We start from the raw sequence: 70694 nt of genomic DNA, 5'->3' as shown, positions 1-70694 counted from the left end.
CCAGTCCCAGACCAGAGACTGGGGGCCTAAAACATCCTCGGGGCTTCATGCTTTCCCAGCCCTAAGGCCAGAGGACCGAGCTTTCCCTCTCTCACAGGCACTCACTTGATCTTAGCCAAAAGGCCGAGAAGCGACTTTCTTAGCCAGATGCCTGAGATTTGTTTGCACACGCAAAGCTTCCACGTGTAACGTTTCTTTTTAAGGCTGTTCCTTTAAATAATGTCTATCAGCTACCCCAATCTCCCTTTGGAAAGTGTGTTCATTATCAATTGTAAATAAAATTAGCTTAAATACATATATATATATATATATATATATATATATATTATATATACATACTGCATATGTATATCTATATATATATATATATATAATGAAAACAATAAACTTTGTGGCTGTGTGTGTGTATTCAGTCTATATTGCTTTTGTGATCTAAGTATGATAAAGATTTCCATAGCAATATAGGCTGTGAATACACACACAAGTTTATTGTTTGCAATATATATATATATTTACACTGTATGTATGTATATATATATATATATATATATATATATATATATATATATATATATATATATTGCAAACAATAAACCGTGTGTGTATTCACGGCCTATGATGCTATGGAAATCTTTATGATACTTAGATCACAGGAGCCGTGTGTTATTGTCGAAGAACTCTTCCTCATCCTCTAGAAACATGGCTTCCGTGGCAACCAGGGAAGTTTTGTCGATGTGTGAAATCCCTTGATGGCTGTTGTTTCACAGATTTTGCTCGTGGATGTTTTTCACAGTCTTGCAGCTGCTGTATTTTCTCCAAAGCCTAGTTAGAATCTCAGAAATGTGATCAGAAGATCATGCTATGAATAAGAAATCGTAACACCTAAACTGTTGGGGTTTCTTTCTGTGTATTTATTCCATTGTATAAATACCATGTCCTGTTGCCACATTTTCTGAACACTATGAATTTCCACCGAAGAGACAATCGCACTCGCATGGGACATTGTATCAGTCCAGCAGATCATTTCTTATAGACCGTAACTCTCTACTGGCACAGTGAGCACGGACGGTCACTTTAAATACAATGAAATTAGGTAGAAGAATAATTGGGGTGACGATTTCTTTGTGTTTCTACATTTAGTCCTTATTAACCTTTTCAATGGACTAGAATAATGGCTTTTGTTTTGTTGCACACAGATACAGTCCTTTTTGACTATAAGAGTGCATGTCACATACACAAACAGGAATTCCCTATGCAATTATTTGGCTATGTTCTTAGATATGCCTTAGAGAGCCATAATCCTACCAGCGAGTTAAGACTTTGGTAGTTAACATGTCATTTACATATGCACACGTGAACACAGCGCAATATATAGCATATGATCTAGCCAGCTTTAGAGGCTTTTCCCCCCCAGTGTAACGAGATCCCTTTTCTTCTCCTTCTATGTACTTTACAGTCTGGATGTTAGACTTTAAAAATCATTTTTCCTTCTTGGGGTTATTATTTGAAAATGCAGGCAATACAGTAAAAAATATCAGAGAAAACGCTGATTTCAGTGCTGTCTGGCTCCCAGTTTATCAGCTAGGGGAGCACAGGCGGTGTAGGTTTATGCTCCAGCCTAGCAGTAGAGAGCAGCATAGACAAAAGCAATCTTTTCTAATGGTTAATGCAGTAAAAACAGGAAGACGATGCAGTTAAGAGTGCTTTTAGGTGAACGCAAATCTCACCTTTGCAAAAGCAGTGAGTCAGGGCCACTGATCCTATTGCGACACACGTCACCTTAGTTTCTCTCCACGAATGCTTTATTTTGTTTCAAATTAACCTCCTTCTCACAACAGATGGCACTAATTTCTATGGCCGGATTTTTCTCCATATCTTCGAATATCACAGTGTCTACAGGGCAGTTTTTCCATAGCCAGTCAGGTATGTAGCCAGTGCTGGCCTATCCATTAGGCACACTAGGCACATGCCTCCGGGGGCCCCAGCGCTCAAATGGATAATCCAGATAATATATAGCCAAATATGTGCTTAGACGGGTCACATAATGCCATCTTCCATCAGGTGGCAGGAGAAGAGGAGCCACTTACCTGAGAAGTATGGAGATGTGTTGTGTGTGTATATCTATGTATGTGTGCACATGTATACATACTGCTCAACCTTCACAATTTTAATGGGACAGTCTTAATTTTGCTTTACCATCCTTCCTTCCTTTACATCGAGGTAGCATCGGTTAGAGAGTTCACCTCCATCTCCCCTGACTGGTCCACTGTGTTGTATAAATGATATAGGTCACAATTTCAACACAGCCTCCATGCAACTTATTGAAGAAGAGAGCCAGGCTATGACATCATAGCCCTTGCACACACACTCACTGTAACACGCACTCGCGCTCCAACAAACAGGCACTTACCTAAAGTGGAGCCTGTCGTCAGAGCTGCCTGCAAGCTGCCATGCTACTTCTGTGGGGTCAAAAAACTTCGCAAATCTATCTCCAAAGCAACTTCAAAAACTGATGAAATAAATAATACATTCTCCAAAACGTATTTCAACTAATTCTACATATAATGAATAATTAATATTCACAATATATCTCAGAATGAACAAAAACACCCCATATCAGCATTCCAGAATCTATTTACCATGTTGTGTATTTTATTTATTTCGCATGTTTGTTCATTTATTAGCAAGGTCCATGTGCGGCTAGATAAGGGTTTAATGACTTTAACAGGCGGCTTTTATGACTTGTGCACATATGTTTGTGTTGCTTCCTGTTTCTGGTGATATATGAACCCTTCCGTTACATCTTTTTATTTTAGTTGCAGAAGAACAAGTCAATAAATCATTGGCTGCTCATAGTTATCATTTCAAGCTACATCTACTGCAGTTGTGTTATGGCTAGAGCTTTACTGCCACCTACAGGCCAAATTTTGTAGTATTATTTCTATCAATAACTGATTTTTATTGTTGGAACCATAGACTTAAACCATTCTTTAAGCAAGGTCAAAATGATAACATAGTAGCAGGAAATAGCCGTCAGGATAAATGGGGCCAGTGGCTCCAGGCCTTGACTGGCCATCGGCACAAAGGCAAATGCCAGGTGGGCTGCTGGCCGACATCGCCACACGCTCATCCGTTCTGTCGCTCCAGTGGCAGACCGGGCGATATAGTGTGCCCAGCCACAAGTTACACGAGCATAAAAATATAGAATATCCAGCTGTCGGCTGCACTTACGTCATCAGGCGGCCGATGACCTTAAAGTGCCAGGGCCACCCTGTTATCGCCAGTTTGGCCCTGCTTTTATCTACTTTCTATGTTTTATTTAAAATATTCCAGTATATGTACTTTGTCTCTAGATTGTAAGCTCGTTTGACCAAGGCCCTCCTCGATGTTTCTGTAAGTCAGAAATAATGATAAATATTTTTTTTAAAAAAGGATGTTATGGCAAATTGTAAGAGGGAAAATCCCCTTTCACTACACTACAGTGCACCTGGCAAAATATTACCTAAAAAGGAAATTAGTTAATTATCACTTGAATTCCCGATACAGAGTAGAAATAGCCTAAAAATAAAATTAAAAAGAAATTTAATTTTGGATAATGACAACTAGACCCTCAGTGCATACAATCCTTTCCATAAGGGGGTAATAATGTGTATATGATTCTTATTAACTTTTTAATGTAACATCTAATGAAGCAGATATATAAAATGATATTTAATTGTAATTTGTAGCACAGAGGAAGCAGATATATGCTATAAAAGTCTCATGATTAACAGACGTATAAAAAATCTATTTTTTATATGTTGTGTACGGTGAACAAGCATTCCCACGTGGAATGATAATTACTAAAATAATAAACGCATTTAGAAGAATTAAAAAAATAGCTGTTTTATTCACAATATGAAGTAATTTATTATCCCACATTCTGCTGCTTTTATACATATTACTATGACTTTCGGCACTGTCGCATACTCTTGGGGAAAACGAATGCAGAGTAGGCAGAAGATTGATGGGGGAAATTCGAAGAAAGTAGAAACTGACTCGGAGAAGCACGGATTCACCAGGAGACTCGAGGTCAGACCCAAGAGTCCCTACGTATGGAGATGTGTATACCCAGTATGTATTCTGAGCTCCGAGAAAAGAGGGGCATCAGGTCGAGGAAAGGAGGGCAGAGGAATTTGAGCCACAAAGAGGAATTGTCTCTCCTATAGAGTGACGCTTGCCTGTTTTGTTACCACTTATAGACAGCATAATTCTTATACAACTGAAAATTACATAAAGTTGGTATTTAAATAAAATAAAATCAGAGCAAGTTGCTATTTTGGTCCAGTGTCATAAATAATAACTCTTTGTCTAGCCTAATGGTTAAACTGGGCTAAAATATCCTGTTCTGTGACTGACTCATTTCCTTTTTATGTCTGTTTATGCTGAACTATTTCCTTCCACATTCCTCACGCTGTTAAAGTGAATCCATAACACAATATTAAACAATCATTTTAGCGCAATTGCATGAGCATAATATGTGCCGGCTAGGTATACGTAAAATGCATTTTGGTCCTAGCTGGAATTCTAGTGCCATGGCGACAAATATGATTGGAACATGAATATTGAAAATTGGCACTTTTAGGCCAGTGGTTGATGAATCCGAGGCTTGTGGCCTCCTGTTGGATATACTACTACATCACCTGTCCACACTTTTGAAGCCGCATGCTAAACAATTACATCGGCCACCCAAGTGTTTAACCCCTTAATGACAAAGCCCATACATGTACGGGCTCAAAATGCATTGTTTTCAATGGGTTTAGGGACCGCCCATTGTCCTTAAGGGGTTAATAGGTAGGAGACGTTTTGGGCAGCCCACTGGGGATATGTCTGTTGTGCCATAATATAGATAGGATCATGTGCACTTACAGAGAAACTCCAGCATCATATACACATCCCCCTGGAAATGCATGGAAGAAATCAGGAGAATCCCCCTATGGATTTGCCTCTTTCCCTGTCTCCCAACTCTTTGGCTTGAGGGTGTTGTGTTGGGTTGGTGGCAGCTCCAGGGGTTCTTGGTGAGGCTACCACAGTAAATTGTCCTTTTAACTCAGATGACATCTGAGGAGAGTCTAACAGGTTCTTCCACAGTCTGATCATATTGTTTCAAAAGTATAATACAGAGACTCCTAAAAACATCGATAGCAAGATAAGAAATGAAGAAACAAACAAAAATGATTATGGAGTAAGCCTTGCAAAGTAATGTTATTGATTGCAGAAGGAATGAGCTTTTATAAAATGCAAGCAGAATTTACGCCTCCAGGGCAGCCTACGACTGAAATGTTCCTTAGGAATGTGAGCGTGTCTTTTGTACCTGCGAGCAATAAATACTGTAGCAATGATCACCGTCTATCTCTAAAGCTTTAGCCTGCAATAAACAGCCATTGTATCTCCTACTTGAAAGCACTTGGTGAAAACGCTGCTACCTTGGAAAGAAAGTATGAACTAGTATATTACTGTATGTGACACCTTTGAGTCAAGAGGACAACCAAGTGACTGGTTCAGACCTGTACTAGACCTGGGACACAAACACGGCACATACTTTTATTAACCATTTAGCAATCAGAGTCATGGCACAAATCCGGATCATTCATTCATGTGATTATACAGCTGTGCAGTCTGACTGCAGCCCTACTATAATATGAATTAAAGTAACTTTTTCTGCACTAAGTGGTTTCTGTCATACTTTATAGGGATGTTTTAAGGAGACCACGGACCATGAATAAAAGTTTTTTGTATTTTTTCTAATTTTAATTTATTGCAATATGTGTGTTCCGACTGCAAACCTCATTTTTTTTCTCCTGACAACTCTCCCATGAATAAATCCCAGTGTCTTTGTCTCCATTTAATTTCACTATGTTCATTACCCCCATACTATTAACAAGTACTCCACGTTCTGGATGCAAAGTATGATAATTTACGCCTTCCTTAGGAAGCTGACCTGCATGCAACCCTCAAGTTCTGTTTCATCTGCTCATCAAACTCTACCTACGCTTCTATGCTATGGGACATCTGTTCCGATCCCTCAAGCCCCACGCTGAGCTATTTCCATACGCTCACCAGATTTACCGTGTCATTGAGAAGTGTTTTAAATGAAGTTATTAAAATGTTAAGTGTTTCCAGTTTGCATTTTCTGAAACACAATCCAACACTTTGATAGGAACCGCTTCTTATACAGATGAGCTTAATAACCTAAATAACGTGTTTCCGCTTTTTCAAGGTTTCAGAAGCTTTAAGGGAAAACAGCCTGTGTCTAGTATAGGAAGTGTATGTAATTATAACTAGTTCTACAAGTAATGTTATGATAATTATTTTTTAAGATGGGATTAATGTAACAACCTGTAAGTAAAGCATAAACATTGGAAACATCACTTTATACTGGAATACCTCTTTAATCAAGTGAAATTCTCCTCGTTTGTACTTTTCTAGTCCGTACTCATGTGGCACCACTGTATCTGGTGGGTACAAAAGAAAATGGCACACAGTGCTTATACACATATATATGTCATACTAATATTGTATTTGTTCGAGAAGTTGCATTCTTATTTATTAATGAGGAGACTATGGTAGAACAAATCATTATCTAAAACTAGAGGGTCAGAGGCTTAGATGTTTTGCTTTACTAAGGGGGTGGTAGATAACATGTGTTTTTGGTGCTTCTGGTCGTTAAGTGATCTATGTGTCACCAAATGGATAGGTCAGGGTGCCAAAAAAACCCATTCCCTTCCTGTGACCGCTACAATGACCGCAACCCACCCACTTCTGCTGATCACAAACTTCTGCACGCCCAAGGTGTTCCTCTTGTCTTCTCCTCATCTTGTTCTTTTGTCCCTTATCAATCTCTACCATATTAGTTATTCCCAATCACAACTTCCCTCCAAACAGTTTGACAGCAGATGAAAATCATTCAGCAAATGTCTGCCCTTTACTTGCTGCAGTAAAAACCTCAAAATGTATTTGGACCTTGGCCTTGTCTTGTATTCAGTATAGTCAATCCCATGCGTGCTCAGATTCCATCACTATATTAACCTCTGGTGGAAGGCTGTTCCACTTAACTATCGTTTAATTTCAAACTGCCTTATTAATGTAATGAATATTCTTGTGTTTTAAACCTTATTCTATTTCTATTACTTTTTTTTACCCTAGAACAGGGGTCTCAAAATGGCAGCCCTTTGCAGGACTACATCTCCCATACTCCTCTGCCTGCTTCTTACCTGAAAGAGCATTATGGGAGGTATAGTCCTGCAACAGCTGGAGGGCCACAGTTTGCAGACTCCTGCCCTAGAAAATTAAACACTAAATAACACTAAATAATATATATATTAAATATATGCTTCTATGGATAATGTCTTAAGGCTTAATAAAATGTAGAAAAATGAAACGCACTTTTCTGTCCTTTCTTTAACACAGCACTGAGACAGCCATGGATTTTATGACATAAGACATTGCTGTCAACCAATAAATCTACACTCCGCAAACAGATGGATGACAAAGATCATAGGTCGCTTCGTACGATTAGAAACGTGCATTCTCATACAGCTTAGAGAAAAAAAACATTTCGCAAGAAGACCAGCTCCATTCGGGGCGGCTCTACATACAACTACCATCGAAAATGCCTCGATAGCCCAAAAACACATGGGTAAGTACGCCTTGGATTTCTCTTGGACATAAATTGTTCAAAAGCAACACTACATGCTGGAAATGGCTGTGCGGTTATATTAATTCTTCACATTCTACTTAGCTTCACCTGTGTTATACAAGCACGTATTCAGCATAGGCACTAAAGTTGTGAGCTGGGCCGTATATTTTTCCAGTTAATAAGTTCACCTATGGATATTTCGGACAGGTTATTGAAGAACATGATACCAATTTCAATAAGAAAATGCCAGTACGTTACAAGCCACGATCCCTGTACCTACCAATCCGTGACGTATCGTATTGTTGAGAAATAGAAACATAGACGTTGGCCGGAATTTAGAGCCAACTGGCCCATCTAATCAGTCAATTGTATTTTCTCCTACATGTATATACAGTATGCTAATATATTACATGGTTTACAATACCGATACAATGTGTTTGTATGTGAAAGAGAACGGATCCAGATTTTATTGGGCAAATTACACTAAAGAAGTCAAATCAATGTTCCTATTAAAAGGGATCAAATGTAATCTTGAAAGAGTAGCTCCTACGAAGTTCTGCCTTTAGGCTGAGATATTGTCAGATTTGATATTATACGTTTCCCGGTCTGTGATCTCATAAGGATATGGGTTGTAAAAAAGATTGAATGCAAACTGAATACAGTGGTTGTCTAGTGTTGCCAACTGTTACTTGGCGTTTGATAAGCGCTGTGGAGATGTCCCCTACACCTCTCAACTTTATCAAGTACTCGATTTTTATTGGAAAAGATGACATTTATAGTGACATTTTTGCGTCACATTTGCTATTCCTTTATAAGGAATCCAGCTTTTTTTTTAGCTGCTTACTGCTCACTTTTTGGATGGGCTCGTGCCTATGTATTTTACATGTATATTGCCTTTATTTTGAGCACTGTACAAAGACTAGTAATTGGGGGATAATGTCAGTGACGGGAATAAGAAATAAGATAGAATAAATAAAATCAGGTCTAATCAGACACGTTACTATTAGCCATTGGTAAAGGACCAGGTAGGACTATCAGAGTATTAAATACATATCTGTCATGTTTCACAAATCCTACATGTCGCAATTCTATACCCTAAATCCTCCTATAGATGTGTTGGTGTTTATGGCTTAAAATTATATATATATATATATATATATATATACAGTATAAACCGAATATACTGTATGTGTATAGAAGAGTAGCATATGGAGTGGACTAGTGTGGCTTAGGGAATACATAAAAACCATGAAAAACCATAGAACTCAAGATAATTCTGTGGGTTTTCCCAAATAATCATAATTTTTCTATGCGGGAACACTAACACCTGCAGAAGCAGCACAGAAATAATAATAAAAATCATGTTATGATTAATGATAAGAAGTACATAGCATATAACAATAAACTAATTATTAGTCTATAAAATTACATACAAAAATGAAAGAAAATGAATGATTCTCTCTCCATTAGAGGAACAATGACACATCTGTCGTTGGTAAATAAAGAGATAAAGCCCATTGAACTAATCGGAGCAGAGTTGACATAATAGCACTCGGTACTTGTCCCCAGACCAGTTCTCCTTTTTAGACAAGCGATGACGTACAGTGTGTATCAGGAAACAATTATAAGAGAACGATAGGGAACACTATGGTCTGCGGCAGAAAGCCTAGCAGCAGATATGGATTGCTAGTGAGGACCAAGAAATGGCTATGTGCCCAGAACCATCATACGATGATCATCTATTATTCTAAACCAACAAGGAGGACTGTGGTATTGAGGGTGTCATTGAAAAACACCAGGTAAGATTGGTATTGCTTAGGAATGTATACAGCTCAAAATTTTAGAATTACTATTTTTCATTTATTTTTCAATTACTATTATTCAATTATTATTATTATTATTTATTATTTATTTTTCAATTACTATTTTTCAATTATTATTATTAGTTATTATTTATTTTTCAATTACTATTTTTCAACAATTATTATTATTATTTTTGGTCCTTAAAAAAGTTCTTATTATGCGTATTTTACATGTAAGGATATCATGCTTTTTGAAACATGAATTGCCAAATAATCTTGGTAAAGTTAATGAGCACTCTTGGAAAATGGATGAAAATGTTCTGAATTATTGGTTGAGACTCTATTTTAAAATATTTGAATCTCTGAATGTGCTGGACTACGTGTTATGTCCTGTTTACCCATCGTACAACTTTGCAGTATATTAAAGTGCAATATAAATTGATAAATAATTATATATATATAATATATATATATATATAAACTATGAAAGGAAAAATATAGGTATATTCATAAAAGTATTTTACGTAATTATTAAATACATCCCTAACCTATTATTGCTGTTTAATTAGCACTGTACGTTTAACTCACAAGTATTCAAAAGCAGAAACTTCACACAGAAAGCAGAAATAGAACACAGATAGGGGTTTATTGACTGAATGACAAATATCTCCTGTCTGAAGGGCTAACTCTTATACAGAGTTAAGAAAATGAGATGAGAAGCTTAATCTCATTGCAGCCAGGGGAGGGCTGGCAGCCTAAGGCCTGGGGGGCAAGTCTAGTCAACTGGCCCATTGCACCATCAAAGCGGCTGCGAGCGACATTGAAAGCGGCCGTCGTGCGGCAGTCACTCCAGCAGCGCCTAATGAAATTAAAGTGGCCGGCGTGCACACACCGCATGCCTCAGCTCTTCATCACACCACTTTTAAGACGTGGGAAGAGGAGCTGAGGCATGGCCATTGGGTCTGACAGCCGCATGATGCAGGGGCGTACCTAGAGTATTTGGCACCTGTGGCAGACCCTGTATGAGGCACCCCCCACACACACTTTAAAACTGCATAGTTTCTATGGTTAGGCAAACATTGACAGGGGTACAGCAAAATTGTTATCATTATATACTTAGGGATTACGCAGCACCACCGTCAATGTGTGCCTATACACTGAGCCAGACACTGACAACCCCTATCACTATATACTAAGCCAAACATTGATGTGGTGTAGGCTTACCACTTTAGTGACTGGCATAGTATATAGTAGGGATGCACCGAAATGAAAATTCTGAACTGAAACTAAAAATTCAGCATTCACTTGACCAAAACTGAAAAAAACCCAAAAAAAAAAAACTTTAAAATACTTTATTAAAAGTAACACCAAAATTAGACAAAAAAATCAACAACAATATTAACATTTATATATATATATATATATATATATATATACACATATATATAACAACAATCACAATCCTATCATGCCCAGGTTCTAGCATGTGCTGGCTGACTTAGCATGATAGGAGTGTGATTGATGTTTGCAATTATATATATATATATATATATATATTAATACTGTCATTGAATTATTCTGTCCAATAAAAGTGTTAACACACCGAAGTTGGACCAAAAAATAATTTATAACAGCAATCACACTCCTATCATGCCTAGGCAGCCACTACATGCTGGAATCTGGTCATGAAAGGAATGTGATTACGGACTCCCTATGCCAAGCTATCCCCCAACACTTACACATCCATGCTATCTGAAACCCTCATTCACAAACATTCAGCATAACACCCATCACTCTCACACACTTACATTCAGCATAACACCCATCACTCTCACACACTTACATTAGGCATAACACCCCTCACTCTCACACACTTACATTCAGCATAACACCCATCACTCTCACACACTTACATTCAGCATAACACCCATCACTCTCACACACTTACATTCAGCATAACACCCATCACTCTCACACACTTACATTCAGCATAACACCCATCACTCTCACACACTTACATTCAGCATAACACCCATCACTCTCACACACTTACATTAGGCATAACACCCATCACTCTCACACATTTACATTCAGCATAACACCCATCACTCTCAAACACTTACATTCAGCATAACACCCATCACTCTCACACACTTACATTCAGCATAACACCCATCACTCTCACACACTTACATTTAGCATAACACCCATCACTCTCACACACTTACATTCAGCATAACACCCATCACTCTCACACACTTACATTCAGCATAACATCCATCACTCTCACACATTTACATTCAGCATAACACCAATCACTCTCACACACTTACATTAGGCATAACACCCATCACTCTCACACATTTACATTCAGCATAACACCCATCACTCTCACACACTTACATTAGGCATACCACCCATCACTCTCACACATTTACATTCAGCATAACACCCATCACTCTCACACACTTACATTCAGCATAACAACCATCACTCTCACACACTTACATTCAGCATAACACCCATCACTCTCACACACTTACATTCAGCATAACACCCATCACTCTCACACACTTACTAATCCACTCTCTCCTACCTTTTCTTCTTTCACTCTCACTTTTCCTCCTCTTCTTCTTCTTCTTCTTCTTCTTCTTCTTCCTGTCCTGTGCACTGAGCGCGGAAGACGGTGGGCGTGGCTTCAGTGCTGTGCGCCGGGATTTGACATCAAGTCCCGGCGCACAGTTGCTGCGCGCATCGTTTCTGAAGGTGTGCCGGCATGGTAGCACCCCTCAGATGAGCGGCAGCCGGGGTGGACAACCCCCCCCCCCCGCCAGGTACGCATGACGGCCGCATTCAATCCTGCTCGCGGCCGCTTAGCTTTTAACTTTGCGGCCGCAGCCGCATTGAATGCTTGTCTGCCGGTCGTCCGTCTGGCCCACCGGCCCGGATTTAGGGCGGCCTGGGGGGCAATTGCCCCCCTGCCCCCCGGCCCAGCCCGCCCCTGATTGCAGCTCATCTTTAAGTTAGAGCCAGAAGATGTAGTGCAGCCTCAAGCCCAAGGCTCACTTGACTTGGCTTCAGGAATGCCATCAGAAACTTTGGTCCCCCTTATAGAACAAATTGTCTGCCCCCCTCCCCAGATGATCACCATCAGGTATTTCTCTCATTTGGTGGCAAAGATGACACAGGCAGGATGTTTGGGGCCAAATAATGGAAAGGGCATGCGATTTGGAGATACTGACAAACTGTTTATGGACAAAGATGGCATAGACAAGCTGTTTGGGAACTAAGCTGGCAATGACAAGCTGTTTGGGGATAAATGTGGCACTGACAAGCTGTTTAGGGACTAAGATGGCGCCTTAACTTGACATTATTTAAAGATACCCTTAATTAAACACTTAATCATGCATTCAAAAGGGGATATCAACCATGACATACTCATAGAAAAATATATAATTAAGAGTCTTAAATATTATCAGATCAAATAAGGACTCAGAATCAAAGCCTGAGAGTTCCCAGGTATACATATGTATAAATAAACCCAAAAATAAAAGAGTACAGGGGCACATATTGGTGTTTTTATATTAGAATTCTCATATATATATATATATATATATATAACATATATATATCTTTATAACATATTTGGAATGTGTTGCTGTAAATGATAAGGATTAAAAAATAGCTTACAATGTACATAACAGGTCTTTTCACCAAAGTCAAGAAACGCATGTCTCCCCCCACTATATGTGTGAAAACAGCAGTAAGCACTCATAATTCACAATTTATCCATTGTGTATCTCCATGTTTGCATTGTTTGTACTGTACAGTATATGGCACGAATACTCTTTCTTTCAATATCCTGCAATGATATGAAAGTTAAACAAGATAATTAGACAGCAAATGAAATTCAATAAACCGGTTCATTCCACTTCTATTGCAGATGCAAAAGTAATTAAGATGAAGGACTCCGTTCGCTGTCGATATCCACGGAATCTTTTGCTCACATTGATCTTAACCTTTAACATTGTGGTCATATCAGGTAAAAATAATATGTTCTGTTTTTTTCCACTAAGTTAGGCAATTAACAATGTCACTTGCTGCGCATTAAGTACAGTAAATGGTAGACTTGTGCATGTGGATTTGTATGAAGTTTAGTTTTAACAAAATGTGCCAATTTCGTTAATTTGTACGAATGTCTGAAAAAGAGGAGGGATCCCAACAAAACAAGCAAAAGGAAGCAGATAGCGCAGAATCTTCTCACTATATCCAACTCACGCTCTCTCACACATTCTCTCTCACACTCTCTCTGAATGTATTTTTTGGTCCATATGCATAAGTCTGGTACAAAGCTCATCAGTGCTTTGCTTTCAGCTGATACTTTACCAAGGGATATTATTATTAATACTAATTAATGAGTTTAGGTGTTAAAGCCAGACCCGTTGCTAACAGGTGTATAAAATCAAGCACGCAGGCTGCCATCTCCATAGACAAACATTGGCAGTAGAATGGGTCGTAAGGAAGAGATCAGTGACGTTAAACATGGCACTGTCATAGATGCCACCTTTGCCACAAGTCAGATTGTGTAATTTCTGCCTTGCTAGATCTGCCCCGGACCACAATAATTGCTCATATAGTGTGTGTATTTATTTATGCGTATTCAAAATTACCCCTGGGTAGCCAGAGCCAGAAAGTTCCCAGGTATGTTAATAATACCATATTAGCCCAAATAAAGGCCATAAGAAAAGGATCAATTGATCCATTTAGTCTGCCGTTCTTTACTTACTTTTAAACTTACTGATTCTTTAGGATTGTACATTCCTGGGATAATAAAAAAAATGACATATGGAAAACTATTAGATCTGAATAACATATGTATTTGTAATTCTCAAAAATATTTAATTTTGTGCTTAATCACAGTTTTACTGAACAACTGATAGTAAACTAATTAGTCTAAAACAGGATAACCCATTGAGTTAATCCTCTTATTGTTCAATATTTATCCCTAGAATTTACGAGCAGTAACCAATTACAAGGATTTTCTGCCTTAACGGCATATGCACGCCACGGGCAAGTTACATGCAAAGTATCAACCTACACGATGCTATTACTATGCCGATTTGCAATAAAATACTTAACCTTGAGAGCAATCACTCTAATTTGCTAGAGACATCCAGTAATGTTAGCATTCTAAAAACGATTAGCATTATTATTCTATGTTTTTAAAGAAATTCCTACTTTTTTGCGTCATTTTCCACATACAAAACAAACTAAAAATAAAAAGTGCAGGTTTTGTTCTCCTCTTCTGGTTACCATAGTAACCAACAATTCATTACGTCAGTCCTATCTTGGGTTCTCCGATAGCTTTCCAGATGGGGTGATCTGATAGCACTCCAGATGAACAACAAAGTTCCCCTTTAAAATTGAAATATATGTAATATACTTAGAAGACAGAAGGGGTTAAATTGCTCTGTATTATTCATTTTTTTTAACCTGTCTAAAAGGGGAAAGGATGTCTGTATTACATTTTATAATAAGATATCAGCTCTTTTGTGACTATAGGTTTAGCCAACGTAGCTGAATTGATTAATGCGAAACTGATCCGTCCCTGTGCCCTGTGTAACAAATCAAAAGATGTGCAGTTTCTGCCTTAAAGGGGGACCTGTCACCTTTTCTGCTTTTTGCATAAATAATGTTATTTATCAAGACTAGCTATAATTTGTGCGTTTTGTTTGTCAATTGACAAACTGAGATCTGTGTCAGAAGGTGACAGGGCTAGCATTTCATTTTCTGCTCCTATACCATACAGAGACTACCACCAAATGGAGACACCAAATGGAGACATTACTTGGAAAACTGCCCTTAGAATGGAGATGGATCGTATCAGGGGTCTTCAATTAAATGTTTTGAAGGTGCCCCTTAATCTTCTCTTGCACCAGGTGCAGCCAGCTGCAGAAGAAGACCTTTTGTGAAGCATTCTTGCTGGCCTTATTCTAATCATGCATGCCCATGCTGCCTTCCTTTTTTATGGTTAGCACCCATAGTATGTGTGAGATAGAATAGTCCAACCAAAGTAGGCTCTGAGGAGCTTATGGAATCTGAATGTCAAATAGAACACTCAATTGATAAAGGCAGAAAAACAGACAACCCACAGTAGCCCAGTCTAACCTGCTTTAGGGACTGTAACACATCAAACCAGGGCAAGCTACATGATACATATCCCACTTACCTATGCCATGGTTAGGTTCAGATTATTCATCGTTAATAGAGCCAGTATGTGCATACAAAATTAACCACAGTGTACTTTTTTTCATATGTCCGTCCCATCTATAACATTCCCATTTTATTATCCGAAAATTGAATGAACATCCTGCATGAACCTGCCAGCCAGCTCACAAAAGAAAGTGTTAAACAGGGAGCTTTGAAGCCTCCAACAGCACTAAAAGTTGTTGAAATTGATTAAACACAGGCTGAGAGGAGAGATCACTTGTTGAGATGCCCTCAAATCGGCTCAAGAGATATAAGAGCAGCTTGCACATTCTGGGAAGGCAGGGTGGAATCTTTACTGGTGAGCTTTAACGTGTCAGTGTCCCTGACCGTCTCTCCTTTTGTTAGTTGCAGACACAGGTTGCAAAGGGCATCTGGTCCTCCCTCATTATACTTTTTAAATTCTACTGTGGAAAGAGTTAATGGTCCTGTAAAACCTAAAAATGATAACAGAGCAATATATAATTGTAAAAACAATTATACTCTTAGAAAAAAAGCTGAACAATTAACTGCAGCCAACACGTTTATTGGTTTGTAAATCATCCCTTTATGGGAACACAGTAAACATGTTATTTAAATCCACTCTGTATCCAATTTCCTGTGGATAATAATTTATGCTGTTTGTGTTCACACTCCATTCCAAGAGGCAATAGTCACAAATTAAAAATGTAATTTTTGATCATGAATGACACTTCCTGTTCACATGTGTTTCTTTCCTATGATACGCCATTTACGACATCACAAGTCATGGGAACTACTATGGGCAGGCTACCTGGAGTTGTACCTCTTCTGGGCAGGGTTCGGGGTTGGGGTTAGTTACAAACATAGGTGGGATTTGGCCCAGATAGCATAGATTTGCATGGGAGAGTTCCCAGGTATGGGTACTTACCAAGTATCCTTCGTTAAGAGTCAGCAGCAGCAATTAACATGTGGGAAAGGCTGAACTTGACGGACGCATGTCTTTTTTTCAGCCTATGTAACTATGTAAGAGTGCTAGTCCTTCATTTTGACCGTCTTTCCTAGTCTGGCATCACTCCTTTCTATTGGCTAACTAAAGTCTTTACTTGCCCTCCATAGTGTAGCTGTATTTCCCCAAATAAATTAGTTTATTGCATTAACATATTAACACATTTAATATAACTTTAAAAAATAGTTACATATTCTAAAATAATTACAATATTCACATGATATAATGATTGGTCTATTCACTGAAGTGGTCGCTCAACTGACCAGGTTTGATTTCTATGAGTTGTTTGAGAGGGCATGTGAGTTATATTCAAGGGCATGCAAGTTCATTGTGAACTCACATATCCTCGCCTGAAACGTACACCCCCCCAACACTGAAATATGATTAAAAAAATAATAAAATAAAACAGGGGTCTGCAGGATTGCCAAGTTGTTTGCCAAGTATCAAGCACATGCACTTTAGTAAATAGTACCTATAGTATGTTTGCTCTGTTATTTTAGATTAATCTGCTAGGAAAACACATTATCATACTGCTAAGAATGTCATGAACACCTGGACTAATGAAAGTATATGGAGGAAAGGATTTCATTAGATAAGCAGGACTTCACATACTGACAACCGCAACAAGTCTGCAAATAAAGAAGTTTTGTTTGCTGCAGCTTTCCACCCTTCGGTGGTCCAAGCAGCTTATCAGTGGCAGGAAAGCACTCCCGTTGAAATCATAGCAGTCTCAATCGTATCATAAATTGAATATCTTTTATATTTTTCACATTTAAATTTCTATTAACTACGTGTATTTTTTTTTCCAGGTACAGATTCATTCTCTAGACAGACAGTTAAAATTCTAACAGCAAAGGATTATGTACAACTTATAAATGCTGCCGTTCCTGCTTTAAAGGATTTTACCATATGTGTGGACATACGCCCTGACACCAGCCCTCGTTTTTGGACAGTATTTAGCTACAGAGAAGCAGATCCTAGCAACTCAATTGTACTTGGGTTAGTTGGATCCGCTAAAGCCTTGAAAATGTATCATTTGGGAAATACATATGAATTTGACTGTGAGTTACCATTATCTTCTTGGCACTCTGTCTGCTCAACATGGAACAGTTTAACAAGGAAACTGGAAGTATATGTGAACGGAAGCTGCGTTTTCACCATTGCATCTGGTAATTTTAAACAGATGAAGGGTAATGGGACCTTGGTATTGGGTATTAACCATTCTGTCCAGGGAGGGGAAATTATCAATGCAGATGTGTACAATTTCATTGGCAATATATACAACTTCCAACTGTGGGATTCTAGAAGACCCTCCGATAGTTTAAGTGATTGTTCAAATGGAAATATTGTCAACTGGACAAGAGAGATCTGGAAATTTAATGAAGATCGTCTGATTGAGGATACAAGCCTACGGTGTGGTAAGTCACCTTTTCCCTACTTGGCCAATATTGTGTTCCTAGTTACTAGAAATGACATAAATGGCTCATAACGTTTAAACACGAGACATTTACAATAACCTGATGTCTGGAGAATAAGATAATTTACTTTTGGGAGCAGTTCGTATGTATAGTGCGAAGAGTTATCTTATTAAGGAAGCAAATGGCAACAGATGTAATGGGACAATCAAACATTCTATTTGTTACTATGGTGATATGACTACTTTTAAATTGTATTTTATAAATAACCCACATTGGACTGTTTCTAGGACATGGGGGTACATGGTGTACAGCTCAGTAAGTGGTGGGCTTCAGCAGCCATCGATCTAAGCGACCTCTGATTTATGGGGGAAAAAATGTTAAAGTGCCAGGGCCGCCTAGTCATCCCTAGTCTGGCCCTGGTACTAGTGATGAAGTTTTAAATAGCCATTAAATAGCTAATGGTGGCAGCGTAGATGGATCAGTACTGTCATGGATCAATTTCAATTACTGTGTCATTGATGAAAATGAGTGTGGTTTTAGTACTGGAATTCTTAACAACATTGGTGATATTCAGGGGAGGGAAATTACAGCTCAGTGGCCCCCTCGGCACCTTGCCTAACATATACACTAGCACACACATCTACACATGCACTCACTATACCATATACACACACTCACACTTAAAAACACAAACTACTGTAACACACACAGAAACACAGTAATACACACTAACTTTAAAACACACTCCATCACACATCAATCTACCAATCACACCTTACATCTTACTACCTCACATATCACATCTCATGCACCACACTTCACATCTTACTCTGGCGAGTGGGCTTGTGTAAGACTGATTAAAGCCCTGTGTCTCAGACTTTGGTCTCTTCTTAGGTTCAGGATAGTCATATGTCTATCCTATGCATGAAAAATTCCTTCACTGTTTAGGTTTGGATTATGACCTCTTGTTCCTCCTACTAAACACCCCTCCTCTCCATTGGTATCCTCTCCTTTATGTATTAAAATGTTTCTATCACATCACAAAATGAGTCTTTTCTGCTCATTTTTCTGCTGCAAACCATTTACCATTTTAGTAGCCCCAGACTCTCCAACTCAAACTCTCCAGCATCACAATGTCGTTCTGTAGATGAGGTCTCCAAAACTGTGTACGGTACTCTAGGTTAGGTCTGGTCGGAAATCTATAAAGTAGCAGAGCCACCAACCCAGGCATGGGCTGACCTGGAAGCAATTGCCCCCCAGGCCGCTCCAAAATTCTTCAAACAGGGTCGCTCCGGCTTGGACTGGCCTAGTCTCAAAGGCGGGAGAATGGCGGGATCACATAATACACCACTTGACCCTGTAGTAAAAGCGGGGCTGCTTGTAGCTATATGGAAAAGTTTTGGGCAAAATCTCCTATTTGGGGGATAAAACCACATTAAAATATATATATATATATTATCTTCCTAGGTTAACTAACATCACCATCTACGTCATTAGAATTAAATGCCATTCTACCCACCAGCATTTCTATCTTAAAGTTCTGCAGCCCACCTTTATTCATTACTTTAAAAGAAACATTGATGAATTATCAATTTTGAAGTCTTTTCTGGTGTTGGTATTGGTGCAAATGTTAAGAGGCTGATTAATTTTATTCCGTCAGATTATTTATAACTCTCTCTGACATATACAAAATGATCCAAGTGAGCGATGTTGACAGCCTTTTTCACGTTGAGGCTTTGTTACGCTCTGTACTATATAATTACATAAGTGCTATTCTAATGATAATATGGAACTGTTCAAGATGACTGCTGCTGGTTATAATGGCATTGTCAGGTGTATTAATGATTTGTGGAAGATTTATTGGTCTTATTATTTCAACTACCCTGTTCTTACCTTAAACAAAACAAAGTTTTTGTTCTCAAGTTAGTAAAGTAGACTAAACGTAGATGTATATGGAGGGGTATTTCTTAAGGCTAGAAGTCATTGCAGTCATTGCAGTGTTCCACACAAGTGGAATATGATCCACACCCATTTTAAGGGTAAATTACTCTATTAAAGGAACAATAACATAGATTTTTTCCATATTTGTTCCTTTAACTGAAATATTAAAGTCCCCATATCTTGCAAAAATAACAATGACAGCCCCGTTACTGTGAAACTGTCAGTCATGTGTCCATATTAGCAGAGTGATTGCCATTGAAGTAACAGCTTATTGTTCCATGCAGTTACACTAAGAAAGAATAAAAAAACATATAAATATAAAAAAACATTTAACTTTAGGGGAAGCTGCAGCCAAAAGTGGCTTGAAAACAGAACTCTTGAGGGTATGGTTTGTAAACGGGAGCCCAGAGGGCATCATGTTGGTGACACCACTTTTGGCTGTTAGAAACAGATCTCCTATACATTTAAGGAGCTGGGAGGAGGTAAATGAATGAGCGAGGAGACTGAAAGGGGGAATGAAATGATCATATGAAGGGAACAATCAGCTATCATAAGTATAGTAGTAAATTCCATATGATGGCTGGAAAATCCCATTTCCCCCAAATATAAAGACAACTCATAATGATTTTATCTGGTTTCTTCTGAAAAGAGAGTTATAGTACCACTTATTATCCATTTAGGAAAAGAACTGTCAGATTCATTCAAAGCTGCACAAACAATAGACTTTAAATAATTTCCATTGGTCTGGAAGCTTCCAAGCTGCGCTAATTCTAATGATTCACCAGGAAACACTTAAAGATCGCCTCCATCTGACCTACAGGTGATGGAAGTGCTGGGTTTATCGCATTTAGTCAACAAGATGTTCTAAAGCCAAGGCTATATGCTGTATTTGAACAGCGTCCATTTAATGCATAGTGGGAAATATTGTCGGTAAAATGTATAATGATTTACTTGATTTTTCCATTTCAGCAAAAGCAGAGGATATGCTGACAACAGCCGGTTCAACCACTGCCAGGACATCTCTGGGTGTGTATATTATTACATTATTATTCAATGTCTTATCTGGATTTTTTTTTTAATCTGCCTTGGGAATTTTATTTCCCAACATGCACCTGCCCTCTTTTTACTTAGTGTCTAATACTTTTTCTGTTTTATATAACTGAGTTTTCATGTTTTGCATTAATTTTAACACATTTAATTAACACATTTAAAAAAAAATATCTTCTGATGTCCTACTTAATTTGCCTGTCAGAGCAGGACTAACTATAAAATCGCATTACCAACGCAAAGTTTGGGGAAATGTACGGCGCATTTCGACCTAAATATTGACATGACTAGTTTATCTTTTGGAAATGCTATGGCAGCTAAGATGCTTAATAATATAGTTGGCTATAAATCTGAGTTCTGGGGCAGGTAAACCTGGTTAAATTGATACGCTGCTTCTTGGAGTGTCCACATGTAAAAATCTTTCCATTGCCTTTTATTAAATAAGTGATTCTTAGACGCACTACTGGGCTGCACATAACCCAAATCAAACATTATTACTGCTTCTTTACAAGGTTAGTAAATTACCTATGTGTGTTATAGGCGCGCACTAAAATATGCTTATTAGAAATCAGACGTAAGGTTTGTTATGAAGACTGATACAATAACCTAGAAGGATTTTGGTTTTCGTTTGTCCTTCATATCCAGGGTCCAGCACGACAGGGATCCCTACCACAAGGGCACCAGAGAAATCCACCACAAGCCAAATAGTGAAGAGCGAAAGTACACCGAACACCAGCATCTTTTCTACAAAACCTGGCATGTCATCAACACATAACTCAGCATCTTCCTTAACAAGTAGTACATCTGAACCAAACTCATCTGAAGCACATACCACCTTGGCATTGCCAGAACAGTCTACTAACAACACAACCTCTTTAGAACTTGATACTACTAGTGTACAGCCATCAGACCAAACCCCTGAACCAACCTCATCTGAACATAACACTACCACTGTACCACTACCAGTGCCAACTGCTGAAGCCACCTCATCAGACGTTTCTACTGCACCATTACCAGGTTCTACCAGCAATACGGCCTCGTCTATAGCTTCTACTCAACGATTGTCAGACATCACTACTAATGAATCCAGTAAGAACACACCTTCATCCAAATCACCCTTCTCAACAGGTACAAGTACTGTTATTATAATATACTGTTGTTATACAGTTTTTAAAGTGTTTTTCTAATGAATCCAGTAGAGACTGGATTCTGCTTGCTGAATATTAAGTCTACCAAATTATCTGACCCATTTTAAAAACATGGAAAATTGTGACCAATTGGCATTAGTTCAAACATTTGAGTAACCTATGTGATTGACTCAGAAAGCATAAGAACTCAAGAACCGAGACTTGGGAATACCATTGAAAGTCTCAGTAAACAAAAGCACAAGTTACAGTGTCATGCAAAATAACATATGCTTATTAGAAATCAGACATAAGGTTTGTTATGAAGACTGATACAGTAACCTAGACAGATTTTGGTTTTGTTTGTCCTTCATTTCTAGGGTCCAGCACGACAGGGATCCCTACCACAAGGGCACCAGAGGAATCCACCACAAGCCAAATAGTGAAAAGTGAAAGTATACCGAACACCAGCGTCTTTTCTACAAAACCTGGCATGTCATCAACACATAACTCAGCATCTTCCTTAACAAGTAGTACATCTGAACCAAACTCATCTGAAACACATACCACCTTGGCATTGCCAGGACAGTCTACTAACAACACAACCTCTTTAGAACTTTATACTACTAGTGTATGGCCATCAGACCAAACCCCTGAACCAACCTCATCTGAACATAACACTACCACTGTACCACTACCAGTGCCAACTGCTGAAGCCACCTCATCAGACGTTTCTACTGCACCATTACCAGGTTCTACCAGCAATACGGCCTCGTCTATAGCTTCTACTCAAGACCTCGCTACAACTCAAAGATTGTCAGACAACACTACTAATGAATCCAGTCAGAACACACCTTTATCCAAATCACCCTTCCCAACAGGTACAAGTACTGTTATTATAATATACTGTTATTATACAGTTTTTAAAGTGTTTATCTAATGAATCCAATAGAGACTGGATTCTGCTTGCTGAATATTAAGTCTACCAAATTATCTGACCCATCTGAAAACATGGAAAATTGTGACCAATAAGCATTAGTTCAGACATTTGAGTAACCTATGTGATTGACTCAGAAAGCATATCAAGTCAAGTCTTCAAGTGGCTTGAAGGTCCAAATACATAATGTGGAGAACGGTTGCTTAGAACAGTAATGCCCCTGGAATATTTAGATCATCAAATACACACCACAATAAATATTAAAGGGGCTCTCTGCTGATCCTATACATTTTAATATATATGATTGCTGAGAGGTCCCATTAAATCTTGTGATGCAGAATCCCCCCTATGCATTTGCCCCTTCATCATGTACTGCTCAACACCTTGTCTGCCAGGAATAAAAATGGTGGGGTCAAAGCAGGGTAAATTGAGTAGGTAGCATTTAGGTTTCAGGGGTTAGTTTTGTAGCCGCCTGGAAGAGTTAAGGGGACACCCCATGCTCACAGAACTCTTTAATGCATACTCTTCCTTAGTAAACTGTCCATTGAACAAATAAGAATATATATTCTTTAAGTTCTTTTACATTTCCAAATACAAGTACATATTCCAAATAGCTTTCCAAATTATCTGTTGCATAGGAATAACATGTTCACAAAGTATAATAGCACAGTACAAAAAAAAATAGATACAGTAAACAGCAAAGCTGTTACACAATCGCAGTATGATTTAAGATTCCGAAGAAAGAAAATTATACATAATATTCCGTGGTAAATAACCTCAGATACCTTTTTCCCCCCGAATAGTGTGTGCTATATATTTTGTGCATTAAAGCACATAGTCCTCCACAGAGACATTTATTATCATTCCCTCAGCCTTTCATATTAACAATGTAAAACGCAGTGTACTCAGATAAAATACATTCTATATTTTGCAGAGTGCTGGTCTTTCAGCCAACACATGTAGATGAGTCGCAGTGAGATGAAAATATTCCATCTCACTCAGGGCCGTTCTAGACCGAGTGGCACCCCAGACACTAACACACACACACTAATACACACACTTGTACATGCCATCATGTTTTTACATCATTTTTTGTGTTGTTACACAGTTTTACTCCTAAACACATTTTCCGTTCCCATGCTAAACATCTGAATATTACTGACTGTTAGGTATAACACGGTTATATGCCCGTACCCAGCAGACATTGTGAGGTCCTAGAAAAGAGGGATGTCAGGGTAGGATAGAGTGACACAGGGATTTAGGTCCCATTGGAAAGATCTGCCCCTAGTATTGGGTCACAGGGTCTGCAACCACTTAGGAAGACTACCCCACTGCAGCGCACCCCGTTGATTCATACACCACAGGTGTAAGAAAATGCATATTTTATACGGGTTGAAATATTTATTTTCAGACAAATCATCTGCAACAAGCACCGGGCCACCAGGCAATTTACCTTCAACATCTGGTGTTTCTACAAATATTTCTAATGGAACAACCTCAATTTGGACTTACTATACCACGGAACCACAGGTTGGGAGTACTACCAAAACATCTACAATGGACACATCCACAGCTGCTAGTACAGGTGCAGATTATATTAAAGTTGAAGTTTGCTAGCTGTTTAGCATACAATGTACACATTCTTTCAATTATTTATACATTTTCTTTCCAGTGACTTTCTACATGCTCTTAATGGATATCTCAGTCCTCAGTCCAAATGGCATCCTTGATTTGGAGCAAGTAGCAAACATCACTAAAAACCTGGTAAGCCATTTTTATAAACCACTAATAATAATAATAATAAAAACTCCTAATTTGGTTTGAATGACGATCAGGCAATCATTGTGTAGGATCTTTAACTATATGATAGTTTTTATTCAGTCACATAGATTTTTTGCGCTGAAATCTGTATTTGTTTGCTTTTTTTCTCAGATGGATGTCATCTTAGAGGACACTGAATTCCTTGTAGTTCAGTTTAATGTAGAGGACGAGTTGAGGTATGTAATGGAGTATAGCCCACCTAAGCACTTTATTTATTAAGGCTCATGAAACCTAATGAAATTCGCCTTATTTTCTTTTTTTAATATGTTGCCTATGTAAAAAAAATATTTGTTAATAGTGCTTTTCTGACAATTTGTGACATAGCCTTTATCCAAAGAAATTTGGACATTACTCTTAACCTAGGTATCATGGTAAGCGAACCTTTGGCTTTCATCCTCCAGCTACTTCTTAAGATTGCCACCTCAAGCTCTTTTATTTTCTTCAACATAATTGGCGAGAAATATACAAACCACCTATTCCTGAATATATTAGAATCTACTAGAAAACCACCTCCTAAGTGTTTTCATTTTAAATTTAAAAAATATTTATTCGTCTTGTCAATGTCAAGTAGGCAGCCCGTAGACGCGAGATTGCTCGCTATGGCTTTTACATGTCCTCAGCCTATCTGCAAAAACTATTGGTTCTAATCTATCATGCAGGTGAATTAACATTGTCTCCCACCGTCCCTCCGCATTGTATATGAACTTCCACATTAAAAAGGTTGGACAACATACGTTTTAGGAGACCTTTGGTTTTATAGGTGTTATAATGCTGCAATGTATATTCAGGAAAGAATAGGATACATAGTAAATGTTTCCATGCTGATGGAGGAAGGGAAGTGAATGAAAGTATTTGGGGAAATACAAGTTGTGGGAATAAAGAAAAGGAAGGAATGGGAAAACAGGTTTGAAACCTTGTGATGGAGCCTGGTGGAGATCTATGTACCTACTGGCACCTCTCCTAACACCCCCAAGGGGTACAGGGGCCACACAGACAGCGGAGGGGTCTGCGCCAGTGGCTGCCCAGAACAGTTACTCCATGCAGGTACAAATAGGTTGAGGGGAGTGTGTCCCAAGCCCCATGAGGTTTAAAGATGATGGAAATAGTGAAAATTAGTTAGGGAGCACTGGGGCATACAAGTATGCAAAGACAGAGAAAATAATAAAAACAACATACAGGATATGGGGAAGGAAGGAGGAATGAAGAGAAGGGAAAGGAATAGAAAGGAAAGAGGAGGAAAATGATAGTTACATACACCCCGGTATGTAATCTGCAAAGAAGAGTGTATGTAATAGTTCCTTCTTTCTGCATATAACCGCATTTGTGATGATTTGCCTGCGGCGCTCCATATGTGATAAATCTGCATTGTGTGGTTGGGTCTCTGCACTGTGCAATGTATGTTTTTGTACTGTAGCTGTATACGGCAATGAACGTAAAACTCGGCCTATCGACAGACAGCAGTGTTTGTATTTCTGAATGGACAAACGTTTTAGAACTTGTGCCATAGACGCAACAGAAAAGATGTTGGTTGTGATCACATGATGTAGACTTAGACTGAAATTGCAGTATATGTAAAAAAACATGCAAAGGAATAATGGAGTCTGTGTAGGTTGCCTTTCCAGGCCTCAATGACTTCTTAATCTGGCTCTCCATGTAACAGGTAAATCCTCAGTTTTAGAGTATATGAATAATTTATCATTGTGAAAATCCATGAATTTTTACGCATTGTATCAGTTATATATATATATATATATATATATATATTATTTTTTTAACTAGTATCACTTTGTGCTTTCGCTGTATTTCCCTCTGACGCTTTGCATCCTCGTGACTTCTGTCAATACCAACCCTGCTTTTTACAGAAACTTTCCCCTGCAATCATTACTACAATAATTGCAATCTGTTGACCTTATTTTGTTATCTCAATGTTTGCTGCAGTAATGAACCTTGGAAATCCCAGTCACAAAAAAGCAATAGAAAGGTAAAGCTCTTTTAGAATTCTAAGGAAAACACAAAGTTGCTGTTTAATTCCTGAAAGGAACTGACATAAGATATGTACGGTAATTTTATATGCTGGATATACTGTAGAAACACTACATGACCAACAGTATGTGGACACCTGACCATCACACCTATATGAGCTTGTTGGACGTCCCAATTCCAAACCATGGCTATTAATATGGACTTGGCCCTCCTTTGCAGCTGCTACATCCTTCACCCCTCTTGAAAGACTTTCCACAATATTTTGGAGTGTGTCGGTGGGTATTTGTGCCCACTCAGCCAAAAGAGAATTTGTGAGGTCAGACATAGGGTTGAGGTCAGGGCTCTGTGCGGGCCACTCGAGTTCCTGCACACCAAACTCATCCAACCATGTCTTTATGGACCTTGGTTTGCAGGGCCGGCCCAAGGCAAAATGCCGCCTGGGGCGAATTTTAAAATGCCGCCCCCCCCTTATCTACCCTTCCTCTCCCTCCGTCCCTGCCCTCCCCCATTATCTACCCTTCCTCCCCCCTTACCTTTCAGCAGTCCTGCGGCGAGTCTCCCTGTTCGGTCTCGGTGCCGGCTTGTAATGCTGAGTGCTGGAAATCTTCTGGCACTCAGCATTACAAGCCGGCACTGAGACCGAACAGGGAGACTCGCCGCAGAGGAGAGAGAGAGAGGGGCGCCGAGCAGGTACGCTCCCCTTTCTCTCTGTCAGACCCGGCGGGGACCACCTACCTCGCTGCGGGGTCCGTCGCCCCGGACCGCGATCCCCGTCGGGGACAGGTGATATTTACATGCTCTGTGCTTGAGAACATTCAGCTGCCCTGCTCCGTGAGTGTGTGTGTGGAAATGGTTGAGCTGTTGTTACTACTAAACACTTCCACGTCACAATAATAGCACTTATAGCGGACCGATGCAGAAGGATATATAGGAGGGCAGAAATTTAAAAAACTGATATGTGGCAAAGGTGGCATCCTATGACGTTTGAAATCACTGAACTCTTCCGTATGACCCATTTTACTGCCAATGTTTGTCTATGGAGATGACTGCCTCTGTGCTTGATTTTATATACGTTAGCAATGGGTATGTTTTAATAACTAGGAGGGGTGTCTACGTACTTTTGGTCACATAGTGTATATATACGTATAGTGTATCACTTGGGTATATATACGTATACAAAGTATAACTATGATGTTATAGTAGGTAGCCAAGTGTTATGTTTAATATCTTAGTTAAAATAGACAATAATACAAATAACGCTGCAAAACGTACTTACTGTGATAAGTGTAATATATATAATCTATTTTAAAGGTATCTTCTCATTGTAGAACCCCAGCTAAACTAACCAAATATTGTTTGGATATTTTAGCAAATGCATTAAACAGTTGACAGTTAATTAAACATATCACTTGTGCAGTTACTTGCAGCTGTATTTAATCTGCTGAAGGGCTGTCCCATGCATCCACTACCTTTCGAAGAAGTTATCAGTCACATTTACTCACAATTTGACCCTTCCCACAGATGCCCAAAACATTCCCTTGATATTCTTCATATATATAAAACTGATTCTCTACTGTTGAATCTCTTAATATCCCTTAAAGATGCTGTTCCACCTGCCGAATTGAAACGTCTGTAGAAAAAAATCATAGCACAATTTAATGTTTGCTCATCATACTAAATAAAGTACTTTAGTCTAAATGGAACAGCACCTTTAATACAAATGTAACTGGAGAACACAAGCCCCATACACCCAATCATCTTCAGCCACATCTGGGGTAAGAAGATGCGGGTTGTAGGGCTTGGGGTCTGTAATTACCCAGCTTTGTCTTAATGCATCTAATCCTAATCTATTATTTTTGGAATCTCTCTTCTGATTTCACTGATTTATTTCCTTTTTATTTTTTCAATTGTCTTGTCAGAGAAGGGAAACCAATGGCGACGCGGTGGATTTCAAGTTAGTATATAAAGTGCTTGTGATCGTGTTTTCTTAGATATCCGAGTCACCCGTCAAACACTGTAGCCATGAGAATGTGCTTCTTCTCTCCACAGCGTGGAATCGAAAGCTATTATCCGAGCCATTTCACCAGACCCTCCAGAATCGTTGGCCATCAAACTGGAGAAACTGCTGGAAAGTCAGGACTATTCGGATGCAGAAGCGACCCTAAATCTCTCGGTTGTTTATGTACAGATCATAGGTAACGATATATATTTCACTGCAGAGTACATGTCCGGAACCCGTATCATATTTCCTTTGATATTTGCGTTTCTTCTAGATGTTCTCGGTATCCAAGACGCCAAACAATTCTTTCATCGAGAAAATATTTTGTACAATCTTTACAGTTGTTCAAAGAAAATGATTTAGAGGTCAAAATGTTTGCTGATAATTGATTTTTTTCTCCAAACTCTTGAAACAAGTTTCAGCACACAAACAATGCTTTTAGGTTAGATTCATTTTGCAGTCAAAATCTATGGCTGCCTCTTGCATGGCATTGGGATGTCCATGACGTAATTCTTTAAAGTCTCCAATGCTTTGTAGTGGAAAGTTTATCATTCAGATCATTCTTAAACCATAGCCAATGTAATGAAATTGGGAGAGGGTTTGTAGAAGAGGACTGACCTCTAAATAGTCGAAAGTACTTTGGGTGCGTGATATTCGAGCTACAGTAGGTTTGTTTTTGGTAATAGGTATTTTTCTAATAACTATATTTACTACCTTTATGCGGTGTATAATGTTTGATTTCAGGTAGCCAGTAAGCTTGTAAATTGCTACCTTTTTCCTTCAACATTCTGTAATTTTCCCGACGCTTTCTAAGAGACAGGTCTATTTAGTTCCAGGAACATGTCCTCCAGAAACCACGTATTCCAGCGAGAAAGGAGTGTATAAGTGGGTGGAAAAAAATCCAACAGAAACGGCCAGAGTTCAGTGCTCCAAGAATTCTAAAACCCAAGCCACTAGATACTGGTAAGACCACCGAATCCTAAAATATAAGCCAGTAGTGTAAGTGTACAGTGCAAGGAAACAACAGACTAGATAAAGATATCTGTTTAAACAGAATTATTTTTGTTAATATGTATCCAAGAGAAAGGAGCAAACCTCTAGTGATCGTAATCAGTGTTTAGATTTTGCTATTAAGGATGAATTCAGACAAATTACACAGCTTCGCTTCTCACCTCCTAACGTGTGAATCTATATTCCAACTCCAACAGCTGAGAGAAATAGCAAACTAGCTTAAATTATATGGAAGAATGCAAAAAAGGGAAGATCATATAGGACAAATAATATATATATATGGTATATAGAGATCAAAAGTACTATACTGCCCTACTATGTTGCTTTTCATTTCTGGACCATGTATCAGTGAAGTTGGCGATCGTGGACAGAATTTGGCAGAGATAGACTCTTTAGATTAGACTACATTTCCGAAAACATCCACTTCTGCTTTTCTTCAATATCACACTGCATTACTGTATTTAATACTCAAAGAAAAGAAAAAAAAACATGAATTTATCTATAAAAATTCCGCTTTAACAAACCCAGGAGCATCCTGCAATGTTTGGCAACTTTCACCAAGTAGAAATCAGAGGAGCAGCCATCTGCAAACACACTGACAGACGTAAAATGTTATTTTAACAGCCACAAGAGCAATGTTACTCAGTCAGTAAACCCAATTTTTCTCTGAACAGATGCTGCTAATATATATTTTATGCTTTTTATGTTAGCAATGTTAATATCACTACTGAAAAAGCAGAGTGGGAAAAGCCTAATTTGGATAGATGCCCGTCCTTCGACCCACTTCCAAATTCTATACAAGATCTTCAAAGCATCCCTGTAACACCAGGTAATGCCAAATCAATACATTTTCTGTAATATGTTACGAACTAAATAACTATTTTATAAATAGCTAACTAAAATAATGTCTTTTTTTTGTCATGCAGCAAATGCCGTGTATATGGCAATACATATCTGGAATATCACAAGCAACTCAGGCGCCATTTCAAAGGAAGACACAAAAATCATTCTTTCCAAAGTGTACAATATAGTGGAAATGGGAGAAACGGATCTCAGTGTAGCCAGGACTACATTAGATATTATAGATTCCATTTTGTTGAAAGCAGTCGGCCTGCGTGAATTTACCAACAGGTCAGATATTCTGCTTTTCCGTACTCTAACTTTTCTAACAAAAACAAAAACTGTGTAAAACTGTTTACGAGAGCTTTATCGATGATTGGTAACTGGTTGGTAAAGCAATGCCAACACTAAGGTTATGCCCCTTGTTATATATTTTTGCATAAGTACTACTTCAGTTGCGGTTGGGGAAGAACTTATAACATTTGCTGAATGCCCATGAAAGATATATTTCAACTTTCAAATAGAACTTGAAGGAGACTTTAATTTAGGTTAAAAAAGTCCATTAAGCTCAACACCTATTCTTCCTGCTTTTGATCCAAAAGAGGGCAAAGCAAACCCCCCAATTACGCTAATTTTCAGATTCAGATGGGCTCTAATATGTTATATTCTATCATTTATTGCCCTGAATGTTCTGCTTTTCTAAAAAAAATCCCTTTTTCATGGCATCCATTGTATTTGATAGCATTTTTTTTAAAAAAAAATATTTATATTTATTGCCCTTTACTGTAAAGAATCTGTTCCTTTGTTGACCTAAAATAACACAGACATCATCGGTGAGCATTCTAATTTGCTGGTTGTCAGCTTCGCATTATAACCTTATCGTTTTGAAATTAGCTGATAAGTTTGTTCACATTTGAAGTATAAAGAAGCATTTTTGTAAATATCTTTAAAAGAGCGGGTGCAGTAATAAAAATGAAGCGGGGCTATGGAGGGATATTTACTACATAAAGAACTCGACTGACTGCATGCAAAGGCTAACAAAAAATAACAGCTATGCACATGTCCCAATATATATACCGTATTGGCTCGAATATAGGCCGCACTTTTTTCCCCCACTTTAAGTTTTTAAAGTGGGGGTGCGGCCTATATTCGGGGTCTAGCGCCCGACGCCCGGGACATGCAGTCCCGGGCGCCGGGCAGGCAGCGGGGTTAAGATACAGATCCCCCGCAGCGGTGCAGGGGACCTGCATCCTTCTCCCCGATACGCTCAGACAGCCTCCCCTGCCAGCACTTCCCACGGGGGGGGGTGCCGGCACGGGAGGTTATCTAAGCGTTTTACCTCTGCCCACCCCCGACTTACCGGAGCAGACTCCCGGGTGTCTTGCGGGGCCGGCGGGAGACATTTACGCAATACCCAAATGCAACTTCCGGTAACGGTACCGGAAGTTGCATACGCGTATTGCGTAGATGTCCCTCGCCGGCCCTGAAGACACCCGGGAGTCTGCTCCGGTAAGTCGAGGAGGGGGGGCAGAGGAGGACAGCGGCAGCGTATCGCGGGGAGGGAGGACAGCGGCAGCGTATCGCGGGGAGGGCAGCGGATCTCGGGGAGGGAGGGCAGCGGATCTCGGGGAGGGAGGGCAGCGGATCTCGGGGAGGGAGGGCAGCGGATCTCGGGGAGGGAGGGCAGCGGATCTCGGGGAGGGAGGGCAGCGGATCTCGGGGAGGGAGCGCAGCGGATCGCGGGGACGGAGGACAGCGGCAGCGTATCGCGGGGAGGGAGGACAGTGGTAGCATATCTCGGGGAGGGAGGACAGTGGCAGCATGTTTTTTTTGGTGCTTTTTTTAAAGAAAAAAAACTTTTTCTTTAAAAAAGCACCAAACTTTTAGGGTGCGGCCTATATACGGGGGCGGCCTATATCCGAGCCAATACGGTATATAATATTCACCATACTAATTGTTTCAACTCTGTTCGATTTTCTCATTCTTCAGAATTCTGAATGTCACAGAGGAAATCGGATACCAAATGGATTTTTCAGGACTGGAGGCCAATATGACCGCACAAACATTGGCTTTATCAGTAACTAAAGTTAATTTTAGTGAATTTCAAGAAATCTTCTTCACCGTTACATCTTACGTGGATGGAATGAATCCTGAGGTGCGATTATTCTACGCTTAATAGAATTATAATGTAGGCCTATGATAAAGCGCCTCAGTGAGGGTGCGAAACGCGTGAGGGAGTTTTGGTACATCAAAGCCACTTTATTAATATATACTAGTTTGTTATTTTCTTACGCTTGGCAAATAAAGACCAAGTGAGCTCCGTTCTGTTTTTTGCATGCATGCGTCATACTACGATCATAAGACCTGCTCGATGGTGGAACCCATGTAAACGGGACTAGGTATATCATAATTACATCTCTGTAATGTATATCAAAAATAAAGGGAGATGATGTACTTGTGTACTACGTTACATAATGCTGAATTATTACTGAAACTACTGATATTAGAGGATTTTACTCATATTAAATTCTCTCTAAATAGATTACTATGGAGAAAGTACCAGCTGATGAAGCTGTGGCCTTCATACACCTACCTGGATCGGTACAAGACCACACATCGACATCCACAGCTACTGTACAGTTCAACTTCTTTGGTAAAAGATCCATTTTTGAGGTAAATGCTTATATTTGAAAAGGCCAGACTTTTTGTAATGTATAAAAAACAATGAGTCCAGCATGGTCTCCAAAGCACATTATCGCATGGAGATCAATGCATGGGTTCTTTTTGCTTCTGGACTTAAAAAATAAGATATATATGTATCCTTTTCTCCTCTCCTGTTTCTACTGAATGCTGGAATGATGCTAAAGTAGGTTTTTCTGAGATCCATTTGAAATGAAAATCACATTGTTTGGCTGGTGTACATTTTATTGGCAGCAGCTACTCCCATTTATTTTAATAGAAGCTTCCGTTGACTTCACAAAAGCTCGTGATCAGGAGGCGTTCTTAAGTATGCTTTCCCTAATTTAATATGATGAATACACAATTCTACTAATTCTGTGCCTCGGTATGGAACAGTTGGCATCTGTATCTCAAACCAATCATCGTATCGTAGGGACACAGACTTAATATATATACTACAGCCTCTTCAACAAAATGAACTGAAATAATTGATCTCCTACGTAGAAGGATAGTCAGTTATCAGATAAATGCGCTGTATGCTTTTATTGTTTAGTTACATTGTTGTACAGTATATATACTGTACAACAGACAACAGACAACCTCGTGCGCTACATCAGTGATTATTTACGGGAGAATGAATAAGCCAAAAACACAATTTTGTTTCCTTTTTCCCTTCATTTTGTTACTTCTTGTGTTGTAGGAATATGACGAAAGCAATCTCGTATTAAACACATATGTTGTAAGCGCTAGCGTGTCTAACACTCGGATTCAGGGGCTAAAAGACCCGGTGGACATAACCCTAAGGCATGTTTTTCAAAATAAGGTGAGCTATTCTTCTTCTTCTATCCTCTCAACGTCTACAGCGTGAGAAAGGCAGATCTAAAAAGCTCCTAAAAAGTACTAAAATGTATGCGCCGGGATCACAGGGGATAACATCACTCCTCGTAATCATCTCCCATGACTACCTGTTACATTTATATGGAGATTTCATCTCTGATGGGAAAGAGGGTCAATAGTTATCACTAATGCTGAATCACCGAATGATTCATTTTCCAGAAGTGTTTTCAATCAAACCTACGGCAAGATTTCCGACTCTCAATTGCGGGGCTTTTTGTAAAATTAGCATATTTTGAAAATCTTAAGAGATATAGCAGCATATATTTTTTTTAAATAATTGTTACGGCAATTCTAGAATGATTTCTCTGACATGGGTCGCACAATATTCGTGGGTATTTAAGTTTGATGCGCGTTACTTAGTAGATTATTCCGTGCACTTTATTTCAGGAAAAACTCCCTGTGCATTGTGTATTTTGGGACTTTCATACAAATAGTAAGTAGTACTATTTTATAGTTTGGGGTTTACTATGCGATTATTTTTTTAAACCTATATTAGGGGATTATGACTATATTTCAGCATCGATAGAATGAAATGTGTGATTATGTTCCTTCTTTTTCCATCCCTCTTACGTTCTCTGTCTGTACTCACATAGATTAATTAGTACAAACACAATCTCTTAATCTTTGCATGTGATATGCGTCTTGTTTAAAAGACTTTAATAAAGAAAATGTAAATGAAAACAAGTACAAGCACAATGGTCACATGTATTATAATGCTAAGATCGCTGACATGGCGCTTTTGTGAATTCTCTGTATAATGCAGACGGCCATGGCGGATGGAACGCAACTGGATGCCGAGTAACGTTTACGAATGCAAACTACACCACCTGTCACTGCTCACATCTCACTCACTTCGGAGTACTTCTAGTAAGTAATAAGGTGTTGCAAACCCATTCATGGGGGGATTTAGTTTATCCCCAGGTGTACCCGTTACAAGACATGTGGAAGTCATTCATGTCTATGGGGCATTTGGTATAGCGTCCATCACAACGCCTGTTGCTGGATAAAGTGATATGGAAGCGAACGAGTAACTTGACAAAAAGCCTGTGTGCCCAACATAGCTTTAGTCATTTGGGTTACAGTTAAATATTGGGATTCGTTGGATCTGATAACTACCGTAATTTTCACTTTTTTATAGGATATTTCCAGGTCTGGGATCAATGCTGTAGATGGGCACATACTGAGCATTCTGAGTTACGTAGCATGTGGCATCGCCTCTCTTTTCCTGGGAATCGCCCTGGTGACATATTGCGTGTTTAAGTAAGTTAGATATCGAACTTGGTTTACGTAGAATCATTCCTGCAAAGCCACAGACTAATCGGTGAACCGGCCAAGCTTTCCTTTAAGGTTTCCCAACACACCAATAATCACGCCTTTCTTTAACCTTATTGCCAAATTGTATATTGTCATTTTTTAATGTTGTTCATTTTCACTATCCCATTATTGTAACAGTGTTATGCAGTCTGCTTGTGCTCTATAAATAAAGGCTTTTTTTATTTTACATTTTTTTTCCTGAAAATACTTGTCATTGCCTTCTTAAGACTGTGTAACAAAGCTATTCTATTTATTTTTCTCTTTAAGGCAACTTAGAAGAGATTACCCTTCCAAAATATTAATGAACCTGTCTTCTGCGCTGTTCCTGCTAAATTTGCTCTTTTTGCTCAACACCTGGTTATCGTCGTTTAGAAGTTATGGCCTGTGCATCGCATCTGCTGCTCTGCTTCATTACTTTTTGTTGGCCGCTTTCACCTGGATGGGACTGGAAGCTGTGCACATGTATTTTGCATTTGTCAAAGTGTTTAATTTGTACATACATAACTACATATTGAAATTCTGCATTGCCGGATGGGGTAGGTACAACGTCCACGTCTGCATACAGTCATACATGTTTTTCTGTCGTGTTACACTGACCTATATGTTTGTGCCATAGGAATCCCAGCGATCATTGTTGCCATCGTACTGGTGATAGATCTGGATTTTTATGGAGGTGGTTCCGATTACACACATTACGCTGTCTCACAGGACAACTCCGATTTATTGTAAGTAGTAGAGCTATTGTTAGTTCTATATTATTATCCATCATATTATATTATTATCATATCAACATTAAACACATAAAAGGATTTTTACAAAGTAAAGGAGTAAAGTTTATTTCAAAGGAGGAGAAATATAAAGCTAGAGAGTCAAAATTACTGCAGTTTTTCTCAAGTAATACTGCAGTTTTTTGGACATGAAAAAACTGCAATACTGCACTTTTAGTGCAGTATTACTGCACATTTACTGCAGTTTTACTGCATTTGTACTTCACTGTACTGCAGTTTTACTGCACATTTACTGGACCCTTTTTTTATATTGCAAACCTACAGTTGTACTTCAATGCACTGTAGCTTTATTGCATTTGTACTTCCGTACAAAAACAACTGCAGTAAATCTGCAGTACAGTGAAGTACAAATGCAGTAAAACTGCAGTAAATGTGCAGTAATGCTGCAGTAAAAGTGCAGTATTGCAGTTTTTTCATGTCCAAAAAACTGCAGTATTACTTCAGAAAAACAGCAGTAATTTTTTCGTAAGGGGGGGCTTCGATGTACTTTGTAAGGAAGTTTTCTTTAACATGAAATGTTTTCTCTTTTTTCTCTCAGTTGCTGGATTCAGGATGACATTGTATTCTACGTAACTGTCGTGGCCTATTTTTGCGCCATGTTTCTTGTAAATATATGTATGTTTATTGTGGTGCTTGTTCAAATCAATTCCTTGAAATTCAAGAAGAAGAAAGATTGGAGGTCTCTCTTTCTACATGACGTCAAAAGCGCGATCAGCATCGCCTTCTTACTTGGCATAACCTGGGGCTTTGCATTTTTCGCATGGGGACCTGTAAGAATTGCCTTTTTGTACCTTTTTTCAATTTTTAACACATTACAAGGTAAATATATATATTTTACAATAAAGTACACTTTAAAGATGATCTGTCACATTCTCAGATCTTACATTTTACGGCCCAGTATGCTTTCTTGATTGCTCATCAGCACCCCTTCACGGATGCTGATTGGGTCTGGAAAAGTCTGGAAAAGTGATGATAAAGGGGCAAAGTTCAGGACAGGGAAGTAGTTACACGGGTTTAATGCCATATGCCGGTGATATGTTGATCACTAATGTTTAAAACAGCTATTTGGAGACAAATCACATAAAAGTGGGCAATATTGTATATTTACGGTTTTATATGTACTGTATAGGAATGGGGATAACCCAACATAAGCAATGAAGTACACCAGATCCCCAAAAGGTTAAAGGGGAGGTAGAAAGTACAGTGCTGAACATATGTACTCCAAATACAGTGTGCCTGGCAAACATACGTGCTGACCGTACTGTACCCCCCCGCTATATGATGATAGCTATAAAATAACTAGATCGACAAGAGAAATTACAATCTATTAAGCAGAGCAGCATAGTAAAAATCTACTTGTCTTCTGGATTCTGTTTTAATGTATCTGTATTTCTCTGCCATTTATTCCCAGCTTCCGAAACAATGCAGGTCTTCTTTATGCAATAAAAGACAAGACATTCAAGTCTTATTACTTTTATATTTGTTTTTTAACTTCTCTCATATGTACTAAGGTATTCCTTACCCTTTCAGGCTAGTCGATACAGAGGTGTCCGGTCTTCTCGTGATGATATGTTCCTTGTTCTTTCAGGCTTCTTTATCTTTGTGTTCCACTGTCTGATAAAAGAAAATGTACGGAGACAATGGAGGATGCATTTATGCTGTGGGAAGTTTAGGCTTGACAATTACTCTGGTGAGAATCTATTTATATACCTTGAATGACGTCAAGCTTACGTTGAAATAACATAAACCATTTGACGTATCTCCCGGTAGCACCAAATATGTAACGGACCTGTAAGGATAGATTGGTACAAAAGGAAAATGTAAAATGATGAGCTCAGGAACATTAGGTGATTCAATTAAAGCAGAGGGGGTTTATTCACTAAATTGGGTATTGCAACATAAACTTCAGGATGCATTATAAAGGGCCAACTTCCATGAGCTTCCCTGACAAGAAAGACTGGGATGGCTTTGTTATAATGGACGGTTTGGAGGATCACTTTGTAAATCCCAGGAAATATTCAGACTCAGATGCAGAGAGTGATGTCATGTAGCAGCTTTCTCAACTATTAAATATCTCTCACTTAGTTAGTAAATCTTGCCAAGGAGATCAAGCTCTGTTATTTGAAAGAGCTTACTGATCATTTAGGAGACAAGACTTTGTAGAATTACCTATTAGTTATAAGCTTCAGCTTCTGTGCAGGACATCCCTATCACAGAGCCTTTATTGCAGATATTACAACTCCACCACATCAACTCCATGTTATATAAATATGAAATACATTGAATTTACTTTAGGAGCCGCGCACAGCGCTTTATTCAGGATGGACATCTTTTTACCATGCTAATGGTTTCTAACAGTGGCAGTAAAAAACTTTAACGTTTGTATTTTCCATTTTCTTGTACTTTTTAGATTGGAGCAGGCTGAGTAATGCTGAAGCAAAACAAAATGGCTGCACGCATACATCACCGTCAGATTCTTTCCAGTCCACGCGGTCCAATACGACCGTTTCCACGTCGAACGCATCAAGCCTCTCAAGCTTTACGAGAGATGAATTTACCGGAAGAAGCTTTGTTAATGGTAAGGAGTAACTCTGGCCAGGGATAGTTGGCATTTATGAGGTTATGGTGACAGGCGTATCCATTAAAATCCCAGAATATAGCACTGGGGTCACTGTTCTGTTAGTGACAATGGAAGAGAGGGACTTGGGAGTAATTATTTCTGAGGACGTAAAGGTAAGCAGACAATGCAATAAAGCATTGGAAAAAAATATAATTGCTAGAATTGTCACTTTCTGCAGTATGCATTATTCCTCTCTGAATAGGCCTCCATATAATAAATATGTTTACCAGGTCTGTTAACCTATCGTGGATACAACCCTTTCCTGCCCAATATGAAATAAAAAGGACTTTATTGCAAAAAGTAAAAATCATACCTATAAATAGCAATTTATTTCACTCCACTCTTTTACTCGTGACATTTTTCCTTGCTAAAAGGTCATTAATAGATCCTGAGCATTGTGGCAAATAGCATAGAATGTGATTAACTTTGAAAGTGTTGAGGTTAAATTTTTGGAATATCTGCCTATTCCATTACATGCGCTATCAAAGAGAAAAACATCCTCAGTAATTAGCTTTCTTTCTTTTTCCTTACGTAGGTGGAATATTTATCAGCTCAGCTCAGTTGGCACCTCCTAATCGGGCAACCATACATCCCGACGCAAGAGGAATATTGTCATTTCTGGATCTGGATTTGCAATAAGAAAGTCCGGCTTCCAGTTGTTTATGAGCTATGGTTTTAATCTAGATATTAAAAAAACACTGGCTAATCTTCGCGAGTTCTTTGTACTGACAAGAGATGCAAACCCTGTTGAGAGCCGGCGTTCTATTGGAATCAGACACATCCGGGTTTATGCACTGATTTGCTATATGCGATGTACTAGCGGCAGAAACACTGCTTTGTAATTAGGAGGGCTGAAAATTGTTCACAACCACGTGCATTGTTCAGAACCATTCGGCCAAACATATCTCCTGCTTGGAAACAGTTGACGGTGGGGAAACAGGTGAATACATATGGGACATTCTATAGAATGCAATGTAAAGGGACCTCTTGGCTACCGTATGCATTAAAATGCCTGTGATGGCTTGAGGTTCTCTTTAAGATCATGTGGATAGCTGTTTGTATCTCTTTGTACCCTTTCTATTTATCATTTTCAGAATGTAACACATCCTTGTTTAACAATTCTGTATCAAAATGCATTGCATGAGAGTGTAGCAGCTGTGGGATTGGCACACTTTGTAAGCCCACGAGAAGTCCTTCTCTGACAAACTACCTGCAAAGTTAAATGAAAGCCTAGCTTTGGTTCACGTTACAAACATTTTCGAGTTTTACTGCTATGGTAACGTTTGTGATTTTGCATCTTATCTCCGACACATTAACTTGTTATTACACTGAAGAGTTGCTGTCAAGCTGCCAGATCCTCCTGAGGACATCTGTTCTATGGAAGAGCACAAAAATAAAGCACTGAGCTATCCGTACTGTCACTATCACGTCATAAACATTATATGTGCCAACAGATTAGTATCAAACACGTATTCATGTATATATATATATATATATATATATATATATATATATATACATTTATATATATATATACATGTAGAAGGCTCTGCCTCATGTATATATTCTGATATTTATGCCAAAGCATTTGGGTCCTAAGATTTAGGAAATAATAGTCCAATTAATAATCACACATCTTAATTTGGGAGCATTTTTTAAATCACATGTTAAAAATGCTAAGATGAAAAAGCAGATGCTTTCAATAGAAGTCGGGTTTAATGACCTCCACATTCAAAGGTGCCTTTAAACGGGCCGTTATGTCCATTTTTTTGAGAACAGTCAAATGCAATGGGAATGTTCTTCTGCAAGTCAAGTAGACTATACGTGTAACGTCATTTTTTTACTACCAAGTAATCAGTGACTTAACCTGGTCAGTTATACCCGCCTTAATGGGCATCTGAGCGTGCACCAACATGTACCCCTTGTGCCTTTTCCATTTGTGGAGGTGTAGGATCTATGTCAACACAAGGGAAGGAACTTAGCAGACATGCGTGGAGGTTCTGACAGAAACACTATTCTAGCCATATGGGAGATCTTGACCTTGATACATTGGAAAGAAATCTTAATTAATATAAAAAAGTAGCTTTATTTGGTAGAAACCACAGAACTGCAGTGAGTGATCATGCTAAGCACCTAAACTGTTACCAGGTCTCCGGCAATGACTACAAAAATCACCCCTTTCTCTGTTTGCAGATTTCTGTGCAATTATGTAATTTCTCATGTTTTCAGAATACATATGTTATTGTGATTATTCTACATGCTGTAACGGTTTTTTGGCACATTACTAAAAGAATCATAGCAAGCATTAAGCTCTGTTTATGGGTTTCGGAATTGTGAATTATATTATTCCGTTTGGGTTTTTTGTTCATCACAAAATGAAAACTTAAATGTTAAATGGACAGTTTAGTGTCTCTGACACGGCCAACGTATCCCTGACTCTGTGAGTACTTTAAAATTCATTCATCAAACACCCTTTTCTGAAGTTCTGTTACACATCTACAAAGTCCAGCCTGGTCAATGTTTACTAATCTACGCCACTACATGATTTTACAAAGCTAAGAACGGTTAAGAACGTTACTCTGGGGGTGACATCAATTGTTCCACGTCTTGTATTGCAAGCCATTATGTTTTTCTGAAATAGTGAATTGTTTAACTTGTCACTTGAAGGAAGAAGTGCAATTTTCTCCTTTCCTGAACATTCTCTACATTGACTGAGATTCTAATGCATTTTTTTATTACACTGCATTTATCATGACATGCTGTCAAAAATCATCATGCTCTACATTCATGATTTCTGCTCTTATTATCATACATGAGTCCATAAGTCATGCTATTCTTGCTCAAAACCTTGTGAAAACATCAAATAGTATAGCAGATAGTATGGATCTACCAGTATACTTTTTGGTGTACTGGTATGGACGAGATTTTTACGTTCATAGGATTATTATTACTACTTCTTAAATCTTAACAGCTAAGTAGTAATATTAGAATGAAAAAAAAAGTATTAGAATATGCAAAAGGGACACAAGTGCAAGAAAGTAGAGAATGTTAAACTTTATGGTCACAAAGCAGAATAAGAATTCTGGATCCAGGTCAAAGCCCGCGCTTAAAGATGATAAGATGATGATGTGGTATCAACCATAAATATTCAGCTCAGATGAACTAATAGAGGGACTGCTCCCAGACGCAGGGCACTCACTTCTGTACCATCAAGTCCTTGTTACTGTTAATTTTGTCTTAGTTATTGATAACGTTGTATTCTCCACCATGGCAAAGGCTAAATAAAATGTAAATGTAATGACTGTGATACAATAGTGTCTAGTAACTTGCATTGAAGAGTTAGCTATGGATTAAAATGTTCAGCTTGTTAAAGAGAAAAACAATATTAAATTTATGATGTAATATAATAGAACCTGAAAGGTTTTTGTGAAATACAGATTAAATAAGAGCTATTTCCATCATACAGACTCTCAACCGGACAAGTTCTTAAAAGAATGGGAAAATATATTCTGCTGCACCTTATCATCATCTATATCATTCTTTTTTTTTCATCGTGCAAAGACACTTAATGGCATCATCTTCCATAGTGTTCATCTAAATCATCTTCTAAATCACTGCTCCGCTGATGGCCGCTATTTACACATATTAGCGCTAGGCTTTAAATTAGTCATATTATTATTAAAATGTTCCTTGCAAGCACTTGGTAGCCGATTGGCTTTGGATGAATATTATATGACTCTAAACCATATATATAGGTTAAGGATAAAACAAAACGCCTGTGGATTGCCCGAACAGACAAGCGGTACATCTTCTAATGATAATAATATATTTGCAGATCATGCAATAGGACTGGTGATAGAGGTCTTGATTATTTGAGTGTTAATACACAGTTTCAGTATTTAAATAAGTTCTACTGATTACTGCCAGGCTCCTTCACCACCCTCTTACTATATTGAGAATATTCGCTAAGACGTTGAGTGGTCGGTCAAGTTGATCCTTAAATAGCTATGAGCCTTTAGGGAAATTCTGGAGAGCTCCCCAGTATATAGATATGAATGCCTCAATAACATACTGCAAATCTTGTGTTTTATTCTACAATGAATACTAATAAGGCACACATTTATATGCATCACTGAGCAAGTGAGAGATAAGTGGTGCAGCCTCCCAGCAGAAGTGGTCGATGTTAACACAGTGAGGGAATTTAAACATGCATATGAAAGGCATATCATTACACTGACCAATAACGGACCTATTAAGTTTTGAGTCTTTACAGCAGGATAAAAAGGGTGAATGTCCTTACCTGCCATCAAATTCTATGTTTCAAGCACATAATTAACCTGGGTAAATAATATCTTAAATTATATTTTGGTATAATTTAGTTATTTACTAAATTACTAAGCCCATTTCTTTGCTGTGAGCATCACAAAGCACTCTAATAAGAGATATAAAGGAGGAGGTCATACTAGTAAAAAATAGATAGCAGGGTTGCCGAAGATCACAATGCGTAATGCCAAGCGTCAGCTGGAGTGGTGTAAAGCACACTGACACTGGACTCTGGAGCGGTGGAAACGTGTTCTCTGGAGTGAAGAATCCTGATTCACTCTGTTGGGCTGATCTGGGTTTGTCAGATGCCAGAACGCTACCGGAATGATGGTATAATGTTCCAGGTATAATGTTAATGCCACAGAATACAAAGACATTTTAGTCAATTGTATGCTTCAAACTTTGTGGCAACAGATTGGGGAAGTCCTTTCCTATTCCAGCATGACTGTGCCCCAGTGCCCAAACATAGTTCCATAAAGACGTGGTTGGATGAGTTTGGGGTGGAGGATACTGAGTGGTCACGCAGAGCCCTGTCCTCAACCCCCTGAACATGAATTGGAATTCTTATTGTGAGCCAAGCCTTCTCATCCAACACATTTCCCACAGACACACTCCAAAATCTCATGGAAAACCTTCTCAGAAGAGTGGAGGTTGTTATAGCTGCAGCTGTTATAGTTAACAGGCAAAAAGACATAGAGTGACGAAGAAGAAGAAGCAGCAATAGGAAATGGTTAAGGAAAGAAACATCTAAAAAGGGTTAAATGGAGAAAGTAATAAGACAAGAGTGGAAAGCAAAAAATAGGATAATTGTCGCTAAAAACTAATAATTCTCCAATGACTTTAGTATATTATAATTGGTATTATTACTATTATATTTGTATAACCAAAATAGTCTTAGTGACCCATCTCTAACATCCTATTTACATTATACTAGATCAATAAAGAGGTATTTAGAATGCCAGCTCTTCCAGCATCACCAAGAACATTTGCTTAAAACAAACGTAGGGAATAATGTGAAGAGAACACATCCCCCAAGATTCCGGCGTGAAAATTCAATAGTAATATTCAGTACCTCCCACACTGTTCAGAGCATTTGTGAGCCCTAGTCTAAACACTCTTTATGGTTGATGAGTGCCGGAGGATATGGAAGATATGGCTTTACTCAGATAGTTCAGATTTTATCACATCCAATAAATCTGAAGATTTCCAAGCTCAGCGCTAGAGCATTTAGTTATGCGTCTCATCACTGAACTGAACTGGAAGATATTTGAATAATCTTGCTAGAGAACATGCCTGAGAATTTCATGGCACTTAACCAGACTCTATCCCCTGCTGCAGACAGTACAGCTTCTCTGAAAGCATCTAATGGAAGTGCTACTTTGTATCAAGATGATAGTGATGACCTGTCACCGGGGCTGGAAATACTGGTAATAATATCCGTCACATATGCCGTTATCATTTCAATTGGTCTCCTTGGGAACACAATACTTATAAAAGTATTCTTCAAAATTAAGTCAATGCAGACCGTTCCTAATATTTTCATTACAAGCCTGGCTTTTGGAGACCTGCTTCTTCTGCTGACCTGTGTTCCGGTGGATGCTTCCCGCTACATGGTAGACACATGGCTATTTGGAAGAATTGGCTGCAAGATCATATCATTCATACAGCTTACTTCAGTTGGGGTATCTGTGTTTACCTTGACAGTTCTCAGTGCTGACAGGTGAGAAATTACTTATTTTTTTTTACATTTGTATTCTAACATTTTCTTTATTAATTTTCGATAGATGAAGGTCAAGAGTTTACCTACCTAAAAACCATCATAATTTACACTGTAGAGTATCGTGATAATATTGTTTGTCGTTCCATTGTATGGATTAGCCCACAACACTTAAAATAAAGGTATTTGATTATCCTTAAAATAAATATAAATGGATCAACAGTCACTTGATCTTATGCATTAATGAAAGAACCATCAGTGTTTATATGGCGATATCATTAAAGGTCATTGATAAGCTCTTGGTAATTGATTTTGGCAATATCGATTTAATGATTCTCCAAGCTAAAAGAACACTCACGACAATTTCTTTTATATGACAGGTTCCAAAAATGTGCATAGAAGCAGAGTGAACCCTGTTTTTGTGCTATATAAGATGATAGATAGATAGATAGATAGATAGATAGATAGATAGATAGATAGAGAGATAGATAGATAGATGGATAGATAGATAATCAGAATGTTCTCAGAGCCTCCCCATGTCTGGTAGAGGCATCTGTAGAGTTTCTTTTATAGACACACTAGAGCAAGCGTAGGTGCCAGTAAAGCTTTAGGCCCAGTCTTTTGGGGGTCTTGGGCCCCTCATAGTGCCACATTAGTGTGCTCCCCATATATATGCATATTTTAAACATCAGTGCATTTAAGGAAGAAGTGGAGGTTTCCTTGGCTCACTGTAAACTCCACTAACATGGAGGGTCCTGGAAGTAGGGAAAAGTGGCTTTGTGTTCCAAAAGGGACCCTTGGGAAAAAGGGAGTGTTTTTTTTTAAAACAGGGGGGCCTAGATCTGGGTGGATTGTCTTAAAAAACCAGGACAACTGGGAATAAGTAGAAAGCTCGAGGAAGAGAGGGTGGGCTTTCTTAACATGGAGGACATTTTGGAGGAGTAACATGATGGGCTGTAGAAGGGTGGAGGCCCAAGCCCTAAGTTACTGCTGTGACTGGTTCTGTCTCTTATCTTATTAAATATCCATGTATTATAAAGATTCTGAGCTTTAGTAATCTTAAATTGTTGTACAGAATTAGCATTATCTGGATACCTGGAAACATTGTGAGTTTGGTACAGAGGCTCCAGAAATCATTGATGATTACGGGGTCCCTGGAGCAGTTTTTCTGGGACTGTTTGTTTCTACAAATATCCTGGTGCGCTCTGAAAAGGCAGGTGGACCATAAGGTGAACTAGCTTTGCTTTACGAATGATATCATGATCACCAGGTGATCACAGACACAGCTGGCAAGACTTTATCATGGAGGCCATTTTAATCCATTCATTATCTATTTAGCTACAATATATGGGTGTACAGTATTAATACAGAGGACAAGGCACATCGTACTCAAACATCACCCGTACTCTGTTGTGATGGTTAAGAAAAGGTCCTTCATATACTGTTGTTCCTTGACCCCCCCCCTAGTTATTTGTTTTAATAGAACTTCTCTCCAAAAGTACCCACTTAAAATATTTAGATGCGTTGTTTAAATTGTCTTAGATATAGAATAAATCTTCCACAAAAAAAATACACACAAATTCAAGGTTTAAGCAAATTGGTTTCAATCTCTCCACATAATGACTCCTGCAGCGCTTGTTAAGGTTTCTCTTTCAAGATTGCAATTATTATGCTAATTTCTAAAAGGGAAAAACGACTGGAGCTGCTAGAATCTGCCGTCTCCGCTAACCCACAGATTTTGTTTTATCAACAGGTACAGAGCCATTGTGAAGCCCCTGGAACTGCAGACCTCAAATGCGGTCCTGAAAACATGCGGCAAAGCGCTTTGTGTCTGGATGATTTCAATGCTGCTCGCTGCTCCAGAAGCGGTCTTCTCGGATTTGTATGAATTCAGAAACCCCGAAAAAAACACATCTTTTTCAGCTTGCGCTCCTTATCCGGTATCGGAGAAAATACTGCAGGAGGTGCATTCTCTGATGTGCTTCTTGGTGTTTTACCTTGTCCCATTGTCAATTATTTCTGCCTACTACTTCCTCATTGCAAAAACACTCTACAAAAGCACATGTAACATGCCTGCGGAGGAACACACGCACGCCAGAAAGCAGGTTCGTCATATAAAAGCATTTTTAGGAGAAGGTGTATGCTGAAATAAAGGAGTTTGTATTTCTTTTATTGACTTACCTGGCTAAATAGAAACAATAAGAGGAAAGGGAGGAGAGGACATATAATAAATGGCATATTATGCATAATACAGTCTATACGAGAGACACAGAAATGTCTGCTCCTAAACTGGGTCACACGCACACTTGCTTCTATCCCAACACATGGGTGAAAGAGATCTTCATGACTGTGGGATTGGTGTCAGCTGGGGACAGGTTACCCAACGATGTTTGGTGGACAGAAAATGAACCTCCTCAAGTATATGTGTAATAGACTGTCTGGAGGGGGGCAATTGCTTACCTTAGCTGGTCCAAGTTTTTAAGACAGGGCCAGTGCCCTGGGGGGTGGGGGTGGAGTGGGCCATGTAATGTTGTGTTGTGTGACCCTACAGTAGCAGTGCACAAGGCTCCAGGTAAGTGTGTGTGTGTGAGAGAGAGAGTGTGTTTCTGAGTGACAGTGTGATATGCACACGCGTGCAGCCAGGGTTGTTTTTTCTTGGCCCCCTTGGCTGAAGGTGTCATATATGTTCACATGCCACTGTGCACAGCTGGGGAGGACTATCGCTCTTGCACAGAGAGAAAGAGAGAAAGTGATAGGAGGCAACAACCTCTATAAAATACTTTCTGCAATGTCTTATCAATGTGTGTTTTTTGTTACCTTTTCAAATTAAGTAACTCATTATTTTTTTCCTATCTAGATTGAGTCTCGGAAAAGAGTCGCAAAGACGGTGTTGGTGCTGGTTGCTCTCTTTGCCTTCTGCTGGCTGCCAAACCACATTCTCTATTTGTACAGATCCTTTACGTATCACTCGGCTGTAAATTCATCATTGCTTCATCTATCGGCCACTATATTCGCCCGGGTATTAGCGTTCAGCAATTCCTGCGTCAACCCATTTGCACTGTATTGGTTGAGTAGAAGTTTCAGGCAACATTTCAAAAAGCAAGTATACTGCTGTCAGACACAAGCACCACCGAGCCAGCTGAGCCCTACGCACAGCAGTACCGCCACAGGGATTACCGCCATTAAAGGCAACATACAGATGTCGGAGATCAGCGTAACCTTACTGGGAGGTTATGACATGAAGAAAGAGAGTGACAGCATTTAGCATTATATGCTTCTAGAAATGTATATATATTTATACAGTAACATTGTTTTTACTCCATTGTTATGTTCTGTTTACTATTAGGTTGGTTTTTTTTTTAAAATCTTGTTACTATAGTTTAGTAATTCTGTGCTTCGGGAGGTCTTCTTAAAGCTGGTAGGGGTAGATATCGGAAAGCACACCAATGGCAAACTGACTTTATCCCTTTAAAACCAAACTATTAGTGAATTAGACGGCAATGGAGTGCACATACTGAGATGTTCTGATTTTATATATCTCGGTTTAAATACTTCTCCATTTAATCCCTTTCTCTCTCCTTTGCTTTTTAACTCATATCCTATCTTTCATCGTGCGCTTCATTCTAACTATATGTCTATATATATATCTTTATATACTATGGTTTAAAAGTTTGGGGTCACTTAGAAATGTCCTTGTTTTGACAGAAAAGCAAATTCTGTCCATTAACGTAACATGAAATGGATCAGAAATGCAGCACAGATGGTGTTAATGTTGTAAATGACTATTGTAGTTGGAAATGGCTGATTTGTTAATGGAACATCTACATGGATGTACAGATGCCCTTTATCACTCCCATCACTCCTGTGTTCCAATGGTACGTTGTGTACGCAAATCCAAGTTTAAGTTTAAAAGGATAATAGAAACCCTTTTTGCAGTTATAGCTAGAAATGTCCTTGTTTTCCATGAAAACATAGCAGAGGGCTAGATCGCTCAGTCCTCCCTTGGAAAACCTCATAGGTCCTCGCTGAAGCACAAGGTGTACCTGCCAGAGATAGCAAGACTTCCACCTCTCTATGGTGCAAAAGGCTGAGCCTTAAACTTGCTTTATCTCATCATAAACTATCTGAAGTGGTGCAATAACACAACGTTTAAGCAAGAAGGAAAAGGCATAGATATTGCTACCTCTACGAGACGCTACGAGAACGGCCATTAGATCATTAGAGCTCCATGTATCGCAGCCACTGCCTATTACAGTCCATGCCTCTTCCTTCGCTGCTCGTATCAGCACAAGGTCCTGCAATACATCAAACTCACGTATAACGTTCCACAGCAAACAAGATTCAAATTGTCTGCTATTTCTATAAGCTGCATGTAATCATCCTCATCATGACATCTCATCAATATGATACATATTCTTTAATTCTCACGTTGATTGGTGTATTCTGTGTTAGTTTCCTTACTGTGAGATAAAAATAAATATTAACTTATACAATTTAAAAAAAAAAACTGTTTTCTTTTTTGCTGAAACCTACCATCTTTTGAACAAGACAAAGTGATTTTCTATTGCCCTCAAAAATTGGAGAGAGTACAGTAGCTTGTGCTTTACATGTTACAACATTTTTTATGTATATGTTTATTAATTAAGTGCTAACAGTCCCGGACTGGCAAACTTAGCCGCCTGGTAGGGAAAGGAGCCCTTGGCTCGTGGAGCTTACAGTCTAAGCAGTAACAGGTAGTAGGTAAACCTACAGATATAATCAGGGGGGAAAGCAATTGAAGTTTACAGGTATGATTGGTGCAGTATTTCTTTGGTGACCACCCCATAACTAACACACACACACATACTAACATGCAAAGTTATTCTCTAACACTCACTCACCCTACACACACACACTCTCTTTATCTGGCTCCTTATCCCCCTGTTAGGAACCGGCTAGTGGTACAGGATTGAAAGAAGTCTGGTTGTAGGCGAGTACGAATCATGACAATGGAGCTACTAACTAAGGTGAGAAGAAAAGCAGAGCGGCCACGCAGGTAGTGAGCAGATACCCGGAGATAACAGCGGCTAAACCATCCTTGTCCAGTGGGCACTATGGCAGGCAGCAGGCACATGGTTAATCCAAAGGCAGGCCAGGGTCAATATGGCAGGCAGCAGGCACATGGTTAATACAAAGGCAGGCCAGGGTCAAACCTTACTAACACAAAAATAACATTTGAGTAAAACATGGGTATTACTTACCATTCCTCACTGTTGGAAGCAAGGACCCCGCAGTGCATTTGGTGCTAGCAGCCCAATTGTCAGAGAGAGAGAAGCAGGCAGTGTGATTGCCGGAATGGTAAGCGATGTTCCCCAAAGGCTCAGGGTAACAACTGCACAAGTGCAAAATACAAGAGAAAACCCAAAATAACACGTGTATTAATCAATAAAATGATACTTCCCTCAAGACTGCAGCTTCCAAAAAACACTCTTCCTTAAAGTGTGGAAATGACCAAATAGCACGGAATGGAGCGCATGTACATGAGGGAAAACAAAAATACAACACAATAGTGCAATATGTATACTCAAAATATAAAATGTGAAAATAAATACCACTCACAAGTGGACCGCAAATGGTGTGCTCATCAAAAATCCAATTTTCAAATCTTTGGTGCTGCAAAGAATAAAAGTGGACAAATGGTGCAGTATCTTCAGTAGTCGGATGTAAATAAGACGAATTTACACTTACAATTGCGATGGCACCACTCGAATAGAATAGTGCATATGCATATAAGTGAGACTCCACCGGAATCTTGTAAAAAAATGGTTTATTAAATCCCTTTTTTTACAAGATTCCGATGGAGTCTCACTTATATGCATATGCACTATTCTATTCGAGTGGTGCCATCGCAATTGTAAGTGTAAATTCGTCTTATTTACATCCGACTACTGAAGATACTGCACCATTTGTCCACTTTTATTCTTTGCAGCACCAAAGATTTGAAAATTGGATTTTTGATGAGCACACCATTTGCGGTCCACTTGTGAGTGGTATTTATTTTCACATTTTATATTTTGAGTATACATATTGCACTATTGTGTTGTATTTTTGTTTTCCCTCATGTACATGCGCTCCATTCCGTGCTATTTGGTTTTTAACAACTGCACAAACCTTGTGTTTCATATGAACTCATTCTGTCTTCACCTAACAGCCGTAAACCTAATAGATGCTTTCTGCATTCCATTTTGAAGAGCATATCGCCAAATTAACCCTGTATTAATATGCATTATAAAGCTAAAAGGCCATATTTTCTCTCAGTGAAAAATGAGATAAACATTTTACATTTACATATACATTTCTGGTGGCCCAGTGCAGAAAAAACTTGGACACCCGTGCCCTATAGATTCTGCCCATAATTATGTAGGGGGCGGGGCTGAACCAAACTGCGCATGCGCCAACTTCCGGTTTTGCCCCTCTGCGAGGGGGATTGTTCACGTTATAGGTCGTAATTGTGAACTGAATTGTTCACGTTATAGGTCACATTCAAGGTGGAAAAAGTTCTGACATGATTTATCTTTGTCTCATTCTTTAAAATCACAAGAACATGACATTTTAAAAGGGGTGTGCAGACTTTTTATATCCACTGTATCATAGAATCTGAAACTTTCCTGTAACTAATAGTGAATGTAGACTGTGTAGGTTGTTTGTTTTCCAACTTTACACCTGGCATTTTCTTCATGTATTAGATATTTGTGATCTTGGATCGCCATCTACTGGGAGCAACATAAACATATACTGTATTTGCTCAGTTATGAGAGAATTTTTCAGAGCAAACCATTGTCTTATATTCAAGGTCATCTTCTAATCAGACCTCAAATACAGGTCTGACTATAAGACTAAGATCCAGATTCCCCTCAGCGCTGCAGGGGACCTGGATTCAACTATCTGGCAGCTGGTGGACATTTGTGCGATGCGCGCAGACAACTTGTCTGCCCCATTAGACACCAAGGAATCTGAAGCATGGGGGGACAAGTTTAGAGATGCACTGGTAAGTCGGGGGATGGTGAGAGTGGCATATGGGGGGTTAAAAGGAATATCAGGGAGGAAGAGTAGCATATAGGGGGTTAAACGGAATATCTGGGGGCAGAGTGGCATATAGGGGTGTATAAGGCATATCTGTGGGTCAGAGTGGCATATAGAGGGGTTAAAAGGCATATCTGGGGCAGAGTGGTATATAAGGGGTATAAGGCATATCTGGGGGGTAGAGTGGCAAATAGGGGGTCAAGAGGCATATCTGCGAGGCAGACTGGTATGGAGCAGGTTCTCCAACTTCTTTGGAGGCTTTATGGAGAGACGGATTAACTTTTGGGCCAGTCGGGAGCTATTAGTATCACCCGGCATCTGTCTCTTATGATCTTTCGGAGAACCCTGGTGATGAGAAGAAGAGGGGGAAAGATGTAACGCAAATCGAAGTCCCAAGTTTGGGAAAAGGCATCCAGAGCTAACGGGCGGCCAGTCAATGACAGGGAATAAAACAGAGGCAGTTTCCTGTTGGCTGCCATCGCCATGAGGTTAATCTGTGGAGTACCCCAGTGTCTCGTGACCTGCAGAAATGTTGCAGTGTTCAAGCTCCATTCTTCTTGAAGAACAGATGTTCTGCTGAGAAAATCTGCGGTAATGTTCTCCTTCCCATGAATGAACACGGCCAAAACGTGAAGAAGAGCGCCCAATTGAAAACTCCTTGTGCCGCCTTGCTTGTTCAGGAAAGCCACCACTGTGCCATTGTGTGATAGAACTCTCACTGCTTTTCTCTGCAACCTGGATTGCCAAGAAAGGAGCGCCTTCCATACTGCCAGAAGTTCCAGCACATTGATATGAAGACAACGTTCCTGGTTTGACCAAAAAATCTTGTCTGAATTCTTCCACCCGAATGGCCACCCGAAGAAACTACTGCGACTCCTGCCTGATGAGAACATGAAGAAAATCTCCCTTGGAAAGAAGCTCTATGGTGGACTAGATAGACTCCATCCTGAACTTCCTGTAAGCCACAAAACGGTTCAGAAACTTGAGATCTATGAGGAGTCTTAAGTCTCCTGACGATTTGGGAACAACGAAGATGTGGGAGTAAACATCTGGCCTAGAGGCACAGGGATCAACACTTGATTTGTCACAAACTCTTGATCAAGGTCCTGAAGTACCATTGTCCTGAATGAATTTGCAGGAGGCGTAGAAATTATAAAGTGCTCTGGAGGAGAACTGACAAGCTCCAGACTATACCCTCTGGAAATGATTCCCAGAGTCCAGGCGTCTGAACAAAAAAGAGCCCATTGATGAAGAAGACTCCTCAGCCTGCCCCCTACCGCAATTTTCTGCTTTCTTAGAAGCCCCGTCCTCTTGTTTAGAGGAAGGTCCGCCTCTACCATGGAAAGGCTGAAATCTGGAACCATAAGTCCTATCCAAAAATCCGGACTAGGGTCTGGAATCCTGAAATCTGGATGCCTTGAATGGGTTGGGACACAAACATTGCAGAAAATACTTGCCACCAATGGCTTTCTCCAACAGAACTTCTAACTCCTTTCCAGATGCTTTGTCTTGGATGTAGCCTTTTAAGGAGCTGGAGATCCTTCAGGGAGGTCTGCCTTATCTAGCAGCATTCTGATAACAAAGGACAGTTAAAATATGAAAATAAAACAGAAGCAGAGAAAACAAATGGGGGGATGACTGAACCTACCCGGAACAGGGCAGGAAAGAACTGTGGGTACGCGGGAGGTTCTGAGGGTTTTATTCTTTCCTGCCCTATTCGGATAGGCGTAGCCGTCTCTTGTTTGACCGGGAGTGACAGGGGAAAATACAATAAATCAAAGTCATATGTGAAACCACGGACACATAACAAATCACTATTAATTCCACAAATGACCAAGAATACATGAGTTTCTTTGCTATACCGGCATACACTGGAATTTCATCCTCAAATCATGATTCTACCACAGATAAGTGGTAACCAGGAAGGCATAAGAACTGGAACTTAATACATATTTGAATATATATTCCAATTCTTATCATTTCATTGACAATATAATGTATTATAATATGCATCATACACTCTAGGATGGGGCTAAATGATAATGTGCCTGGACATGACCTGCTTCCCACTGGTATTGGATATTTGACCTTTACATTTATAATGAACTTATTGCATAGGGTATTATATTTACTAAAAGACCACCCCTTATAAAACACTGGGCAAAATTTACAGTGTATGTGTGAAATTAAAATTGCTGAACCCAGTTACCACTCATGTAAGAAAGCCGAGTAGTACAATTTGTTGAGAGGTTATCATAAAGGGTGGTCTCTTTCTAGATTTAAGTCAGGTTTTCATTTTTATTAGAATTTTGTTCACTGGTAGCATGAATCGCTGGCTCCGCGCTAACAGCAAGCAGGGCAAGCACAGATATATAGCGTTACTCTGTCACGGACACCCTAGCTGGAAGGTCTCAGGAGGACAGCAGAGCCCCCTAATTTTCTCAGATACATCTCTGGTCTGAAGGGGATAATTTCTTCTATGCAAATATTCAATTGACATCACTTAGCAGAGGAAGATCAAACTTTATTGAAACTGCTTGCATACAAAATATATTGCACTATAACCAAACAAATATGTCAACATAAAATCCAATCTGTTGCAGCTAATATGTACAGAGGATATTGCCCCAAGAGCGCCACAAGGTCAGTCCACCTTGCTAGTTAATTACAGTATTTTAAACCAAAACAGCTTACAGATGTGTGCAAGGAACCATTTTTTGTTTTGTTTTCCCAATAGCATCCACTCCCAACATAAATAAACTAGAAATCAACAATAGTGTTTGGCAATAATATGCGTAAGACATTTTAAGTATGAATTGTGCAGTTTGCTGCCGTTTTATTTAGATTCACTCACGTGTATGCAAGAGCAGAAAGGGGTCGGGGGAGAGAAAACCTGAAACAAAAACGGATTTCCACAACATACATCTAAAGCAAGGTTTTGCTGTACATTTTGTACATTAAAAAAAGGCTGATAGACACAGCAAAGCAGCTCTGGAAAAGAAAAAAGTGGACAGAGAATCCGTCACAGCTTCCCCGCAGTCAATAGATTTAACGTTTTCAGGAATGATCAAGCAAACAAAAGTTTGGAATGCCTTCTTGTGTAAGCATCACGCAAAACTACCAGATTCCACGTTTAACGTACATGTGTTTCTGTATTCCTAGAACATTATTTTCATTGATAAGCAGCCCATCCTAGGTCTGAATGGTGTTAGCGCTTGCGATGTATGCATCTGCTTTTTCCCCCCAAAATGGCAGGACGAAAAAATAAAATAAAAAAATCACAATTGACAAATCGAAATGAAAAAGTATAGAAAAATAGAACAGTTTAGGCGAAACAAAAATCTATTTTGTAAATGGGTACACAATAATCACAGACTAAACAAAAACTGAAATGTTTTTAATCTCTTGCAACAGGGGAAAGAAAAGTCAAGATATCCTGCGTCCCCGTCGACTGCTTAATAATTTGTCAGTGCAAAACCACATTTCTACATTTTTTTTTGTAGCCAAGACTTATGTTTATGTAAGTAAAATATTATGTAAAGCATGCAGTTTTTCTAAAAACTCCTAATGTTTGACAAGATTTGCTACATATATTTTACATTTAGTTGTTACAGTCCCTCTCCCTTGTTTTCTGCCTCCAAATGTCCCTACCTGCCAAGATATAAAAAAAGGCACAGATCATACAACACTTTGTGTTTTTTTTTTTTGTGGTTTTTGTTTTTTTGCCCAATGAAAATGAGAATTCATTATATTACACAAACCTAAGGTCCCACTTAGATACTTCCAATGAGTCAGACACGTGAAAGGACATAAGACGTAATGCACAATAGGAAACATAAGTCCAGCTGAATTACACGCATTCATTATTCAATCTTACGTTTTTCAAGATAGCAGTGTTTCTATTTTTATTATCTTAATCAGCTGCATTAGAATGGTACAACTGAACACAAGTATACCAACACACAGCTTATTACGTTTTCATTTATTTTCTCTTTTAAACAAAGAATACTTTCTTTTTTTATTTATTTTTTTTAAATCAAGTGCAATATGTACTTGAAAGCCTCAGAAGGTTTGATGTTTAATGCAAATGTTTACAACGCCTGACATTTGAAAACTGTTAACAGCCAACACTAACAAAATAAGGCTAACAGGAACTCTGTTTCATATCCTGCATTAACTTGCCCCTTTGTCTTTGGCCTAACAGGTTTCTCTAATGCAAAATGATGCTTTTGTTAAATTTTATTTTGTTGAGACTGTGTCTATTACTGCGTCTATTACTACAAACATGTATGGTTACGGTACTCCATTAACCATTTGCTGGCCATCCACGCCTTCAGGTTTCTCCTTCTTTTGAACACGATCTTTGCCGGCGCGCAAGCGGTTGCCCTCGATGGAGGTGTTCTGCAAACTTTTAGTATGTACACTTCTCTCGTTATTGCAGTCAATACGAATCTTTAAAAAAAAAAAAAAAGAAAAGAAAAAAAAAAAAGGATTATTCTTAAGGTGCCTTCTATTTTATCTAATAGGATAATTCTATAAGGCCTTCATTTCATAAAACCCCCATCTACCTAATACATCTGTTGATGTTTCCAATGGTTTGTTAAAATAAACTAATTAAGAAAAAAGACATTTCTTACGATCATTGAAGTGTATTACAAAATCAAAATAAGTAATATCAGTAAATTTAGAGAACAAAAACTAAGTGAGATTTTTGAACTTATAATATACCTGGAGAACGTATAAATATATATACCTGGAGGGAACCGTCTGATGTCCTTGCTTTAGACTCTCTCGAATTGCGTTGCCGGTTGTCAGCTCTTGATAAGTCATCATTTACTAGAAGAGAAGGAAAGTAAAGTATGAGAGAGGGAGGATTAACACACAAAAGTACAAATATGAAAATATTTATTTAACCACTGCAAACTAAACTAGGCTTTCGGAAACTAGAACCATACTTTAATATGCCCGTGCACAATAAATTATATGTGCTATATATGTGCTTAATGCATTTGCGTTGCTCTTTATTAATTGTATTGCACTGCACTTCTTTTAAGAGAGCCTTATGATAATAAGACCATAATAACCCTTAATATTCTCCTAGCAAAACACAAAAATAGTTTAAAAAAAATAATACTTACGCTTGAAGCCACCACGTCCCCTTGGCCCTTGTCCACGTGGACCACCCCGCCTACGTCCATCGCCTCTTCGGAGATAGTTATCCCGATCGTCTTCAGCTGGGGCCAAAGACCAATCGCTCAATTCGTCTCTGTGGTCCGACTCATTCTCAGAGGCATTGGATGCTTCTGAATTTGTACCTGCCCAAGAATTTTAAACCACACATATTTACAGTCTTTAGATTTGAAGTGTAACTTGAAGCAATTGTTTGACAGCTTTACGTTGATCATATCAATTTTGTGCAGTGGTGAGACTTTAACCCTTAGAATGCCACCTATGTACATAGTGCATAATGCTAGAAATATTTCTGCAGCGTACAGGAGGCTGACCATCAGCCAACTATCCTATTCCAGGAATAAGTATTTAAAAGTACGCATGATAGTTAGAGGAAATTCACGCTTTTATTTTTAAACATAGGCCGATCAGCAGCTTCTCTCTCTCTATTAAAATAAACACAATTTAAACAGTTTGACTGCTGCTTAAGGGATCAATCAACATGGCTATTTGCTATCATGGTAATAGATGCAGTGGACAGGGAATCAGGAATAGTGGGGTCACAAATTTAACCCTTATTACCTTGTTTAAGCATATGCTGTGTAGTACAGGCACTTAAATGTATCTATGTTAAAACTGGAAACCGGCCTGGCCACTTGCGAGGAACAAAGTGACCCGGCTCCGACAGACATACCTGAGGCGTAGCCTGCGCCCCGTCTGCTGCGCCCTCGGTTGTTGTAAGGTCGACTTCCTCGGCCGATACCACTACAATCTTCACTCATATATCCTTTCTCTTTATCTGAACGATTTGGTGGAGGCCTGGAGCTAGCTCCAATTTGACGGAGTTGTTCATCAATTTGTAACCTTTCCAGGCGTAACTGGTCCACTTCCTGGGGAGAAGATTAAAAAAATAATACATTTTTCCACATTTTTCCGAATATCATGGAGGCATGATATTCTTTTCCTCCTTTTATTATTATTCTCTTTAAGAAATACTAATCTACTTGGTAATTGGGGAAAAGAGACAATTATTTTCTGGGTGTGTTTTTTCTTTGGTGTAATGATGTAACAAACATGTTCCACGCATCATTTATTACATAAAAATAAAAATACACAATGACAACAGCAGGCTGTGCACTGTATCAAAATATTTACTCCAATGGTATTATCAGTTTACACATTGCAATTAGATTTACCTTTAAATAGTTAAGGTGGTAGTCCAAAAGAACGGTTGCATTGGTAATGCTATCTTTTGTTCCCACAAACACAAAAGGAACCATTCCCTGTGTGACAGCAAAAGAAAGAAGAAAGTCTAAGTCCCCAAGGGATGCATATTAACACACAGCAACAATACTGTAATGCATTCTTCAATTATTTACAATGTAACATCAGCAATGATATATATATATATGTATTGTGACAGAAAGCATGGGATAACAATGGAGTGTATATATCTCCTTATATTTTGCAGGGTGACTACCCTCAGTAGTTTTTACCAGCCCCAGGGAGATGTTTGGAATTGTGTTTCCATGATAAATAGTGTATTTTTGGGTCCCTGGGGGGGGGAGCACTTGGAGAGTAGGGTGGGCCAGTACTCCACTCCACAGTTTACGAGCAGCAGCGGAACAAGCAGGTGGGAATCCAGTCCGGAGATTCCAGCATACTCATCAGTACTCACCTGTTTTCACTAATTAAAGGGAGAGGCAGATAAATAGCCTCCTGACCTGAGCAGAGGGAGATCATTTGACTCCCTGAGAGGGAGAGCTGCTATATTATTGATTGCTGCTATTACATGTAGCCTGGTTTTGTTGGTAACAGATAAGCCGTCCAACCGCAGTTCGGTTAGAGAACTTTGTTTAGTTAGCACTCATAAGAGCAAGGATTTTTTTTTTTTTTTTTTTTTATTTGTTTTGATCTGTTGTTTCGGTCTTAAAAATAAAAACAGGCCCCATCCTTTTAGTTAACCCTCCTTGTGTCCGAGTTGTCTCCGCAACCTGGAAGACTGTGTGTGAGCAAAGATTCCTGGGCAGAATACCAATTTAATTTTTGTCAATATTATGTAATTATATATATATATATATATATATATATATATATATATATATTATACACACGCACACATACATACACTTATTTTGAAATGGCCTGAAAAGAGAACAATATAATGTCTTTTGGTCTGGAAATGTAGGCACATACATGTAAAAGGTAGGCACATAAGGTAGTGTCCTAGTTTATTCATATGACCGCACTCAATTACCATATTGGAAACTGGGACTGGGGATTGTAAGAATTTTTATTAAGGCATAAATAAGCGGCACTGTCAACAACATAAAAAAATAATGTAATTCGCCAAAAAATGATAAAGGGAAATTCACACAAACCTCCTCTTGGGAAATATTCTTATCATTTTCTGCTTCAATCCTCACTCGAACAACACCAGACTTATCCACAATTTCCTGAATTAGTTTCCCATTTTTTCCAATCACTTTACCTGTAAGAAGATACCAGGAACAATAAAAATAGAGAAACATTTTCCTGGGGCAGACTTATGAAAATAGCAAAAAACATGCTGGGCAGAATAAGCATATTCAGGGAAGCGCCATGTTCTGCATTTTGCTTTCTATTTGGATGGCTAAGCATAAAAGGAACCATATTATTTCCAGTGGATAAAGGTCACTCGCACCATGTTGGGGGTTGGATATGGTAGGATATTCCCTATTAAAATGGTCCAGTTACAAAAATAATCTTTCTAAAGAATCCTATCTTGGTTGAAATTTAAACATGTATAAGTGCCATAAAAAAGAAACCTATAATATAAATACAACCAGTATGAAAGAATTATTAATGAAATAATTCTAACCGCCTGCTGACTCAATTGCATCTAAATTGAGTCAACGATAAAAATCTCCTGCACTACTGCTGTGGGGGCCATATAAAAAAATATTTTCATATTCTAGACAACGTCAGAGTCTTAATGCAGTAAGTACCCCCGTATACCAGCGGCTTTACCATGAAACAGTTGAACAGGGTCACAGAATCACAAAACAAATATAAATTTATACACGTGAACACTTGGACGATAGACATTAAACCAACATCAGCAGTATGTCGGTCAGCGATGGAAGCTGTTATCCCTTAAGATGGTAAGTTTAATGTCCCTGAAAGTCTATAAAACAATGTATATTAAAGTAGTCCGTCAGTAAATGAGTAGCCGGTCAGCTGCATTCTGTACAGTTAAAACACTTTAAATGAGGATTACAATTTTTTGATCTTGTTTGCAAAATTAAATTACATACCTACTAAATTTCGAGGGACTTGTATGACATCTTCAGCAAATTCAAGGTAAGTTCTAGCTTTCTTTACAGCATCTTGGTCCTACAAATCAGAATGCAACGCTTAGCGCATTATGTACAGACAGACGTGCTGCATATATTACTGCAAACGTTAAAAGTCTTACCTCTCCATAAATATGAAATGTGCACGTGTCTTCATCCAGATCGATGGCAGTGACACCAGGAACTTTCCTAGCCTGCTGAATATTAGCTCCATGTGTACCAATCGCAAGACCCATCAGATCTTCTCGAACAACAAACTGCTCGTGAAACCGGGAGGCTAACTGCCTGGAACTCTAAAGAAAAAGAATAATCAGGTAGTAGTAACACGAATGAGCCATAATACTGGCACACGCCGTCATAACCAATAAGGACGACGTCTTCCCTTTGAGATCCTTTGTAGGTTACTTTGAAAACTAGAAATAGAAATACCGGTTACTATATTATAGTTTCAAATCCAGATACAGTAGACTGTATAAAGAATAACAACCCCTGTCCAAAACAAGTGTAAACTGTAGGGGATCTTTCATTTTTCTGTCCGCACTTATTTTGGACAGGGGCTGTTATTCCTTATGTTGAAAACTATTTATGTTCCGGGCCTCTTAGAAGACAACGGACATATCCCCTTCTTTAATCAGGCCCATATGAATCCATTAAAAAGGACTATTATTCCACTTTCACATGTGATTTTTATTTATGTCTGAGAATACAAATCCTAATTGAATTCATCTTTGAAAGATTATCTTCGATTTATAATAGTGTAACCTTCAGGTTAAGACGCATTTTTCCCCTTTTCAGTTCTAAAATTCAATAAAAGCATAAAAAACAACATATAATGCAACTATTCATTGACAGTGACATCCACCATGAAGATAATATTAGACCCAGTCTGCCCCAAAAAGTAATTAAACAAAATAAATAATAATAATAATAATAAATGTGAATGAATCAGGGACTATCTAGAGCAATATGACACCCCTTTGCATGTTTACCATATGTCTTGTGTAAGACATTTTTTATTACAGGAGACATATATACATGCCGTCGTTTCACTTGCCATAAAATCTTATAAAAAATAACAATAAATGTAGTAAAGTTAGAGTAACATACTTCAAGCTGTTTGCTGGCTTCTTCATTTCTCAACATCAGGGAGAGTTTGGTGCGAAGACTTCGGAAATGCATATCGCTCAACATGTTTGCCCTTTTTATGGTCACTTCATTGACAGACTGCGCAACAAAGGAGAAACCTTTCATTCATAACATCAGAACATAGAATAAAGAAGACTACTGTAATATTGCAGCTATAAAACTCTACACTCAACCTTGTGGAAAAGACTGAAACACTTGTGTATAATACAAACACATCAAATTAGGTCACTGGCTGATGATAAACAAACAGTGACCTAAAAAATAAAATCAAATAGTGTAAAAAAAAAAAAAAAAAAAAATATTCACCATATTTAACCAAATGTTAACAGTATTTGTAAGTATACGTATTATGTAAAATATCTAAAGCTGGTTTTAATACTCTATTTCTTACATGAAATGTGTGCCCTTAGTAAACTACATAGGGAGTAAGTAGAGATAAACACAGCAGAAAGAGTCAAATGGATTTATTTGCTAAACATAGGAGTTCTGGGTGAAAATTCTAAACTTCAGAATCATTATAAAGGACTCTAGGCAAAAAACAAATACAGATTTAAGGGTGAATTAGTCTTCTAGAATCACAGGACTCAAAATGTAACTTTTAATTGTAATGCATATTGAAGTCCGTTTTCTATGACCTCAAAAGCTCTTTGCTGAATGAAATCTGGTGGCCCTTCCAAAGACAGTTAAAATGATGAACTAAACACCTAGGTTTTTTTTTTCTTACCAGAATGACCAGCTGGCAGCTTTCTGAATCGTATGCGACCGAAAACGCTCCCACTGCCTTTTTGAAATCTTTGTGGGCAGATTCCTTTGCACACCTAAAACAAACATCCCAAATTAATGATATCGCTAGACAATACACTAGTCAATAAACTGTGAAGATGCTCAATAACGCAACAAACACAAAAAACACTAATGTAGCCTTCCACAGCATAGATTACGATAGGGTTTGCAGGAAAGGCTATGGGATCTCATATGATGAATGTGACAGTATCTACTAACGCAATTCATCATATAAACAAACATGGAGTGCCAGAGGTACTGATGGAAAAAAGTTGATGTTTTGAAGTCAACGTGAATAGATTTACAGCCAGTTTTAGTAAATACACATACATTTGACGCAAATCTTCGGGCACTTCTAACTTGATCTTATGGAAAGAGTTTTTTGTTGCAGGCTTGTTGGGATTCACAGACCGCAGCCGTTCTATGGTGACAATTTCATTATATGTTGCGTCGCAGGCAGCATATTCTATAACGTAAAACTAAGAAAAAGAAAAGTAAATAAGAAAAAAAAACAAAAAAAAAAACTTAATTAAAGCGCCATTTTACTTAGGAATAAACACTTGTAAGTACATCTATATTTTCTGTAGTGCTGAAATGCTATGCTGTATGGCCATAAGCTGGGGAGCGTTTGGGCAGAATAATAATAACACCAACAGATTTAAGGGGAATTACCACTTTTTTATTATTATGACTTGCATAAAAAAAAAAAAAAAAAAAAAAGATAAAACTGCACATTTTCTCAACTAGAATGTTTTCAGGCAGTTGCATATAAGCTAATTTCTGCATGTTCTAAAAGTGTTACTGTAATACAATCTAAGAGAAAAACACCCAGACTTCTTATCTTCCTGCATGTGCTGCTAAATTTTCATTACGGTATACAGCACTGAATTTTATTCTCAATGAGAAAATATTTTTCCATTTGACTGAAACATGTATAGTTACAAGGGAAAACAAGAAGATATATTCCTACCTCACCCTTTATCATTCTAACTTTAGCAAGCCACCAGCAGCATGGCTCTTTCTCATTTGCCCTGGAATACACCTGCAAAACATATGGGGGGGAGGGGGGGACAATGGATTTCAACATTTTGTGTAGAACTCTTCCTATAAATAACCATCAACGTGCGTGAAAAAAACACCACCTAATAAAGCTGCACATACAAAAAAAATGGAGTACGAACAAAACTCAAACACAAGACATAATGAAATGCATGCGCGTTTCAGTGTCGACCAAACCTCAAATTACTCTTCAAAGTATTCCCGACTTGATATTTGCTGGATCTAAACCTGATAATACTGAAGCAGTCACTGAAGTCTGCTGCCAACATTCAGTCCAGGAACTGAACTTAGCAGGAGCCCTTTGGCAGTTTGGGCCCTGCAGCTTGCCATAGTTTTCGGTGCTGCAGGGTTCAGAGGAGCATGGTAGGAACTTCCGGACGCGGGGCTTGCTGCCAAATGCAACTGAAAGCCAGATCGCAGAATGCAGCATGTACAGCCAATTTACTCCTAACACAGACTGCTGAGAACAGAGCTTTATGCTTGTTTAGTTTATTATAATCGTACATATGCATGTCCAAAAAATTGTCAATGGTCAACAGCAGTGAGCTTAGGAAGCAGAGGAACTGTTGGGAGTAGGCACTGAAACGGGATCCAGTAAGGCTGGAAGAGAAGACTTCCAAGAAAGTGATCTTCTGTTAAATATAAAAACATTTTTTAATGGAGATTGCTGTCACGTTTTATATTTCTAAAGGATAGGATTGTTAACTATCTGGAGTGATGGGAGGCAGGAGGTTGTAGTTAATGGAGTATATTTAGAGGAAGGACTTGCCACCAGTGGGATCAGTACTTTTTAATATTTTTTATTAGTGATATTACAGAAGGTCTTAATGGTGTTATGTCTTTTTTGCAGATGATACAAAGATTCCATCCAGGTGGAAAAATTGAAACATGAATGATTAAGTATATTATAAGGATGGTCGAGTGTGCGGCAGCTGCAGTTTGATGGTGATAAATGTAAAATAATGCATTTGGGATGTAAACTTCCCAGGGCATTGCAGGCAATATTCTGTCAGTGACAACAGACGAGAGAGACTCTTCTGATGATGCAGGGTGCTGGGTTGTATAGCGAGAGGCATTAGTAGCAGGAAGAGGGAGGTGGTTCTGCCACTTTACAGATCTCCGGTCAGTCCTCACCTGTATTGTGTACAGGTCTGGAGATCATAAGAAGAATGATATTGATACATTGGAGAGCTTTCAGGAGGGCTGCAAAAGCGGTAAGTGGAACGTAGGATAAAAAGTATCAGGAAAGACTAAGGGAACGCAACATGTATAGCTTGGTTGAAAGGAGATAAAAAGGTGATGTGGGAGAAACATAACAAGAGGTCATACTCCATAACTAGAAGGTCAGAGGTTTAGATGTCATGTAAGGAAGTTCTACTTTTATGAGAGAGTGTTGGATAAATGGAACAGTCTTCCAGCAGGAGCAGTAAGGGAATTTAAACACGCAAGGGATAGGGAAAAAAAAGCCATTCAGACTCTGGGACAGGACAAAGGCTGACTGAGGTTTGAATCCTTATATCAGGGAAAATGGGCAGATTAGATTGGCTGAATGGCTCTTACCTGCTGTTAAATTCTATGTTTCTAGGGTAAAAATGCTGTCATGCATAGTATCCTGACTTTGCATTTAGCTATAATATATTATATACAAATTACTGCATGTAATCAAAAGTATACTATATGATAAAAATGACTGAGTTTAGGTGTTTCAGCCACATCCATTGCTAACAGGAACATAATGTCAAGCAGGTAGGCAGCTGCTTCCATAAATATTAGCACTAGAATGAGCCATACTGAATAGTTATGGCACGGTCATAGGATGCCACCTTTGCCACAAGTCAGTTTGCCACCTTTTTTCCTGCTAGCCCTGATCCACTGTAAGTGTCATTATTGTGAAACGGAACCGTCTAGAACAAGCGTGTCCAACCTGCGGCCCTCTAGCTGCTGCAGGACTAGATCTCCCAAACTCAGTCAGCCCATTAGCTGAAAGAGCATTATGGGAGATGTAGTCCTGCAGCAGCTGGAGGGGCGCAGGTTGGACACCCCTGGTCTAGAAGCAACAACTGCCCAGCCATGAAGCGGCAGACCACGCGTACTCAGTGGGGCAAAAGATTAAACAACTCACTACAGAGGACTGCGTGTCAGGAGCTTCATGAAATGGGTTTCTATAGCCGAGCAGCTGCACACAAGACCACTATGCGCAATGGCAAGTGTGAGCTAGGGTGGTGTAAAACACACCTCTGCTGAACTCTGGAGCAGAGGAAACATATTCTCTTGAGATGAATCATGCTTCACTATCTGGAAGACTGATGGACGAATCTGGGTTTTGCAGATGCCAGCAGAACACCACCTACCAGAACGCATACTGCCTGCTGTAAAGTTTGGTGGATGAGTGATAATGGTCTGGGCCTGTTCCAGCATTACTGTGCCCCTGTGCATGAAGCAAGGTCTATAAAGATGTGATTTGATAAGTTTGGTTCAGAGGAGCTGGAGTGGCCCGCACAGAACCCCACTGAACACCTTTGGGACGAATTGGATGAGAAGGCCTGGCTTACAATGAACGCTCCAACATCAGTTCCTAAACTCACAATTGCTCTTTTGGCTGTTGACTGGGTACAAATTCTTACAGAAACACTCCAAAATCTTGTGGAAAGCTCTCCCAGAAAAGCGGAGACCATTATAGTCCCAAAGGGCGGGTGCAGTTGCTTATTAATGCCCAGGGGTTATGGAATGGGATGTCCAACATGCTCATATAGGTGTGATGGTCAGGTGTCCACATACAGATTCCTGTGTTTCATGTTCTTTTCACACTTTGCCTGCTAAAAGCCTAGTTACCGATTTATCACAAAAGGAGAATGATGTCCTCATAAGGTCACTGGCGTTAATTTAGGTCCCCACATCCTAATACCTCTTTCTCACTACTTGTTCAAATGGCTACATGGTTTAATATACACATTTTCTGGTGTACACAAAAGCCCAAAAATATGAAATATTTAGAAACATCAATAACGGCAACATTACCCAGTTTTAGTTCAACTAAACTTTGGCACTGCCCCGTTCCCTTATCAAATGCGCATGTTTTTGAGTCAGACGGAAACACAATACACATCAAACACATTATGGTTCTGTAATATACATCACGTTTAATCTGCGGAAAGCATTTTATAGATATATATTTTTTTTATTAAACTGGCATTCCTCACAACCTACCATGAAATCATCTTCGCCTTTCACCCTCAAAAACTAAAAAGAATAAATGAAAAAAAAGAAGAGTTTATTATCTATATTTGTACTAAATACTCAAGACATTACAGGAATGGAAGAGCAAGAAAGGTTCCATATACAATATAAACAATGGATGGACTACTTACCTCTACCTCATCACTCTCATTGATGTCCTTGCTAGAACTTGCAGGTGGAGGAAACCTTACATCATGGAATGGGATCTGCCTCTCTGGCTGCCAGCTGCAAACACATGGTTTTCAACTATAGTTCATTACAATATCAAGTTTGCTAATAGACACAAGCTCGCTGAGCATCCTCAAGGAGGTTTAATTGGTACCTAAACGCATACACACATAACAACCACACATAACACAACCTCTCTTTAGGATTGTAGGCTTCTTTGAGCAGAGCCCTCCTTAACGTTTGTTCCTAGAAGTCAAAATCGTCACGCGAGGCACATTACTTGTACTAATTTTACCGGTGCCATATAAATCAATAAAAGTTCAAGCAAGTTGACAAATCACTGTAAAAAACACCTACTGCAAATTAAGGTATTTTTTTTTAATTGCAGATGAGTGTTTTTAATGGAAAATTCACAGAATTTTAATGTAAGAAAATGAAAAAAAATATTTATTTTGGGGGCTTCTACTCCATTCAGATACCTGTCTGTCCCTGATCTGGAACAGTCTAGATTAAACAACCCATACTGATGTGCAGAACTTGTCTGGTAACTGCTTACATCACAGGCTCATCACAATGAATGTGGCCACTGAGGATGGAAGACTTGTGCACAAGTTTGCCCACTCCTAATAATCCTACTTGCCACAAGTTCAAGAACACAGTATATAGTTGGCCAGTAGTTGTTTGCAGCAACTACAGTCTAAAATTTAAACCTCTGATCCCTTCCTAAGTGACTTACATACACATTCTGCAAAGAAACAAAGGCAACTAAACCATCACGCTGTTATGACATCATCACCTATATTTAAAACATTTTTGTTTTGTTGATGAAAAGTGAATCATGAATAATGTTGTTTTTGCACATTTTAGTAAATAAAAATTGTATCAAAACGTTACAAAATATTTTTCTTTTAATAAATTACATATTATTTTAGGAGCTATGCTTCAGGATGACTGAGAGCGAAGATCGTTAAAAGCAAAAACGAGAAAGAACAGATGTAATAAAAATGACCCGAGTACATCTGGCTTCAATTTCAATGAAACCAGGTACTTACTTATTTTCAAAAGCAACAGTTATGGAGTCTTCGTGGACATCTTTTACAAATGCCTAGAAAAAGAAGAACAAAAACAACCTATTAGCAATATTCCTAAACTGGAGCATTTTAATAGAGGGGGGAGGGTCTGATTCACAATGTTACAAATCAAAAAGAAAATGTAACCAAAAAAAATATAAAAATATTTGTATTAAGAGAATATTTAATGTTAGTCGGTCTGATTGGTACTTCAGTCTTCTAGGTTATTAAGAAAAGGAAAACTCTGCTTCTTTAACCAAATACTGTCTGGAGCGACAGTACTTGTGAAATACTTGTGCTTGTGCTGGATATTCTAGCAGGACAGGGATTGGATTGTTATAAATAATGGATATTTTAGTAATCTAATCCCTATATTTGTAGAAAACACCTACAGAGGGCATGGCGGGAGGGGGTGTCCTGCACAGTAAGGAGAGGAGGGTTAAGTGTAAGGTGATGTTAGAGAGAAGGTCCATGAGTGGATGTGACACAAGCTGCAGTGTCTGCTTCAGGATTAGGCTCACCGCCTTCAAAGGTTTGGGGGCATTTCTGGGAGACATCGCTCTGGCTGCCCACGATCTACACGCCAGGCTGGGGATGCTGCAGCAGCAGGTGATGCTCAGCGTAGACAGGGGAGGACTGGGCTATGAATGGAGGGAGGGGAACTTTGCAAGTCATTATCCGCAGACACAGGCCCACCCGTATATTCATTAGTCTTAGGCCTGGAGCTCGGGATTAGCCTGATGGGAGATAAAATGCCGGTTAGGTGCAGATCCTCCGCCGTACGTGCAGGCAGGCCTCACCTTGTAAAAGGCTCCGTTGGAGCCCCGCACCTCCACCACTAGCTCCTCCATGATGCTTGGCGCGATGTACTGGTGACAGACGGCGGATAAGGCGGTCCCCCCAGGCCTCTGTCTCCCTTGTCAGTTGTTAGAGCCCAGCATGAGCACCATCGGCCGACCCCTCGCCACAACCGCCTCCTCCTCCCGGGAAATGAAACCGAAACGGGCCCCCTTCAGGCAAAGGATTTCCCTCACCCGCCTCGAATGTAAACATTAAAACACGATCACGTGACGGAGGCCGCGGCTGCGATCACGCCCATTCACAAACACCAGGACGCAACCTAACCTGGCGGATTTTACGTCAGTTCTGACGTCACCGCCGACTGACAGCGTAGATATCGAATGGGTGGACAGACGAGCCGAAGGATGGCCAATCATAGGCACTGATTCTCCCTCCCTTATTTATTTTAATACTTGAGCCGTTAGCGCTGACGTAAGAACTGGGCGGGTAGGCGAGGGGGTCTGGCGGGGTTGCCATGGAGTCGTCAGAGCAGACAGACGGGTGTGCTGCTGAAGAGCGCGACTGGCGGCGCGTGGGACGAGGCGGTGGTGTAGCGCATATAATGCATATATGCCAACTTTCCCTTTTTAATTAGGAGCAGTCCTGCTTTGGAACCTCTATATCTGTTCCACTTTATATCACTAATGTCCCTTATTTCCAGGAGTTCGGAATGTCTCTATAACGCTCATACAAACAATACAAAATACCGGGGAAGTCTCAGGGTTTTTACCCCAAAGTCCCCAGGGTGAGGGGGCAGATTGTCAGCATCACACATTATGGTGCTGACACCTTATTCTACAATGCTGGGATCATATACAGGACTCCCAATTTGTGCTTTTGCTACGAATGTTATGTTTGATGCCCCTGGTTGCAGGGCCGGCTTTAGGGGTGTGTGACCTGTGCGTCCGCACGCCATGGCAACGGGTGCCTGCCCGGGACTTACATTAAAACATTGTTTTTTTGTTTTGTTTTTTTACTTTATTTAACATGGAGGATGTTAAATAAAGTTAAAAAAACAAAAAAAAATTTAATTTAAGTCCCGGGCAAGGGCACCGAACGGTCGCTCATGAAGTTTTCAGCAACCGCTTGGTGCCCCTCACTCTCCGTGGCGCACCATGCTGAGCACCGAAATATGATGTCATATTCCGGCGCTCAGCTGTGAAGCTTGCAGAGCGGGAAGACAGACGCCTCACACTCCCACCGCAGGACTCAACAAGGTAAGTAAGGATAATGAGGAGAGGGGAAGGCAGTGATATGGGGGGGGGCAGTGAGAAGGGGCAGAAGTGGTAGATAGTGATAAAGGGGGAGAGGGGATAGATAGTGAGAAAGGGGAGTTTTGTTACAAGATTTTTTTTACTTTATTTTTTTGGGATGGGGGGCCCCAGAACACCTAAGGCCGGCTCTGCCTGGTTGAATACAGGTGACTAACTTTAGTATATTATGAAATAATAATAAATATGTTAAGGTTTACATGAGAACTGCTGTTGGAGACATTTGGCAAGTTCCTACATTGAATCTTCCCTATGGGCAATTAAAGGGTTAATTTTTTAAAGAGTCACTTAGAAGGTTGTCAGGTATGGTTGTACGTTACACAGTGAAAACATCGTATACCTTGCTCAATTGTGTAAACAACTGTCAACGGGTCAGTCATA

At 39.1% G+C, this 70694-nt stretch overlaps 3 protein-coding genes across 3 annotated transcripts; 2 read left to right on the top strand and 1 right to left on the bottom strand.

Moving 5' to 3' along the window:
• Nucleotides 1–13428: 13428 nt before the first annotated feature.
• ADGRG4 (adhesion G protein-coupled receptor G4) lies at nucleotides 13429–40554 on the top strand. Its single transcript, XM_053474048.1, has 26 exons — nucleotides 13429–13522; nucleotides 17524–18132; nucleotides 21043–21099; nucleotides 21766–22248; nucleotides 22625–23125; nucleotides 24593–24766; nucleotides 24854–24945; nucleotides 25114–25178; nucleotides 26941–26983; nucleotides 28905–28939; nucleotides 29035–29180; nucleotides 29815–29947; nucleotides 30706–30824; nucleotides 30922–31126; nucleotides 32825–32990; nucleotides 33377–33508; nucleotides 34215–34337; nucleotides 34799–34844; nucleotides 35175–35278; nucleotides 35550–35671; nucleotides 35993–36261; nucleotides 36342–36450; nucleotides 37052–37332; nucleotides 38102–38203; nucleotides 38924–39091; nucleotides 39669–40554. Exons 1-26 carry the CDS (start codon nucleotides 13441–13443, stop codon nucleotides 39770–39772), a joined length of 4470 nt encoding a protein of 1489 aa, XP_053330023.1. The 5' UTR covers nucleotides 13429–13440; the 3' UTR covers nucleotides 39773–40554.
• Nucleotides 40555–44646: 4092 nt separating this feature from the next.
• BRS3 (bombesin receptor subtype 3) lies at nucleotides 44647–48554 on the top strand. The gene is made up of 3 exons (XM_053473575.1): nucleotides 44647–45176; nucleotides 46927–47278; nucleotides 48031–48554. The coding sequence occupies exons 1-3, from the start codon at nucleotides 44746–44748 to the stop codon at nucleotides 48436–48438; spliced, it is 1191 nt and encodes a 396-aa protein (XP_053329550.1). The 5' UTR covers nucleotides 44647–44745; the 3' UTR covers nucleotides 48439–48554.
• A 7392-nt stretch (nucleotides 48555–55946) lies between these two features.
• Nucleotides 55947–69249, bottom strand: FMR1 (fragile X messenger ribonucleoprotein 1). The gene is made up of 16 exons (XM_053472806.1): nucleotides 69003–69249; nucleotides 68185–68237; nucleotides 67096–67189; nucleotides 66935–66967; nucleotides 63639–63710; nucleotides 62999–63147; nucleotides 62610–62703; nucleotides 61847–61963; nucleotides 60862–61032; nucleotides 60701–60779; nucleotides 59786–59895; nucleotides 58601–58687; nucleotides 58099–58294; nucleotides 57374–57550; nucleotides 56989–57071; nucleotides 55947–56687 (listed from the first exon to the last, which is right to left on the bottom strand). The coding sequence occupies exons 1-16, from the start codon at nucleotides 69051–69053 to the stop codon at nucleotides 56529–56531; spliced, it is 1725 nt and encodes a 574-aa protein (XP_053328781.1). The 5' UTR covers nucleotides 69054–69249; the 3' UTR covers nucleotides 55947–56528.
• Between the last annotated feature and the right edge of the window lie 1445 nt (nucleotides 69250–70694).

The sequence above is a fragment of the Spea bombifrons genome, chromosome 8 (assembly GCF_027358695.1).
Source record: "Spea bombifrons isolate aSpeBom1 chromosome 8, aSpeBom1.2.pri, whole genome shotgun sequence".
In the NCBI taxonomy this organism is placed as follows: Eukaryota; Metazoa; Chordata; class Amphibia; order Anura; family Pelobatidae; genus Spea; species Spea bombifrons.
This window is presented reverse-complemented; position numbering and strand designations above follow the sequence as displayed.

Bases quoted from the DNA above. Each gene is read 5' to 3' on its own strand.
- ADGRG4 (XM_053474048.1), top strand. From the start codon at position 13,441: ATGAAGGACTCCGTTCGCTGTCGATATCCACGGAATCTTTTGCTCACA. The intron at 34,338-34,798 runs GTGAGCTATTCT...ACTTTATTTCAG, and splicing joins GGCATGTTTTTCAAAATAAG to GAAAAACTCCCTGTGCATTG. The intron at 36,262-36,341 runs GTAGGTACAACG...TTTGTGCCATAG, and splicing joins ATTCTGCATTGCCGGATGGG to GAATCCCAGCGATCATTGTT.
- BRS3 (XM_053473575.1), top strand. From the start codon at position 44,746: ATGCCTGAGAATTTCATGGCACTTAACCAGACTCTATCCCCTGCTGCA. The intron at 45,177-46,926 runs GTGAGAAATTAC...TTTTATCAACAG, and splicing joins ACAGTTCTCAGTGCTGACAG to GTACAGAGCCATTGTGAAGC. The intron at 47,279-48,030 runs GTTCGTCATATA...TTTCCTATCTAG, and splicing joins ACACGCACGCCAGAAAGCAG to ATTGAGTCTCGGAAAAGAGT.
- FMR1 (XM_053472806.1), bottom strand. From the start codon at position 69,053: ATGGAGGAGCTAGTGGTGGAGGTGCGGGGCTCCAACGGAGCCTTTTAC. The intron at 58,295-58,600 runs GTAAATCTAATT...TCTTCTCCCCAG, and splicing joins ACCACCTTAACTATTTAAAG to GAAGTGGACCAGTTACGCCT. The intron at 56,688-56,988 runs GTATATATATTT...TTTTTTTTAAAG, and splicing joins CATCAGACGGTTCCCTCCAG to ATTCGTATTGACTGCAATAA.